This window comes from Manduca sexta, chromosome 19, assembly GCF_014839805.1.
Source record: "Manduca sexta isolate Smith_Timp_Sample1 chromosome 19, JHU_Msex_v1.0, whole genome shotgun sequence".
NCBI lineage: Eukaryota > Metazoa > Arthropoda > Insecta > Lepidoptera > Sphingidae > Manduca > Manduca sexta.
Genome location: NC_051133.1, coordinates 9,351,981 through 9,424,069, shown reverse-complemented (window position 1 = coordinate 9,424,069; position 72,089 = coordinate 9,351,981). Strand labels below are relative to the sequence as shown.

Here is a 72,089-nt window from a genome sequence, read left to right as displayed (position 1 = left end):
AAGCATTGTTTTCAATGACCTGTTTTAAATTGAACTTTCAAGTAAAGTTTGCAACAAGTTGGTTTAAAAAAGACGTAACTACAAAAAAATATATACTAGTTTACCTAAATGACTAGTAATGTACAGCTAGCATAAAAAATAATTAAAATCGTTTGTATAATTTTGTATTTGCCAAACCAATGTTTATTCATTGCACTTTTCCTACTTTAATGATACATATTTTGGTTATACTATATTTTTTAATTTATTCCAAGTTTTTTTTGTGATTTATATCACAGGTCCGAATCAAGGTAACAACGCGGCAGGAGGGGGGCAACAGGAGTTCCACCAGCAACAACAAATGATGTTCGGTGGGCAACAACAGGGCGGCAGCTCGCAACAACAAGGCAACTTCCAACAGAGGTTTTAAAATATTCTGTGTAGGAGATTTTATAATTATGAAACTAGGAAAGGATGTTGAAGGAAATATTTTGATTAAACCTAATGTACCTAATTTTATTTTTTATTGTATTCAATACATTATTGGGTTTCCTTAAAACTCTTTTAGCTGAAAATCATCAAAACCCACCAGTAAAGTTGAAATTTCTGTAGTATGATAATAGTATTAGAGTACATTTTTTTGAATAAGTCGGTTGTCTGATTCTATTGATTTTTTAGTTTTTTCTCTTTTAAGTTCATTTCTGCATAAAGAAAATACTTGGTTTATTTTTTTAGTTTGTCCAATACGTATTACTATTAAAAGCCCAAAATGAAAATATAGGCGGAATAAATATAGTATTGCATTTTATATGAATAAAAATACAAAAATTAAAAATGAATGTCATTTAGAGTTAATGTAAAATAAGTGCGTCATTTAAGATTGAATTTATATAATTTCTGTAAATATTGATTAATTAGAAATTAGAAAATATACAAATTAAAGTCTTTATACGAAATTATTTTTTATTTATACATTTTAACCATTCACACATACATCTTTTACACATATTAAAATCGTAGATCTTCCGTTGATCATAAGTTGGCAATTGGTAGAAATTAGAACCCGTTAAAAATATGCTACATTCTCTCAACATTAAAAATTTAACGCCTCAATGACTGTTTACCGGCCGTTATTAATAAACCATATTAATCCATATCTTTAGATCGATCGAAAAAAAACACATCAGATTATCTTCGATCTTTACGCTCACAAAGGGCATCTTTTGATTTGTTTGTTGTCTAACGCCCGAAATTAATAATTTATCAGATCTATATGCAGTTATTGTCGATGTCGTTTATTATGACTATTAGGCTGTCTCTACACCGAGCACATAGCGAGGTTGGCCCGCTAATTAGCTAGTATGGATACGGTTTATTATGATATTATGACCTTTATCAATTTTTGTTTTTAGAAATTATATAAAATATATTATAATTTTGGACGGAATTGTTTACCTTATAAATAACTTACTTAGCGATATATTTTTGATACAAAGTTTACTATCACTATCTGACACAAGGGAAAAGATGAATTCAGGCCCTATTGTTCTATTCTATTAAACACTCGTGAGAATTTCTCTAAATAAATGTACGTAACGAAAAGATTTCACGAAACATTGTTATGTAATTTTCTGTCTAATCTATTATTTTTTTATTTGTCTTATGTAATACATCTGTTGTATCAAATAATATGTAGATTATAGGAGACAAAAAAGAAATAGATGAGACTGAAAGTTTCGTAACAATATTTTGTAAACACTATTTCGTTACGCACATTTATACTAAGAATTTTTTTTTTATATACAGTATTTCGTCGTTAAAGTCGTGTATAATAAACCAGAAAGTCACAATATTAAAAGTACAAAGTATGAACGTTTTCATCATAAAAATAAATGTTGATCGAATTTGTGGTCTAAAACATATTTTTATACTATAACGTAATATGAAATAAATTTTAAACGCATTATCTTATATTACAAAATCTACATGTTTACAAAAACATTACGCATGTAAAATACAAGCCGTAAGATGACTGTCATCTGCTCAATAGCTTTAGGTGGAACATTTGCTCTATTTACGAATCTAAGTTTTACCTAAATTAATACTAATCATAGATATAAATGGAATATTGACTGCAGTAGCCAATCAATATTTTTCACATTATGGTGCATTCTATATGGGAGACTTTTTTGTGTGTGGGCATCCATTCAGTCAACACCGGGGGAATCCTGCGAATGGAATACTGGAATCCCGTGGCATAGCGACTGCAATGGCGTGGTAAAGAGTGGGAAAAATAGGGGAAGGATGGGAAATTTCTAGGGTGGCCCTTATAGGCCTCAATGTGAAGTTACAACCACGTGGCATACAGACTTAACTGCGTGCCTAGGGCAGCGACAAATATCCCCTGTGCATGGGCATCACTGTATAAACTTTTATTATATCTATGATCATAATCTTACACAATCGACGTCGATGTCACCTGGCACATTAAACATGATAAGGATTAGATTTAATAATCATAAGATCTATCCTTATTTAACTTCAATACACTCCTTGCATTGCAATGATAAAACATCAACATATTGGTCTATCCCTACCTACCTTGGCAACCTTAAAGTAACGCTGGAAATTTTAGAAAAATTGTTAATGGATTGTTTTTACATATACAGCACAGTCACCCCACTGCACCTGTTGGTAAGTGGAGTGGGGTCCAGTGGAATGTCGACTGACGACTGATGATTACCACTCGATACAATTATGCCGGTCTGTTGGAACCGGATATACACAGGCTGATCCCGAAACGCGTCACTCATACGTGGGCCACTATGGCGGGTTTTAACACCTTGTGTACGGTGGTCGCTATCCGGGCGGATATAAAATATTTGCATAAACTCGTACCCTATGCTCAGAAAGCATGTTAACGCCAGCTAAGGGCAAATAAGTACATTAAATTTTAAATGAATTTGAGTTAATTATTTACGTGACATTTTGCTTTTACTTCGATCCCTTTAGTTGGGTTTACCTCAGGTTTTGGTAAGCTTGAATCTTACAATATCTCTATCGTATAGTAGATAATTGGTTTTATTTAATCTCAGTCTAATTGATGGATCCTGAAAATTGAAAAATAGTCTTTGGTCCTGTGTTGTCCAATGTGTATTCCGATTTGATTAGTTCGTCTCTCTTGAGCTTGGTGTTAGAGTCGACAGTCCGTATGCGCGTGCGCAGCTTACCGCAGCGTCCGTCCACTAGCTTTTCATATGCTGGAATGTAATTGTAAAAAATTTGTTTATTGATCTTAGCCATGTTTTCATTAGTTGAGAATATTTATAGATTAATGTCTGATTAAAATGTTTATCGGAAATGTAGTGTATCTACATAATTATTACGTGTTTTATGCCTTCATTATTTTATGCAATATAATATTAATTACAAATATGTTTTTGATTTAGTAATTTTATCGTCCCGTACTAGACCATCGATATCGGCATAATCATAGGACATCTTGACTCTAAATTTATTATATTCAAAGTAGAACTAAATGGTAAAACAATCCAAATAGAATCAATAACAGTGAAAATTTAATATAATCCAAGTTTTTTGTATACCGACAGTATACAATAACTTATGACCACAATAGTCAAAGTACTTGATTTTGTAACTGAGTAGGTGTTGTAACTAATGATTTGCAAGGCGAAACCGGTTGGATCAATAGTTAAGTTATTACACTTGTAGTTTACACGCACTGTTTGTTTTCTGTTAATATTTATAGCGATTTTATTGTGGTAATACTAGTTATTTATGGTCTTGATCGGGTTGTTAGTGTTAATGATGTGTTTTAGTGATTTGTATGTAAAATAAAATTTTCAGAGATAAAAATTTGGTCTAATTATTTAGGTTTAATTTATCCATCGTTGGAGGTAAATGACAAAAAAAAAATTCTTATTGACATGATTGAAATGTAAAGTCTCCTCCCTTAATATAGTCTCCTACCTATATTATATTTTTTGTATGAGCAGAACTCTAAATTCCCCAGTCCTATCCCAAGTGAAATCTAGTTTATTAACTTATTTCTTGCAATTCCTTAGTTCTAGCAAGATATTTTTACACACTTTATAAACAACAAAGTCCCTCCGCCGCATCGGTCTGAACTCTGAGCATGATAAACTAAAAAACTACTTACCGAACGGATTTTCATACGGTTTTGACCATTGGACGGAGTGATTGAAGAGGAAGGTTTATGTGTATAAGTATGTGTATAATGTTTGGTAAAGTCATTGACGTACGTAGTACATATATATCGATGGGAACGACAGTAAAAAATGTGGCCATATATTATGCTTTGCTATCATTGCAAAGCCGGGACGTTTCGCTAGTTATAGATAAAGAAATATACTCACTGTCCTTTCTAAAGGAATTGTGACATGCCATATGACATATCGATGGGAATCCTTTTAAATCCTTCGGATCTATCAGACCAGGTGATAACGGTCCAGCGCATATAGGATCTCTTCGTCCCTTACATGAATCTATACAAACATCGTATGAATTTTTCCTCGCTTTCGGCTTCGGCTTTCGGGTCCGAGGTGTTTTCGGTTTTTTCGTTGTAGTTGTCGGGTTTATGTTTACATTAGTTATCGAACCGCTTGGAGCTATAACCCGAATTCTTAATGGTAGCAATGAAAGTGGTGGCTCAGTTCTAGGTATTGGAGTCGCCGTTGATAGCAAAGGTCTTGCTGTGTTTTGACAATTGGCAGTAGCAAGTGGGCTTGTAGTAGGCAGGGTTCTCGTTGCCGGCATAGTGTTAATAACTGTTGAGACTGTTTGAGGAGACGAAGGAACTGATGTCGTCGTTCGTGACGGCGATGAAGCTGTAGGCGGCACTGTTTGAGAAGGTGAATTAGGAATAGATGGCGGTGATACTGTCGGTATTGGTTGGGGTATACTAGGCTGTGTAGTGACGGCAGAAATCATTGGAACTTGTGAATTAACTCCAGACGGTTGGGGTAATGGATAATTTTGGATATTCTGTGGCGCCTGTTGGTAAATCAAAAAGTAATTTGATTGAGGAGAGGGTGTTGACGATTGTATTGGCAACTGGGTGACTATCTGCTGTGGTGATATCTCTGGTACATTGGATATGGGCAGTACAGGCAAGTTTTGCACTTGAGGGACCAGTTCCAACCGAATCTGTTGTGATTGGTTCTGCGACGACTGTGATCGTGAAGGTACCCCGCTGGTACTTTGATTAAATACTATCAATGGTTGAATAGGTGCCTGAACGGATAGGTCTAATTGACCCACCGGAGAAATTGGTTGTTCCATCTGAGAAAGCTGTGCATTTTGTGATTGTTGCACCGACGGGGGCTCTCTAGTCACAAATGGTATAACGAGCTGTATTTCAAGCGGCCCAGGAGGAACATTAGGCAAAAAAGGAGGGGCAGATGTCTCCTGAGGTTCAGTTTGAACTTGAACAGCAATCGTTGAAGATGAGGTTGGCGGCGTGGATGACGATGGCGTCTCAGATATTGCTACCGTTGAAGGCACTGTAGATGTTGGTAGACTGTTTATAAAATCTTCAAGTGTTGAAGATATACTACGTGTCGGCGGTTTTAGCGTTGATAGAAGGGAAATTTCATCAGGAATTTCACTTGATTTTGACAGCACTATTATAGGATTCGTTGACGAAAATGATGATTCAGTCGAGAAGAGTTCTGATATGGGCTTCGGTTGGAATCCATCATTAATCACATTCGCAGAGTACCACTCCGGTTGCTTATCCGATATTTCAGCTCGACATAGTTGTAACACTGGAAAAAATATTTAATTTTGTTATTAAATAACAAAATTTTAGAGTCTACTTAGAAATTATTACCTCTTTCTATTTGTATCCGGAAATATAAAATCTATACATGTTATAAAACAAAGTCCCCAAAAGCTGTCTGTCTGTATGTGATCGATTTTCTCAAAATCTACCGAACGGATTTTTGTACAGTTTTTAATTAAAGATAGTGTCATTCCTGAGGAAGGTTTAGGTTAATAGTACATTATGGTTTTATGTAAATTGACTGAATTATAACGATTACTGTTGAAGAGATCGCGTGGATGTAAAAAATCTGGTGGGTTTACGCGGGAAAGACTTTGTGAAACACTGTTTTCTACGCGGGCGAAACCGCGGATACAGCTAGTTATTATGATAATATGATCTTTAATAAAATACAATCTTCGAAATATTCAAACAATAGTTTGAGTAACTTTGAACAGGTTCTTCAGTTAAATGTAATTCGTTCATAATACTTTTATACTTAGCCTGTTTTACAACTCCTTACAAATTCTACTTGTTTCACAAATGTACCTATAAGCCGACCAAATACAAAAGTCACATTAATCTATGCCCACAAATAAATGCGTATAAATTGAGTACTATCTTCATCAGCTGTTTAATATGATAACTCTCAAGTAACATGTAAATAATATGACATTAATGGCGAATATCGTTTTGGCGAATATAAAAAAACGGATAATACACAATTTGTATTTTATGATATCAACACAATATATTCGCAATAACGTTGTTGTTGATTTAAGATGCATGTTCGAAACTGGTTTTCAAGGACCGCTTTTTGTGATCCCAATGCTCTCCGGCGAGGTCGTGCACCCCGCTCCGGGTTACCCTTTGCCGTTTCATTGACTAAATTGCATGCTCTATAAACACTGGACAATGTTGCATGCAGCGGGAAACGGACTTTCACCTAGTCACAACTGTAGGATTATGTCGTTCTGTGTTTATCTTGCAAACGTATGTTAGCGTTTACAAGAGGTTTGATTAAAATTTTCATAAAATAATCTAACTTAGATGTATAATTTAGAAACGATAACACGATTTAGATTGTTGAACAATATTTTGATACCAACATTACTGAAACTGATACTTTAGTGAGGAACGATTACGTTTGATTTCATGTTGTGACGTCAAACCATTATAAAGATGTAAACTGTAAGAACATTATAGAAGAAATATTTTTTTTTACTAACTTTTTCTCAACTAATGCCTCATTAAAATGTGATGATTGTCTATCAAATTGGTTTGCGTTACAAATATATAGAGTTTATTACATGCTATTCTACAGATAAAATTACCATGGCAATAGTGTTATGTGTATTTTATTACGAATTAGTTTCTACAAAGTTTTCCGCCCGCAAAAGTCCCGATTACGTTTCTTTAAGACTGAATTTTCCTACTAATCTCCCTTAGTAACCAACAACTTTTGACACTCTACTTAAAAACGGGCTACTAAAGATATATTTGTCCTAGATAAAATAATTTCCCTTGTGTACTTTGTAAGCAACAAAGCCATAAATGTTATTACAAATACATTATACCTCGTAAGAAGTCGAATATCGACTCATTTTACGCAATTAAACTTCACCTTATATGAATCAGAGATGTAGAATGTCAATTGCCAATTACATTTTCTGTGACCATTATTGAATTTCTAGCTGCGAATATTATTATACCATGAACTTTATTATCATTTAGCATTGTATTAGCTACGATGCGAACAATGTATGATATTGTATAAATACAGGATGGTGAAAACGGAAAGCCCTGAGCCTTTGGACAAGAATTTTTTTTACAATCGTTAACTCTAATAGAATAGAATTTCGAAGTAAGTATAGAAATATATTCTAACGCATTACATTTTATATAATAATAATTTCAATAGCAACCTGTCATGGATAATCTGTTACAAAAATAAATAAGAATTATACACCTAGTGTGTAATACTTATTGGCGATATTACAGCATTATGTAAGTATCCTATAATTAGTATTTTTAGTAGGTAAATAAGTTAATATTTGCCCTGTATAATAGAGATAAATGTGACCAAATAGTTTAAAACATTTATTAAAAGATTCCATATTCATTCATTCGACCGCGATTCTCTTGTGGATTTTTAACACGCGTTGAGGTTGTATCCCTAGTCTATTTATAGATGACAAAAAAGTAGACAAAGCTACAACGCAACCGGCAATTATGCAGATATGCAAAAAACAAGACGTTGGCAAATGGATTCTAGTTATTGTACATTATAACAGACGATAAAACGGTATCCGTTAAATTCTATGATGATAAAAAAAACGGCTGGATTAAATAAAACATTGCCAAAATTGTTGTGCAAATGAATAGACTATTTGAAAAGAGAGCAAGAAGAAGAAGATTCTTCGGTATTAGTGACTTTACGCAACAAAATGCAATTCACAAAACTGAGAGGCCTAGCTACTGTTACTAGTAGTGGGACCTAAGCGTGCAAAAATCTCAAAAATATGTAAAATGTTTTTGATACAAAAACCTGATTCCATGATATGCTACATAATCCGCACTTATGTAATAAACTCTCAGATTACTAAACCATTGTCTTTTGTAGTGTAAATAACGGTGAAAGACATTACTAATACTATAATACTATATACCAGTGGTTCTCAAACTTTTTAAATGACGGAACCCTTTTGGGAAGCAAAATACTTGATGGAACCCTACAATAAAACAATTGTTTTTATAAGTGTATTTTTATTAATCAGCATAATAAAAGTACAATGTAACAGTTACTAATTATTATTTACTTCACCACTTGGCAAGGAAATAATAGAAAACATTAAAAAAGAAAAAATCTAACTAGTGGGAGGTATGAAACTGTTTTTTATTTTTCATCAATTGGTTGATATCAGGTTTGATGGAAGAAAGTTGGAGTCTCATATCAGCTTCGGCGTCAACATAATAAAAAAATATTTTTTATTTAATTGTAACAATAAAAATTGTGTACGTACATATTTGGGTAAAACTATGACACATTATAAGTATGTTTGTCACGTGGGGGAGGGTACGCGCATTCCACAGACCGGCAAACTTAGAGCGAACGGGTTGTACAAGTATAAAATTGTTGATACCAAACTTATGAGATATTGTACCAGCTATTGTAACACATGTTTCTACAAATACAAATAAATAAATAAATAACGTTCATAGCGTTTTGTCTCCGCGCGGCCGCGGAGCGACCAGAGAGAGGTGTTTTGATTTTTTTTTCTAAATTCTTGCGGAACACCGACAGAGGTATCACGGAACCCTAGGGTTCCGCGGAACACGCTTAGAGTATAGCTGCTATATACAATACGAGAGTAACATTAGAACGTTTTAAATAAAAATAGGAAACTTATTACTTGCATGCAATGGAGATATTATGTGAAAGTACATTGTCAAGCGGAATGTGCGCTGCAATCTTAAGGTACGTTAAAATAATATCAAAGGCGTATATGTTTTAAAGGCGAAAATAGTGTTATCAATTAGGGAAATTAACGTAAAAAGCTTTCCTTTTTTTCTATCTATTTTTCTTTATACCGCAAAAGTTCTCCACATTTCATAGTACATGATCAAAAGACTGGGCATCTTCTACTTATAACCACGTTAAGAAAATCCAAAGGAATTATAATTACTTCTCAGTTCGCGGTAGCATTCCCATTTCAGAATTATCAAGAAAACGAGCGGCGGGGCTTACTTAGCGAGTTTTTACTTGAATGTTTGCGGCGCGGAAAAAATTGTTCTAAGAAAAACAAAGTGAACTCTGTATACACGCGCGCTGTTGTGGGAATACTTTCTCTTTAAACGTGTCTGTATTATTATATAAAGTTTTATAATACACAGTGATAGTATTGGATACAATGTCCTTTACACCGGAAGACAATTCTTAGATAATACGGCTTAGCGACCAAAATAGTCGTGAAAAAACAGAAAAGTGAATAACAACTCAGAAAAAATGTCGCGTTCGAGAGGTCAATGATTTATATATTATTTATTTATCTCTGTATATAAATTCTTACAAAATTAAAAGAAGAAGGTACCTAAGTAAAAAAATCTTTAAAGAAAACACTTTGTTAACGGGGAAAATGTATTCACCTAAACAATTTATAATTTGCGAAATATTAGGACAGTCGTTGTAGAAAGCTTTGCTAATAACTACTATCTGGTACGCGTGTTGAAGTTTCCCAACAAAAAAGGTTATATAACATGTATAATATATAATACTTATGGTTTATTCTACTACTTAAAAAAATCGCATCAATAGTAAAACTTAGAAATCGAACGTCTAGCTTGCATAATCCTATTACGACAGTGACAGACTTGGCTTAGCTTTGTTGATGATTAGGTAGAATGCAAACCAAAGACTAGCAAGGGATTTTGCGCCTTTCAGAAATCTTAAGAATTTTACCTGTCTTTTATATTATGTACACTTACTAACCCCGAAACTCGCCATAACGAGCCGCTTTATAAATGTTACATTGTATAACACATATTAAGACAGTTTTACCCAGTACGGTACAAATACATAATGAATAATAGTAATATTAGCCCTGTATTATATACTGCCCCATTGTTGGCCACGGGCCTCCTCTACTAATGAGAGGGATTAGGCCTTAGTCCACCACGCTGGCCTAGTGCGGACTGGTAGACTTCACACACCTTTGAAATCCCTATAGAGAACTTCTCAGGTATGCAGGTTTCCTCACTATGTTTTCCTTCACCGTTAAAGCAGACAATAATTCACAAAGAATACACACATAATATTTAGAAAAGTCAGAGGTGTGAGCCATTGGGTTTTGAATCTGCAGACATTCGTCTCGCCAGTCCGTTCCACAACCAACTAGGCTATCGCCGCTTCTACGATACAAATAAATACATTCAATTCAGTCCCTTAACCTTCAATACCATCAGAATAAATGCCGACATGACCGACGAAATGTTTATGCGAACGGCGTACTCTCTGAGAAACCATTAAACGTTACGCGTCATACATTCAACAGCTCTACCAGTGCCGGCGGCTTGGCATAATGTTAAACAGCTGTTGTGTCATTGATATCTGATGTTGGGTCATTTGCACTAGTGAACAAGGTTTAGAATTAATACGGGTATTTAAGAGATAAGAGTGGATGGAAGGATTATGGAGTAAGTAGATAGTGAAGTTTGAGATACTGAAGAAATTTGTCTTACTTACTACTACTCTTATATGTATTATATATAATGATTTTTTTAAATAAGTTTGAGGCTAAAATGATCCTTTATCAAGCGCACTCTCGCTTATATTAATTTTAGAAATATTAACTGCAGTTACTTAATTTATAAAAATATATGTATGCTGCGTTTCTTTTACGTAAATAAAAAACGAACAATTAATTATCTTCTAGTGCGTATTATTTAATTCAAAGGAGTTAAACATGACGTTTATCAGATCATAATTTACATTATAATTATCACCACAATTATACACAATGCTGGCTACGCTTATTCCAGCAATTTAAACTAATAATTCCCCGCGGCTGCGCCCGCGTTACCAGCTCTTCCCGGGATAAAATAACCATTGTATACTCGAAACCCGGATAAAGAGTGTTTATGTTCTTTCGTATTTAAACTAACTTCGTGAATTCTAAAAACAAAATCAACAAAATTTAATCGAATGTGGTTTAGCCGCGAAATGTAACAATTACTTTCGCATGTAGGTATATCAGAGATTTATATAATACTAGCTTCCGCCCGTAGCTTCGCCCGCGTGGATTTCGGACTTCAAAAATGGAGGAGGTGCTCAATTTGTCGGGATGTTTTTTTAATGTATGGTGGTATACAGGTGGTCCGATTGTCCGGTCAGGGTCTGATGATGGGATCCTAGCGAAATCGAAGGAAGCATATAGCATGATTCAGTATTCACGCGTGATGGCTTATTATTAGCGTATTTCATGTATAACTTTGGTGTTTCTATACCGATTTCTATGATTCTTTTTTATGGAATATTTAATAATGTTAACTTTTTTAATTAGGGATGACTGAGAGTGTTATAAACGTAAGAGTAGATAAATATAATGGGAAAGCTTCGAACTGCTAAGCTATCGGGAGTTACACGTGTTATTGTGAGTCTACCATAAAAGATAGACATATGCTGTCGTGGGATATTTTTTATATAATTTTAAGGAGAACATTTCCGTCATACATGATTTCTGTGTAGCTTTAACCATTAACGTTGCACACGCGACGGAAGCTTAAACAATGGAGTAACTTCTCCCGTTTTCCCAACATTTCCCTTCTCTGCTCTGCTCCTATTAATTGTAGCGTGATGAAAAGTATACTATAACCAGCTCAGGAGTATGAAAAATAATTGTACCAAGTTTCGTTAAAATCCGTCGAGTAGTTTTTGTTTCTATAACGGTTATACAGACAGACGGACAGACAGACAGACAAAAATTTTACTAATTGCATTTTTGGCATCAGTATCGATCCCTAATCACCCCCTGATAGTTATTTTGGAAATATATTTCATGTACAGAATTGACCTCTCTACAGATTTATTATAAGTAATAATAATAATATAGATATAGATAGATAGATTATGGATGCGACAATTTTGAATATTGTATTAGCGGCCACGTTCTCTTGCTAACAAAACCGTTATACACAAATATAGATTTAACATAATCAAATAATGAGTAACTGTTAACTTGCACGTTCGGTATGTGGTGTTGTGAATTTTAGGTCAGGTTTAGTTAAACAGTTAACTGTTGAGTGTATTGTATGACTTCTGAATGGTCTATAATTATATTTCGTAATGCATTATTGAATTTGTAGCTGAATGCTTTTTAAATGAGTTTCTATAATATTTAAATCAATATCATAAGAATAATTTATATCGGTTATCACATTGGTAACTCTTATCAAGTCTAAACATTACACAAATGGAATTTTTGGGTCACCCCTTATGGCTATAAGAATAATTACTTGTGAAATATTATCCCTATTCTCTCACCAGTTGATACAATTATGCCAACCTGTTTGGAACCGTATATATACAGGCTGATTCCAGAACGCGACATACTTTTTTTTATTCCGCCACGCCAAGGTGACTGTACTCACCTGACGGTAAGCGTAATGCTTGTGTATTGAATGGTAACAGATGGTTATATTATGCCATTCGACACAGCCAGACTACTTAGGTGCTTCTTCACGCTGCAAACGTAACACCCTGGATTATGTGAGACACTATGGTGGATTTCACGCTTATGTACAGGGATTACTATGCGGGTGGATACCAATTTCCTACCACCAGCAAGTTTGATACATCAGGCAATGTAGTTCGTTTTTTTGGAGATGCAATTCAATCGTGTGGGCCTGTAGGTTGCATTTAGATGGCGCAAGTAGCAATTCTAGATAGAAATTATAGGAGAATGCACCAGTGGCGAAGGGTGACATTTACTGAAAGGGCACCCGAGCCAACATAAAAGTAATATTCATATATGCGTTCTGCAAATCTATCTAATGATCATTAAATATTACAAAATTTACGTAAGGGAAGCCGACAGGAATCAGCTTATGGACCGTGCGCCACTGGCAAGTACCAAAGGAAAATTAAAAATTTACCCAAAAGGTAGAAGTTACTTTAGGAACCTTATTTTTTACTAGTAGAGCCACACTGTATGCTCAACCCGTCTAACAGCTTATGCTTCTTTGGACTATGCGAGAATCATTCGTGTAATTCCTTGACGCATAAATATGACTGAATTATATGTTACTAATAAACCCGAATTAAAGCTGTTTACACTCTCGTGTTTTTTATTATTTGTGACTTATTCGACAAGTATCTAAATCAGAGGTTAGGATTATGTGTTCACGGGATTTTTTTTGACACCTACATACATACTGTACCTTAGTACATACGTATACCTTACTAGATATACATTAATTCGTGGCCGTAAACTAGAATGGAATATTACAACTTGTGAGTACATTATGCAGCGGGTTCTCCCACGCAGACTGTTTATAAATTATCGAGAATACGCATAAGTAAAAGTGGTCGGTATAGCATTTACTAAAGATACTGTTTCGAATGTTTCTCATGACTAATCTAATAGCATTCACAACGCGTTATAGGTTCTAATATACCAACTCACTCTTAAGAATCTAAACAGTTTTGCCCAGCCAGGAATCTAGTTCGAAACATTTCAGTTCACTGCCTATATACGCTGCCTCTAACAGAACGTTGTTATAATATTTTGAATAACTGATTTCGTCATAGAACAACAAAGTTAAAGGCTGTTGACCTTGAGGTATCCACTGTGTATTACCCGTTGTAAAGACAGTAGTCGTTAATAAGCCTAGAACAAAATGTATGTTTGAAGGTATGTGAAGTCTGCTACCCAGTGCCCTGCATTAGGCCAGCGTGGTAGATTAAGGCCAAATCCGTCTCAGTAGTAGAGGAGGCCCAGGAGTGGTACAGTATTAGATCTATTGCTTATATAAAAAAAAAAAAACACTCTGTGAAAACAAATTTCCACAAATTTACAGATAACTTTAAAATTACAAACAAACATCGGGTTATTTGATCATAAATTAATTTTATACCAAATCAAAAACTGACCAAAACACGTTTACGACATACATTTATAGAAGATATCGTATATTTCTAAAAAATAAGCGTAAATTAGTATTTATACATTTAATATTAGACCTATACGTATAAGTCAAAATGACGCAGATAATAAATTGTGTTTTACATAGTAATGTTTATCTAATTAGTAATAATTATTGGCTTTTAGTACCTACAATAGATAGACATTTTATTTACTATAAACGTGTGAAAATTGTTATCTATATCTAATATACCTATATCTCTGGCTGGCTCAATATTACAAGGTTCTATGTTAATCAATATAAATGTTGGAAAAATGAGATATATATTTTCACGTTGATATAATTAGCAGACACCAGATTCATTGTTAACCCTTTATTTCTCTTTCGTAATTATTTACAGTATGCAACAGAGCGTAAAATATTTTTAAATTTTTTGTCTGTTTGCACAAATGTTTGTTAGTATATCACACCAAAAGAAATCATTGGATTCATAATCTGATAACTCAAAAACATTAAGCTTTATTTTTGTAACGTGTCAGACTGATCATCTGATCTGACTGACATCCAACTAATAGTTTCATGGGGAGTTGTATCGGGAAGGGTATAATAGTCTGAGATATATCTAACTCCACGGAGACCGCATTGTGGGCACAGGTAATGAAAACAAAATATACTTGTACGCAAAAGTTGTTCGAATTCACTTTTCCAATTTCCGTAAACCGGAACACTTAACGCAAACAGTATCACAGACAATTCTTACAAAAATTCCAATATTTCACTATAATTTACAACAAAATAGCTACGTTAACGGTTAAATAACTTAAATAATAACATAGATGGAAAATTACTTACGTGTTAAAACGATGAGCGTTGTTCGTAGGTACGCCATGCCGGGTCGAGCACAGTCTACTGACGACGTGTGCGAACGGACCCCGGCTTGTCCACCGCGCTCTGGTTTAATCAAAACGAGTTATCAATAACTATATAATAGTAATTTCATAAAAAATGCAGTAGATATTGAATACATTTAATATACAATCAACATTTTATTGTACGGTAATAATAGATGAATATTATTACTCTTATTGACTTGGGATCTTGGAATTGTTATGTACTGCTAATTTGAAGCAAACTTTCGCATTTTACATACTGGTGGTAAGTCTCTCATATGTGAGAGTGCGTTTGGGTAGGTACCACCGCAATGTCTGTTTCTGTCGCCAAGCAACAATGTACAGTCACTATTGTGTTTCGGTTTGAAGGACATTGTAGCCAGTGTAACTACTGGACATAATAGGACCTAACATCGCATGCCTCAGGATGGCGAGCGCAGTGGAATACCAAACAATACTTTATAATTCACAGTGTTGGTTGGTGTTTCTACTGTTTATGAGCAGTTATATCACTTACGATCAGGCGAACAGCAAGCTCGTCTCGGTATTAAAATAAAAAAAAGGAACATTTAAGTAGATACAATTATTACTACGAACCGATTTCGATTTTTTATCAAGGAACACAGTATTTTTAAATGCATATAACCTTAAAAATGATTGTGCTACCTGATATTATACGTAACATTTCATTCACGCGTCAATCTATTTAGAAGATATCGAAAACAGTTTTTTGTAGCATGTTTGAAAAATCATGTTTTTTGGACCTTTAAGTTTATTATAAGCAAGTACTTATGATTAAAATATAGGGCACCCTGCACGTCAGACTTTACATCGGGAAAGACTTCAAGCGCGCGGAACCGGGAGGAAAATCTAGTATTGATATAAAATTTATTTTCTTCAATCGTTTCACTTGCTTTAAGCTGCTTATCTATATATATAAAAATCAATTGCTGTTCGTTAGTCTCGCTAAAACTCGAGAACGGCTGAACCGATTTGGCTAATTTTGGTTTTGAATTATTTGTGGAAGTCCAGGGAGGGATTAAACGGTGACGAACATAAATAATAAATAACGGAAACAAATAAAAAATTGAAAATAGTAACTATAAATATTTACTTATGTAGTAACCATGAAATACAATAAATAACTATCAAAAAGTTAAAATAAGAAAAAATTATCAAGTATAAAAAAATACATTAAATGATTAACTCTAATCTACTCTGTTAAGCATGTGTGGGAGAGCTGGTAGTTACTTTCTAGTCATTATGAATTATGATATAAATGCTGCCTGCCGTTGAAGACTAAATTTAAAAAACGACTGGATATTCCCAGCACGCACTTTATCGTAAAAAATGCTATCTAATATCTCAATTGGCAGACAAAATGCAATCTTTGCAATTTTTTGCAGATAGAATTAAGTATAAAAAAGTGTCTACTTACCTCAAATTACGTGGATTAGATAGTTATCTAAATAGCTTCTACCAACAGGAACTTGTCATAGATTTCCGTATTTTAAGTCATTGTTGCTTCTCCAATTTCGCTAAAATAATACAAGTTCAAAATAAGGATATCCAACTCCTTATTTATTTTGAATTATAGTTATATTGAACATATTGCTTATGAATAAAATTATAGAAACGAGACCGTAGTTTACAAAGTTGAAACACTGTGTTTTCGTAGTAAAACAGTAACAGATAAACATGAAGGTAACTGTGGCATTATTGCTTTTGAACACACATAACCCTAGAGCAGGGATAGCCATAGATTTACTGATTAATGTGTTATTATTCAGTAATTTACTGATTAATGTGTTATTATTAACTCATTATTTATGTAAAAATAAATAATATTCTGTATCAAGGCACCCAGGGCAGGTTTTTACGGTTGTCTATTATCGGCGAGTTTTATTTTTATTTATTTATTGCACTTAATATACAAATGTATACAGGCGGACGTAATGCCATAGGCATTCTCTACCAGTCAGTCTTAGGGTGGTGCAGAGATAATAAAGGTAGGGGCATCACGGTAATATGACACTGAGAAAAAAAAATGAGTATATAAACATTTCATTTTTAGTTTATATTTTGTTTCACATACTTAAATTCTCAACTATTGGTTTGTCCGAACGAGAAATAGTCGATATTATGTCACACACCATGTCCTTTGTTCTTTTTCGTATGCTATATTTAATTATTTTTATCAAGTCGTTTCGAAACAAATGTATGTATGTATATACGAGTATGACAAACTTGGAGAGTAATTCTGAAAATAGTAGATATTTACTTTTTTTTTTAATTTCTTTAAATGACGAGACGAGCTTACCGTTCACCTAATTGAAAGCGATACGACCGCCCATAAATAATAGAAACACCATCCAACAGCTGAAATTACAAAGTATTGTTGGGTACCTATTCCAACGCGTTCGCCATCCTGAGACATGAGATGTTAAGTGTCATTATGTTCAGTAGTTACACATGCTACAATGTCCTTCAAACCGGAACACAACAGTGACTACACACTGCTGCTTGGCGGCAGTAATATACATGGCGGTGGTACTCACCCAGGCGGACTCTCACATATGAGAGACCTACCACCAGTATTATGTTTGCATACGATATAGAATTTTGTTGAAATAAAAAGGCGGATGTCATAAAATGTTTTTTGCTAAATACTCAGCAGCCGTATGTGACATCTGTGTCCAGTGTAACATACGTATGTTCTAATTATTGTATTCATGAATCCGAAATTAAGCTTCCGACATTTGTCTATCAGACATAAATGTCTACTATCTTAGTATTACCTCTTGCACTTTCAACAAGTACTTATTTTTTGTCATATAGGAACGATTACTACGCAATTTTATCGGATGTTATATATACTGTCGCAGTGGTATGTTTTGCAGTTGTTTGTACCATGGCGTGTGGTGGACAACGTTAGGAATAATCATATTGTATTTAACACGAATTTATTGTAGATATCTACACTCTTTTGGTGTACACTATAGAATAACTGGATAAAATAAGTAAGTAGAAGATAAATATTGTTTCTCATTATTATTAAATTACAAAAACAAATACTTCAAGACCTTGAGACAATTAATGGTACTGGGGGATCAATTTTTTTTTTTCAAGTAGGGATTATGATATTATAATATTACGCTCTATGGAATGCTGTATATATATGCTCCTGGATTTGTTTCTTCCCATTTTAAGGGTGATGTGCGTATATTAGCTTATATAACTATTGTGACTCTGTACAAGAAAGACTTGAAAAAAAAAATACAAAAGATATAATGAGCAATTGATGACAAAAAAGTAAGTCCGGAGTTTCTTTCTGCCTTTCTTCTTGGCTAGTCATCGCTTAGGTAGCTAGTGAAAGGCTGGTAGGTTAGCTAGGCTCGGGCTCATGTCCTCGCCGGTGAGGATCGCGACGGGTTAGCCTTATTTTTCCCCCTAACTGCCAACCCGAACTGGTTACTTTGTTTTACCTTATGCCTTGTATTCCTTAAGAATTTTAGCCCTAATTTAAAATTACCGAAGTCAAATAAATGATCTTAAGTGTTATTCAGAAATAATTATAATTATCCTTATAAATTGTTTTGACATATACTAAATGCTGCTTTATTCACCTACGTGATAAATAAAGCATTTTACTTTATTTATAATGATCTTTTATAGAGTATGGAATCTTTTATATTTTTGTTTTTAATTTGCTGTAATTCTTTTATCATGTTTATAGTTATTTAGTTACTTTTTTATACGGGTACGATAAAACGACCCCACTGCACCTGATGATAAGTGGAGGGGGGTCCAATAAAATGTCAAATGACGAGAGATGGTTCATACTCGAAAGACGACACAATTAAGCCGGCCTGTTGGAATCGGATATACACAGGCTGATCTCGGAATGCGATACACTTACGTGGCCTGCTATGGCCGGTTTTGGTCGCTATCCTGGCGGATATACCTAAAATATATCCTACCGCCAGCAAAACTAGCAGTTATCTCTATTATACCTTGGGTGAACTATTGTAATCTATTAGTTGTGGTGATAAAGTGATGTAGTCAGTTTTGTGTACGCAAAGAATGAGGCGGCTAGACCAAACTGGTATCCCCAAAATATTAAATTCGCAATCACATACTATGTGTAATAGGTTATTTATTTATGATAAGTGTGACATCAAAACATTTACAAAATTATCAATCTAAAAGAAGGTTAATGTTTATCTGCCGTTTTTAATATATGATCCCAATTACTATTTTCGATCCATCACAAAAATGAACCAATCGGAACAAAGTTTCTTTTACTTATTTTATTTTTTCTCGGGATCCAATCAAAGAGTACAGTTGAAATCTTTTATTGAAACCGGCTCATATATCAAAACAGAATTTTCAGGCTCGTTAAATATAGTTAAGAGAGCGATGGTTTTGCATTTCTATGATTCTAGGCATGTAACCAAACATCGTCATCGTCATAGAATCTACTAGTTTCTAATTCTCGACTACTGTTGTGGAAGTAACATTTTTTTTATTACAGAAATGGCACCGAATTTTGGTAATGAAGTGTCAGCACCTATCGTTGCAGAAGAGAGTTACGAAAAGCTGATACCACCACAAGCCGCGCCAAGGAAATACAAGTACTTGTACGCCAATATGATATATTTTACATATTGGCACATAGCCGGACTTTATGGTATTTACCTGGCCATCACTACAGCAAAATGGGCAACCATTATTTTAGGTATAAAACCACAAATTAACTTTGGCGTAGCGTAGGCGTACTATAGTCAGCCACATAAGTAGCTAAACAAATTGAAAATTTCAAATAGAAATGAAAATTTTCAAAAAAAATATTTTGTAAAAGTAAAATAAACGAGTTTTACTGCATATTACACGAAGAAAAAAATGTTTTAGTTAAACTAAACGCGCATCGGCGATTTCAAGTTTTTGGTGTTAATCGTTTTTGACGGAATTGTGGCATCAATTAGAAATGAACCTTGTTTTTGTTTCAGCCTATTTATTATTCCTAGCAGGAGACATGGGTGCTACAGCTGGAGCCCACAGACTGTGGGCTCACAAGACTTACAAAGCGAAACTACCTTTACAAATCCTCTTGATGCTGTTCAACACAATAGCTTTTCAAAATACGGTTATTACTTGGGTGAAGGACCACCGCATGCATCACAAATACAGTGACACAGACGCCGATCCTCATAACGCTACTAGGGGTTTTTTCTATTGCCATGTAGGTTGGTTGATGGTAAAGAGACACCCTGAGGCTATTAAGCGAGGAAAATCTCTGGACATGTCTGACATCTACAATAACTCAGTTTTGAAGTTCCAAAAAAAGTGAGTGCGATACAACTTTTAATATTTATATGTAAAGTAAACCTTTAGAATTATGGGATACATCTTTAAAAAATATTAAAAACGGAACATATTTTTAGACTGATAAACATACTTTTTATCTTTGTTCATGAAATCTCTAATTTGAGTGGAATATAAAATTATGTAGACATTATAACATGGTCGATGATACTTTGTGTTTTGCAATTATTATTGTCTTACAATTAACCTATAGTTGAACTGTTGCAAGTGATTTATGGATTTTTGTAAATAATGTGTTCATAAACATTACATATTACCAATTACAAGGGATTAATATAAATCAATATTTTTTTCAGATACGCCATTCCGTTGGTTACTACTGTCACCTTTGTGCTCCCAACAATAATTCCAATGTATATTTGGGACGAAAGCTTTAATGTTGCATGGCATATGACCATGCTGAGATATATCATCGGTCTGAACACTACATTTCTAGTCAACAGCGTTGCTCATATGTGGGGGTATAAACCTTATGACAAGAACATAGCGCCAACACAGAGTTATATAGCAACATTAGCCACATTAGGCGAAGGTTTCCACAACTACCATCACGTGTTCCCTTGGGATTATCGTGCCTCGGAACTTGGAAACAATTATCTAAATTTCACAACCAAGTTCATAGATTTCTTCGCTTGGATTGGCTGGGCTTATGATTTGAAATCGGTTCCTGAAGATCTGGTTCAGAAAAGGATTGAAAGAACTGGCGACGGTACTAATCTTTGGGGATGGAGCGATAAGAACATGAAAGAAGATCATGTGAAATCTACAGATGTACTTCATACCAAGGATGAATAACCCATAGTAATTAATGTTATACATATGAATACTAACGAAGATACAAAAATATAGAGACATAGTGTTTGGGTATGGCAAGACTTTATTCACATTGATCCAGTGCAATAATTTGAAAATATATGTATGCGATTTTTTATGATACCTTTCTCATTTGATGGTAAGGCGCAAACTAATTCGGCAGTGCGACCTCGAGAAACTCTTTACGGAAAATATATAAAATGTTGAAGTTTCGATTAAAAATAAAATAAACTGATTTAGAAATAAAGAAATGTTTTTCTGATGACATTATATTTTTTAAATATAAAAGAAACTTGATACCTTGTGTTGCAAAATCCTCCAGTCGAGTAAAAGGTACAACTTTTAATCAGGGATATAAAGGAATACCGTACAAATGACAAAATATAATATTTTTCTTAACGCCGGCACTTGTGCCTCCCCAGCCATCGTCATAACAACAATCCGACCATTCGTGTTGTGTTTCCATATTCCGAAAGTTTCCGCTTTTATGTAATAAACTTATAATACTAATTTAAAAAGCAATATTGTGTTTTTTTTTTTTCATCGCAACGCTAACAGACTCTTATTAACGGAATGTTCCTATTCCGATTTGGCCATCCGAGTTATTGTACCTATGTCTCTATATAAAACGAATATTCTTAATGATTCTTTTGAAAATGTGTACTTACTTGCATGTACAACTAATATAATACCATAACATCAGCCCTGTATAATATTTTATCCCACGGCTGGGCACGGGCCACCTTTACTACAGAAAGAGATAAGGGCTTAGTCTACCACGCTGGCCTACTGCGGATTGATAGACTTTACGCACGCTCAAAATTCTTTTAGCGAACTTAAGTATGCAGGTTCCCTCACGATGTTTTCCTTCACCATTAAAGCAAGCAATAATTTTAGAAAAGTCAGAGGTGTGTGTCCTTGAGATTCTGCGGACATTCGTCTTGGTAGTCCGTTACACACCGACCTAGCCTGTCGCCACCTCACTGTATTATTACGCAAGTATCTAAGGAGTCTACTGGGGGATTTAAAATTAATCAATAATTCCATGTATGATACAATCAACGGTATCCCTTTAATATTAGGACATACTCACAACAGACGTCCGCTAAACAAGAGGAGCTGCAATTGGAATGTCTGCGAGATTCACCGTACTTCTCGGACCTTGCTCCATCAGATACCACTTTTTAAATAAAATATGGCTGTAATTACAATTTTTAGGGTACTTCGCACTTAATTTGTGACAATTAGTAATTATTTTATATAATCAACAAAAACTGAAAGTGGTTTTTAAAAAGCGCAGTCGCTGACCTTCCGAGAATTGATGCAGCCTAGAAGTGTAAAAAATTAGTTCATTTAAAAGTAATAAATCATCAAAGCATAACCCTAAAATTCAAATCATTTTGAATAGTTTTTTTTTTATTTGTAAGTAATGTGAAAAGAACATTTAACTAACAGTATCAGCCCTTAGGAAAATAGTAAGTAGCAAGTATGTAGTTGATATGGAGGATAAGAAAAGTATTAATTGTAGGTAAAGTCGAGAGCACATGTTCTTCCTCCACTCCTCCTCTCCCGCTTTAACAATAACAAACAGTTTAATTTTAATGATTTTCACAATAATGTGCTATATAATGTATCTAGCCATCTCATAAAATAGATCTTAATATAGTCAATATTAGTTATTATTAGTTTGTAACTTAAGTCTTCTATTTATTGTTATTGAAATTGCTTAAACACGGTACACCCGCCCAAAATATTAATCCTACTTAATTCATTCTACGGGACAGGCAGTGCCTAGTGTAAAATGTTTTGCTAAATCTGACTGTGTAATTCTTTTGTTTTGGAAATAAATAATAATTATTATTGTCTTTCCCTAGCTTTACACCACTATTTTCTTATATTAACGTCTCGCGAAACATGAAAAATTACTTTATCAGGTGCGTTTCATCTGGTATTCTTGCACATAGGTAGAATACAGTGCTTAAAATAAGATGTCAGTATGATGTAAGTATACAAGTTTGTCTTAGATAATTCTATAAATTTATATAAATTATAAAAAGCGCCGTCAGTTGTGGAAAAGCTTTGCTATTTCAGAACAGCGATCTGGTGTAGAAAATTAATCAATTTGTGATAGATATTTTTTTCTTATGCAACAGTAATGACCTTCATACTCTACTGGTTTTCTTTATCATCTACTTACGAATTTAATTATCATACTTGTACGATTTAAATTGATAATGTGTAGGTACTTAAGTATGTGGCAAACATTATATGTTTCTGCTAAGAAGTACGTTCATTCATGAAAAATTAGTTCGCTTGGTATAAGCAAAGGCAAGAGAACAAGATTGGCTCCCATCTGTCACAGCAGTACTACCACAATACTCTAGTCCGGCCGATCTACTCATTCTGTAGACAATATTATCTGGAGCGTGTCTGTATCACTTAAGCTTTACAGAAACAAAGTGAATCTTACCGTCAAATTATTTACAACATACACATATCTCGCATTTATCCTCAAAGGGGAATGCAGAGGCACAACCAGGGCACCCACTTTTCGCCAAGTGTGTTCCGTTCCATGATGTGGTAGGGGGTGAAGTCTATCGCCATATCTGGCACAAATTGTAGATTCCGGGCTGATACTGAGCAGAAAAACCCAAATATCACTTAAACCGACCCCGGATTTGAACCCAGGACCTCAGAGCACATCCCTACCGCTCATGCAGTACAACTACGCGATGCAGTACAGCTTTTATGTTGTATTAATATTCACAAGTAGATAGTCTATAATATTTAAAAAAAAAAAATTTCTACAAGAACTCAATCGACTTATAAAATATGAGTTACTCGTTTGATTAGTTATTGTATGAGACACCCAACATAAACTTGTTATATTTATTTTTAGCTTTCGAGTGCTATAATTTGGCTTAATTTTTTATAGTTTTTTTTATGGAAATACCCACGTTAATGATTGTCTTTACTTTAAGAAAATCTTAGAAAAAATCACATTTATTTATTATACACAGGAACATCAACATTTTACACATACAATTAATATTACTTCAGTTTTCTCAGTATAGTATTAATACGTAATACATACATAAACGCGATCATTGTAAAATATCATTATAGCAAAGTATCTATATCTTTAAAAATGACAACCCTCAGAACAATAACAAGGGTAAACTCTTAATACAAACTAGTGCTATCATCTACTTTGCAAAAGATAAAGCATTTTCAAATTTATTTTATACTAGCTTCCGCCCGCAGCTTCGCCCGCGTGGATTTCAGACTTCAAAAATGGAGGAGGTGCTCAATTTGTCGGGATGTTTTTTTAATGTATGGTGGTATGCAGGTGGTCCTCTACAAATTTATTATAAGTATAGATAGATTAATAATGTTAACTTTTTTAATTAGGGATGACCGAGAGTGTTATTTAATATAAACGTAAGAGTAGACAAATATAATGAGCAAGCTTCGAACTGCTAAGCTATCGGGAGTTACACGTGTTATTGTGAGTCAACCATAAAAGATAGATTTCTGTGTAGCTTTAACCATTAAGGTTGCACACGCGACGGAAGCTTAAAAAATTGAGTAATTTCTCCCGTTTTCCCAACATTTCCCTTCACTGCTCTGCTCCTCTTAATTGTAGCGTGATGAAAAGTATACTATAACCAGCTCAGGAGTATGAAAAATAATTGTACCAAGTTTCGTTAAAATCTGTCGAGTAGTTTTTGTTTCTATAATGGTTATACAGACAGACAGACACACAAAAATTTTACTAATTGCATTTTTGACATCAGTATCGATCCCTAATCACCCCCTGATAGTTATTTTGGAAATATATTTCATGTACAGAATTGACCTCTCTACAGATTTATTATCAAATTTATTTTATATAAACATTTTCATATTTCACAGAAGATTGAATGACAATCGCATGTGCGCAAATTATTTGTAAGACAATCTTTCCAATGTCCACTCTATAATAATCTTAAAACTCTTTGATTAAAAATTATTCAACATTTATGAGTTGAGTTACTTTGTAAATTTATTTATTTATATTATGAAATAAAAAATTGTAAAGGTGATTCATTGCGAGTTTTACTGTAACTATGTGTTATTTTTTGTGATCTACGTAACTGGCGCTAATTATTCCAATATCATCAGTTTGATATAAGTTTATTATCTTACATTTTGTAAGTTGGAATAAGCAGATAAGCAGATAGGTTAACTGATGGTAATTATTTACTACTGCCTATAAACACAATGTCAGAAGAATTTTGATTGTGACCATTAAGGAGAAGGAAAGAGATTAGGGAATTCGGAGCTTCCCGTCTCCCTGTCTTGAAAGTAGAAGCATTTTGATAAAAATGCGAAAGAATAGTAGAAGATATATTCTAAATCAATGAGCATTAGTTTTCGCCTTTGATATTCCACCAAAGCAGTCCAGCGAAAAGGTTCCTTAACCACTGGCTGACCAACTGTCTGCTTACCAACTTCCGTTATAAAAGAAGGATATATAGACTATGTTACTCCTGTTAATTTAATAAATCCTGTTTTTGAACTGGAAATATAAGAAAAATAGTTATACTTCAGGTAAATACTTACAGAATTGCCTAGATACAAATAAGTTCGCGTAAACGACATCTGTCTTGGATCTATCTGGGTTGGTACATGATATGAAGAAAAGGTTGCATCCTAGTATAGTATAAGGCATATAGCATACTAACTATTTAGAGATACAGGTGAGGTCGCTATAGATGCCGAGGATTGACGCTTCTCTAAGCGTGTTGTAGCGTCTGTATCAAGGCGAATGCTCTGAGGAATTGTCCAATTTGAAGCTCTCCTCTCCTTTCCTTAGGAGAATCACGCGTGCTGCTATGCGAAACCATACCTTAAAACCATCACGGCCCGTACCCACAGGTTCGCCAACTCTTTTCTTTAACGCATCATCATGCTTTGGCATAGTTTGCTTTGGCGCGTGTTCCTCCTTCCTACAATTCTGAATCTTTTCGCCGTAGCGTGAAGAAGCATCTTTATTAGCTTGACTTGATAGTGTCGAATGGCATGACATGGCCATCTGTGGTCATTCGATACGTTATCTGAACGGCATCGCGCTTAACATCAGTTGCAGTGCAATCACTTTGCTGTACCAGGAATAAAATGCCTACTACAACACCTAACTTGGTTTGTGACTTCACTACGTGTTCTGTGAGAAATTGGTAACACTCAGGTCTAGACGTATTTGAATTGTAGACGAAACTGGCTTCAAAACACTATCACTTATAGATAGGTACAATCATTATGAAATATTTATTATAAAATTATATATTATCATACAGTTAGCTGAACAAATTCAAAACTTTCGCTCCTCCATATGAACTTTAATTGTGTCGAAGTCCACACTGTTCTGCCCACCTAATCTGCTTAAAAGGGGTATACCGTATAAACCATTTCCTCGCGTATTCTTTTGTCAATTTCATTATTTGAAAGAAAACAATAATTCTACTGCAAGATTCACCGGAAAATTAAAAGTAGCTAGTTTTCTACATTGACGACAGTCTGTAAGGCATTGATAGGACCAAGACCATTTTCAATTAGTCGATATTATGTCTAATAGATATAAGATTGGAATAAAATAGCAGGTGTCGTAAAAACTGTATTTTCATACACACCATGTCCTTTGTTTTTCGTATGGTATATTTATTTATATTCATCAATTCGTTTTGAAACAAATGTTAGTATATATAAGTATGATGCAGATACGGACTTGGGGAGCAATTCTGAAAGTAGTAGAAATGTTTAAATACGATAGAATATTATGTAGAAAGAAAAAGGCGTATGTTGTAAAATTATCCTTGTTATTTACTAAGTAGCCGTATGTGACATCTGTATCCAGCGCAACATTCATATGTTCTAATACAAATTCATGAATCCGACCTCAGAATCCGACATTTGTCTATCAGACATAAAGTTCTACTCTCTAAGTATGACCTCTTGCACTTTAACAGGTACTTATTTTTGCCATATAGAAACTATTACTACGCAGTTTTATCGGATATTATATAATATATATTGTCACTGTGGTATGTTTTGCAGTTGTTTGCACCACGGCCTGTAGTGGACGGCGTTAGGAAATAATCATATCACACTCTGTCATCATTTTAGTGTATACTATAGAATAATTGGACAAAGTAGGTTAGTAGAAGATTAATATTTTTACTCACTAATATTAAAATTACAAAAACATATCTTCAATACCTATTGACGATGGCACTGCAGAATCTATAAAAAAAAATCAAGAAGGGATTATAATATTGCGCTGTATGGAATGATCTTTTTTTTATAAATCTATTATAATATTTTTTTATTTGTTTTAATTGTGTTTTTCATGTTTAAAGTGTTTTTTTTATACGGACACAACAAAATGACCCCACTGCACCTAATAGTAAATGGAGGGGGGTCCAATAGAATGTCGACTGACGAGAGATGATTAGCCCTTTACGGTCGACACAATTATGCCGACCTGTTGAAACCGGGTATACACAGGCTGATCCCGGAATGCGACATTGGGCCGCTATGGCGGGTTTTGGTCGCTATCCAGGCGGATATACCTAAAATATGTCCTACCACCAACATAACTATCAGTTATCTCTATAGTTCCTCGGGTGACCTATTGCAATGTATTGGTTGTGATGATAAAGTGTTGTAGTCAGTTTTACAGAAAACTGACTACAATACTTTATTATCTTTCATTCATATCATCATATCATCTGTCTTTATCATCACATCAACGCAAATAATGAGGCGGGTCGACTGAACTAGTACCGCTGCGTCGTGAAAACAAAATGAAGTGGCAAAGAGGCCTGATAATTTTTTCCCATTCCTTAAATATTAAATACATAACCACATACCACATTCGGTAAGGATTGGTAAAAAATGAATTTTAGGGATCGTTAAATATAATTAAGACAGAGATGGTTGAGCATGCAGTATTTTTACATTAATTCTATCATTCTAGGCATATAACCAAATATCGTCATCGTCATGGCGTCTACTTGTTCCTAATTCTCGACTACTGGTGTAGAAGTAATAATATGTTTTTTATTACAGAAATGGCACCGTATTTTGGCAATGAAGTGTCATCACCTATCGTTGTAGAAGATAGTTACAGAAAGCTGATACCACCACAAGCCGCGCCAAGAAAATACAAGTATATGTACGCCAATATGATATATTTTACATATTGGCACATAGCCGGACTTTACGGTATTTACCTGGCCATCACTACAGCAAAATGGGTAACTATTATTTTAGGTAAAAAAACGTAAATTAATTTTGGCGCCGCGTAGACGTAGTCAGTCAACAACATAAGTAGCTAAACAAATTGAAAACTTCAAATCGCCTATACACTTTTGTGTTCTTACCAATACTCTTTTCTCTTCATAAAAGTAAAATAAATTAAAAAAAATTAAAATGCTTTATTCATCACGTAGGCGAACATAGTTGCACTTATGATAAGTCTAGGTACATGAGAATATTTAATTATTACTTAATTCAATTAGCTTATATAAACAAAGACAATTTATATTGAAAATAAAATAAATGAAAAATATACTTAGTAAACAAAGAAGCCAGCTCGGGCTGGCAGGGAAGAAGAAATAAAATGATGTATACATGTATTTTGAAATAAGCAAAAAGGGAGAAACGCGTTGCGATCCTCACCGGTGAGGACAATAAAAGCCCTAACCTAGCTAACCTACCAGCCTTTCATTAACTACCTAAGCGATGACTACCCGAAGAAGAAAGCCAGAAAGAAACTCCGGGCTTTATTTTTTGTCATCAATTGTCCATTGTTTTATAATATTGTTATTAAATATATTTTTTTGAATAAGACTTTTCTATACAAAGTCTGATTAATTATATAAGCTAATACACGCACATCACCGTAAAAGTGCGGAGAAAATACACATAAAAGTATTTAACAATAACTAAAAATTAACGAAAAAAAACAATAATGCTAAAAAAATTATAAAAACTATGAAACAGTGTACAGCGTGCATACGCCTACATTTACAAACATAATATTTTCATTTCAAATTTTGACATAGATCTCGGTCAATATAATTTAGATTATAATATGATTTAAAGGCTAGTGCAACAAAATGATGGGTCGGTCGTCTATTACAAATTGGTAATTCAATGAGTCAATGAGTCAAAGGGATTTCAAGTTGTCGGCGTTAGCGCGTTTTGACGACATTGTGGCTTCAATTAGAAATGACGCTTGTTTTTGTTTCAGCTTATTTATTATTCTTAGTGGGAGACATTGGCCTTACAGCTGGAGCTCACAGACTGTGGGCTCACAAGAGTTACAAAGCGAAACTACCTTTACAAATCCTCTTGATGCTGTTCCACCCAATAGCTTTTCAAAATACGGTTTTCACTTGGGTGAAGGACCACCGCATGCACCACAGATACAGTGACACAGACGCCGATCCTCATAACGCTACTAGGGGTTTTTTCTATTCCCATGTGGGTTGGTTGATGGTAAAGAAACACCCTGAGGCTATTAAGCGAGGAAAATCTCTGGACATGTCTGATATCTACAATAACCCAGTTTTAAAGTTCCAGACAAAGTGAGTGCGATACAACTCTTAACATTTATATATATAAAGTAAACCTTTGAAATTATGGGACACATCTTTAAAAGATATTTAATTCAAAATCGAAACTAATTTTTACACTGATAAATACATTTTTTATCTTTGTTCATGAAATCCTTAACTTAAATGGAATATAAAATTATATAGACACTAGCTTTTACTCGCGGCTTCGCCCGCGTGAACGAGTTTTCCGGGATAAAGGTCCCACTATATATATTTTCCTGGGATAGTAGCCTATAACCTTCCCAGGGTCTTATACTATCTCCATACCAAATTTTGCTTTCTTATACCACGTCTTATGTGTCGATCCCACGGGAACGGGATAAAAAGTATCCGTTGTCCGTCTCCTGGTTCTAAGCTACCTCCCCACCAATTTTCAAATCGGTTCATCCGTTCTTGAGTTATAAATAGTGTAACTAACACCACTTTTTTTTTATATAGTATATAGATATAGATATAGATATAGATTATAACATGGTCCGTGGTTCTTTGCGTTTTGAAATTCTTATAAATTGTCTTACAATTAATCGATAGTTTAATGTCTCTATGCAAGTGATTTACGGATTTTTTATGAATAATGTGTCCATAAATATTATATAATACCAATTATAAGACCTTAAAATATAAACCATTATTTTACAGATACGCCATTCCGTTGATTACTACAGTCGCCTTTGTGCTCCCAACAATAATTCCAATGTATTTTTGGGACGAAAGCTTTAATGTTGCATGGCATATGACCATGCTGAGATATATAATCGGTTTGAACAGTACATTTCTAGTCAACAGCGTTGCTCATATGTGGGGGTATAAACCTTATGACAAGAACATAGCTCCAACACAAAGTTATATAGCAACATTAGCCACATTAGGCGAAGGTTTCCACAACTAACATCACGCGTTCCCTTGGGGTTATCGTGCCTCGGAACTTGGAAACAATTATCTTAACTTAACGACCAAGTTCATAGATTTCTTCGCTTGGATCGGCTGGGCTTACGATTTGAAATCGGTTCCTGAAGATCTGGTTCAGAAAAGGATGGAGAGAACTGGTGACGGTACCAACCTCTGGGGGACAGGCGATAAAAACATGAAAGAAGATCATGTGAAACCTACAGATGTACTTCATACCAAGGATGAATAACCCATAGTAATTAATGTTACAGATATTATACTAACAAATGTAAATATAGTTTTGCCTTACTCAAATAGTGTTTGAATAGGGCAAGACTATATTTACATTGAGCAGGTATAATAATTTGAAAATGTACTTCTTACACTGAACGTACAATATATGTATGCGGTTTTTTATGATAGCTTTCCTATTTGGTGGTAAGGTGCAAACTAATCGGGCAGTGCGACCGCGAGAAAAGTTTATAAACGAAATATGTAAAATGTTGAAATTTCCATAAAAAATGAAATAAAAAGATTTGATAAAAAAAAAAATTTGTTAATATTTATTTCATGTTAAAAATATCGTATTGAAAGTTAATTAATTTAAAAATAATACACTCTTCCTTAAATATTTAAGACATTTGAAAGTTGTAACCTTGCTAAAATACTTCTGTCATAACTTTTAGTACCGATGTAATGTGAAAATATGTTAAAAATTATTCAGCATGTATGAGTTGAGTTACTTTGTTAATTTATTTATCTATACTTCTATACTATTATATAAAGCTGAAGAGTTTGTTTGTTTGAACGCGCTAATCTCAGGAACTACCGGCTCAAACTGAAAAATTCTTTTTGTGTTGGATAGCCCTTTGTTCGTGGAGTGCTATAGGCTATATATCATCACGCTATCACCAAAAGGAGCGGAGCAGTAATGGCTTATCTCAGGAACTACCGGTTCGAACTGAAAAATTATTTTTGTGTTGGATAGACCTCTGTTCGTGGAATACTATAGGCCATATATCATCACGCTATAACCAATAGGAGCGGAGCAGTAATGGCTTATCTCAGGAACTACCGGTTCGAACTTAAAAAATATTTTTGTGTTGGATAGCCCTCTGTTCGTGGAGTACTATAGGCTATATATCATCACGCTATAACCAATAGGAGCGGAGCAGTAATGGCTTATCTCAGGAACTACCGGTTCGAACTGAAAAATTCTTTTTGTGTTTAATAGCCCTTTATTTGTGGAGTGCTATAGGCTATATACCATCACGCTATGACCAATAGGAGCGGAACAGTAATGGCTAATCTCAGGAATTACCGGTTTGAGCTGAAAAAAATATTTTTGTATTGGATAGCCCTTTGTTTGTGGAGTGCTATAGGCTATATATCATCACGCTATACCCAATAGGAGCGGAGCAGTAATGGCTAATCTCAGGAACTACCGGTTCGAACAGAAAAAATCTTTTTCGTTGGATAGCCCTTTGTTCTTGAAGTGTTATAGGCTATATATCATCATGCTATGACCAATAGCAGCGGAGCAGTAATGAAAAATGTTGCAAAAACGGAGAAAATTTATTAGTTTTGAGAGCTTCCGTTGCGTGCGCTACGTAAACGGTTAAAGTTATGCAACAATGATGTATGACGGGATTGTTCGACTTAAAAAGTTCTAAAAAATATATTATAAAACAAAGTCCCCCGCTGCATCTGTCTGTCTGAAGGTGTTAAACTCAAAAACTACCCAACGTATTTAGATGAAATTTGGTATGGAGACAGTTTGAGACCCTGGGAAGAATATAGGCTCCCGGGAAAATATATAGCGTGATTTTTATAACGGAAAACTTTAACCCGAAAAACTTTATAACGCGGGCGGAGCCGCGGGCAAAAGCTAGTTTATATTATAATAATAATGTCGGCCCTGTATTATATACTTGCCCACTGCTGAGCACGGGCCTCCTCTACTACTGAGAGGGATTAGGCCTTAGTTCACCACGCTGGCTTAGTGCGGATTGGTAGACTTCGCACACCTTCGAAATTCCTATAGAGAACTTCTCAGATGTGCAGGTTTCCTCACGATGTTTTCCTTCACCGTTAAAGCGAACGATAAATTCACAAAGAATACACACATTTTAGAAAAGTCAGAGGTGTGTGCCCTTGGGACTTGAACCTGCGGACATTCGTCTTAGCAATCCGTTCAACACCCAACTAGGCTATCGCCGCTTGTATATAATATATATAAAAATAACATAAATGATGAATTTTCTTACACCACACACAGTCAGCCACCAAAGTAGCTGAACAAATTCAAAACTTTTATGGCCGACTTTACGTTTCTATTGTCATTTTACATTTACTAGTGGTCGTTCCAGTGGTTGGAATTCGATTGTCGAATTTAATATAATGTTAATTGTCACACATATTAATACACATTTTTATCTGCACTCCTCTCACTTTGTTTTCCTCGCGTATTACATAATCTGAAAAAAAGTGTAATTCTACTGCAAGATTCACCGGATAAGGAAAAACTAGCTAGTTTTCTAAATTTATGACAGTCTGTAAGCCGTTAATAAGTCCTAGACCTTCATTTCAATTAGTCGATATTATGTCTAATAGATATAAGGTTGGAATAAAATTGCGGCTGTCGTAAAACCGTATTTTCATCCCTCACCATGACACCAAGTCGATTTGATATATATCTGTAAGTGAGTATGAGGGACTTAGAAAGCAATTCTTATATATGTATTTTTGCAATAATTGTATTTTAATTATATTATGTATGTATAGTATTTGTATGTATGTATAGTATTTATTTTTCTCTTTAAGTAATTAATTATATCCTTCGGACACCTTATGCTGCCCCTTATTATTCCGTTTTCTCTTATATCCATCCCATGGTTGTCCAATAAAGTGCAATAAATAAATAAAAGGCGGATGTCGTAAAATCGTTGTTGCTAAATACTCAGCAGCCGTATGTGACATCTGTGTCTAGTGAAACATATGTACGTATGTTCTAATTATTGCATTCATGAATCAGACATTTAGCTTCCGACATTTGTCTATCAGACATAAATGTCTACTTTCTTAGTATTACCTCTTGCACTTCAATAGATACTTTTTTTGTCATATAGAAACTATTACTACGCAATTGTATCGGATGGTATATATACTGTGACTGTGGTATGTTTTGCAGTTGTTTGTACCACGGCCTGTGGTGGACAGCGTTAGGAATAAACATATTGTATTTAACACGAATTTATCTACACTCAATCACCATTTCAGTGTTATACTATAGAATAACTGGATACAATAAGTAAGTAGTAAGATAAATATTGTTGTTCATTATTATTAAAAATACATACTTCAAGACCTGCGGGATCCAACAAATCTTCAAGACCTATAGACAAATAATAGTACTGCGGGATCAATAATTTAGATTTTGAGGATCGTTAAATATAGTAAAGAGATAGATTGTTGAGCATGCAGTCTGTCAACATTATTTCTATCATTCTAGGCATTCAACTAAACATCGTCATCGTCATGGCGTCTACTAGTTCCTAATTCTCGACTACTGTTGTGGAAGTAATAATATGTTTTTTATTACAGAAATGTTACCGAATTTTGGCAATGAAGTGTCATCACCTATCGTTGCAGAAGAGAGTTACGAAAAGCTGATACCACCACAAGCCGCGCCAAGGAAATACAAGTATTTGTACGCCAATATGATATATTTTGCATATTGGCACATAGCCGGACTTTACGGTATTTACCTGGCCATAACTACAGCAAAATGGGCAACCATTATTTTAGGTAAAAAAACCTAAATTAACTTTGGCCTCGCGTATATATAGTCAAACACATCAGTAGCTAATCAAATTGAAAAATTCAAATCGCCTATACACTTTTGTGTTCTTACCAATTCTTTATTTTATTCACAAAAGTAATATAAAAGGGTTTTACTGCATATTACACGAAGAAAAAAATGTTTTAGTTAAACTTAACGCGCATCGGCGATTTCAAGTTTTTGGTGTTAACCCTTTTGGACGGAATTGTGGCTTTAATTAGAAGTGACGCTTGTTTTTGTTTCAGCTTATTTATTATTCGTAGCGGGAAACATTAGCCTTACAGCTGGAGCCCACAGACTGTGGGCTCACAAGAGTTACAAAGCAAAACTACCTTTACAAATCCTCTTGATGCTGTTCAGCTCTATAGGTTTTCAAAATACGGTTTTACATGGGTGAAGGACCACCGTATGCATCATAAATACAGTGACACAGACGCTGATCCTCATAACGCTACTAGGGGTTTTTTCTATTCCCATGTAGGTTGGTTGATGGTAAAGAGACATCCTGAGGCTATTAAGCGAGGAAAATCTCTGGACATGTCTGACATCTACAATAACCCAGTTTTGAAGTTCCAGAAAAGTGAGTGCGATACAACTCTTAACACTTACTATATGTAAAGTAAACCTTTGGAATTATCGGATACATCTTTAAAAGATATGAAATTCAAAACGTAACATATTTTTACCTAATGTATCTTGATTGCATTATAAAATTATGAAGCCATTATAACATGGTCCGTGGCTCTTTGCGTTTTGAAATTCTTATTAATTATCTTACAATTAACCGACAGTTTAATGTCTCGATGCAAGTGATTTACGGATTTTTTGTAAGTAACCTGTCCATTAATAATATATACTACCAATTACAAGGCCTTAAAATATAAATCAATATTTTTACAGATACGCCATTCCGTTGATTACTACAGTCGCCTTTGTGCTCCCAACAATAATTCCAATGTATTTTTGGGACGAAAGCCTTAATGTTGCATGGCATATGACCATGCTGAGATATATCATCGGTCTGAACACTATATTTCTAGTCAACAGCTTTGCTCATATGTGGGGGTATAAACCTTATGACAAGAACATAGCGCCAACACAGAATTATATAGCAACATTAGCCACATTAGGCGAAGGTTTCCACAACTACCATCACGCGTTCCCTTGGGATTATCGTGCCTCGGAACTTGGATACAATTATCTTAACTTAACGACCAAGTTCATAGATTTCTTCGCATGGATCGGCTGGGCTTATGATTTGAAATCGGTTCCTGAAGATCTGCTTCAGAAAAGGATGGAGAGAACTGGTGACGGTACCAATCTTTGGGGGAGGGGTGATAAGAACATGAAAGAAGATCATGTGAAACCTACAGATGTACTTCATACCAAGGATGAATAACCCATAGTAATTAATGTTACAGATATTATACTAATAAAGGTAAATATAGTTTTGCCTTACTCAAATAGTATTTGAATAGGGCAAGACTATATTTACATTGAGCAGGTATAATAATTTGAAAATGTACTTCTTACACTGAACGTACAATATATGTATGCGGTTTTTTATGATAGCTTTCCTATTTGGTGGTAAGGTGCAAACTAATCGGGCAGTGCGACCGCGAGAAAAGCTTTATAAACAAAATATGTAAAATATTGAAATTTCCATAAAAAATGAAATAAAAAGATTTGATAAAAAAAAAAAATTTGTTAATATTTATTTCATGTTAAAAATATCGTATTGAAAATTAATTAATTTAAAAATAATATACTCTTCCTTAAATATTTAAGACATTTGAAAGTTGTAACCTTGCTAAAATACTTCTGTCATAACATTTAGTATCGATGTAATGTGAAAATATGTTAAAAATTATTCAGCATTTATGAGTTGAGTTACTTTGTTAATTTATTTATTTATATTATACAATAAAAAATTGTAAAGGTGATTCGTTGTGAGTTTTATTGTCCCATTGTGTTATTTCTTGTTGATCTACGTAAATGGCGCTACATATTCCAATATGACTCATGAGTCATGAGTTAGGTATAAGTTTATTATCTTATATTTTGTAAGTCCGAATAAGTAGACAAGCAGATAGGTCAATGGTAATTATTTACCACCACCTTTAAACACAATGTCAAAAAAAAAATTGAGTGTGACTGTTAAGAAGGAAAGAGTTTTGAGAATTCGGAGCTTCTGGTGTCTTTGTTGGTAATCTGAGTATACAACATACAGCAGCAATTCCGCTATTTGAAATTGTTTTCTGTAAACCACTTGTCTACATTGGGCGGGCTGGGACCCGTTCCAGCAGCCGTAGTCATTTACATTAGAATATTCCCATATATTATTATATACAGGGTTATTTAAAAAACATCATCAACCTCGCAGAATTAGATAGCTAAGGAGCCATTTAAGTATTACGTAACGCAATTTTTGAAGGTTTTTGAGCACCCATGGAACGCGCTGTAACATTCTTCTGTACGCCTTCGCCCCTCTCAAAAAGTTATGTAACTCTAAAATTATGATTTTTCTCGTAAAGTATCGGAAAATCGCTAAAATACCTTTGTTATTGTTTTAAAATAAAAAATCCAAAGTTACATAACGCGTTGCATGAACCCCCCCTCCCGCACCTGTAACGCATCGTAACGTTTTATAAGACCCCCCCTACTCCTCCTCCAAACTGCGTTACGTAATACTTGAACGGCCCCTAACATCATAAACAACAATGTTTGTTCTACGACTTTTGATGATTTATTAAATTTTATACTCATGTAATAATAAATATCTAATTTCATTTCCGCTTTAATGTTATTAACTCTATGGGCATCGCGAAGATTAACGAAGGTAAACAAACCCGTGCGGAGCTTAGGGCTGTAAGCGGATTGGCGGGGGCGGTGGTTGACCTATTTATATAGCCGTCAGTCGTCGACTTTGATGCGCGCGCGCTATACGTCCTGTCATATATGCCACGATCTTTCGTCGCCTCATCGAATATCGATCGATGTACGGATATAACATTAAACAATAAAAGTGAATAATATCTTTCTACCAATATTTGGTATTGAAAAACATTAAAGAACAATTTCGTTAAACGTTTTGATGTTGTTTATAACCTAACCTAACCTAAATTACTTACTTACATACGATTTATTTCTTGTTAATTGTTTAATGTAGCTAGTCCTCTGCTCATTGTAATTGCAGGTAAAAGAGTTGCACCCACGTTTACAACCGCTCAAACCGCTAGAACGCATCATGAAACATTTATTGAACTTAACTTAAACATAAAAATATGCCAAATGCAGAGATGTGAAAAATAGTATAGTAAAAGTATTTAAATACAAAATGCAAAATACGTAATTTCAAAATAAGTTTTCCAAATAAAATACCTTGTACTTATGAAATGATTTTAATATTTACTAGAGTTTGTTTCTAGAGTTTATCTTTCATGTTAAGTCAATGGGGCCGAATTCCATTCCACCGAATGAAAATAGTCGTTCAACAGATTCAAAATCCCCCCCGAGGCAATTCTTGTGCCCTCGGTTCTCACACCGAATGCACGCCCATGCACGGGGAAACATTTGGCCGCGACTCTAGGCACATTGTGTAATGTGGATATATACTTCTTGGTTGCCAAATACACACTGAGGCCTATAAGGGTTCGCGGACATCACCCTTTCCTCTCCCTTTCAACCATCCTAACAAACTTCTACTCCTGCCTCTTCTCTTCCTTCCCTCTATCCCCTCCCTTCTTCCTCCCGGGCCCCGTGACCGAATAGCTGCCGGTTGCCAGCGTGCCATCCGCTGGCACCATAATTGAAAGCGGTAGGACCCACCAAATCTTCATTGGGACTGCCGTGGTTGCTAAGCCGGGGGATCGCTTGTACACCGTTAGCAGGGTATCCCTGGTGATAAACGCGGCAGTTCCCAAAAAAACTTGGTAAACAGGTATTATATTTAAGGAAGAGTTATTTTTTTACATTTAGAATTCTGTTCAAGGATTATAAAGCATTGTCTTCACTTTTTAAATATTGTAGTGTTTCCAGATCTAATGTTGTCATCGCCATTGACCTCAGATTCGTTTGACGCGCAATGTTGGCCTAATATTGTTCATGGTGACAATGGTGACAACATTAAGGATCACGATCAACGCGTTCATAAATAAACTTAGAATGAAAAATAACAAAAATGAATTAAAAATGTAACTTTACTATTTTGTATCTTACAAATACAAAATATTTGTATAAAGTATTTAAAATAAAATAAGTCCTAAATACATTTCTAAAAAAATAAAAATAGGTATTTTGCATTTTTTTAATTGTATTTAAAATACATACTTACATTTCAAATAAATCACATCTCTGGCTGAATGTTTAACTTATAACTTTCATGCAGCCATTTTCGGTTAGTTCACAAACTAATTAACCTTAGGAATCATGAGACGTCAAAAAAATAATTGTAATCTAATGACAAATTTTAAGAATTTTCTACCTCGCTGTCTTTTAAGGCTGATTATAGAGAAAGTAGCCCCCATGAAGGACTACGTTTTTTTTATTGAATTTGTAAGTGGAGAGTCTGGAGAATTTTTTGATCTTCCTTAGAACCACGAAGTCACCTGTTTAGATTTTTTTTGTTTAAAATAGAAAATTTAACACATAATTCAAAGAAATTATTTTCTTCACTTTACACTAACATTCTCATAATTTTCATTAAAGTTGCGAAGCTGATTATTTTTAGCAAAAAAAGTACAACTAATGAAAATTTAGTTGTAATAAAAAAAACATCGAAGAAGTCTTCTACTTTAAAAAATTAACATTTAATTGTTCAAATCGAAAATTCTCAAAATTTCAGACAAATATTCATAAATCGAAAAATATGAAAAATCGCGGAACATATATGGGGGTGATTCGGATACCCCAAGGGTGCTCCATATCTGGTTCTCCGCTGGACACTATGTTTTGGGACACCCTGTATAACACTGAGTTATGTCTAAACTCATACATCAAACATTGTTGTTTATGATGTTATCTATCTATTCCTGTGAGGTTGCTGGAGTTTTTCAAATAACTCTGTAAGAATATTTTGGTTTTCTATTAGCATTAATAACGATTGTTGAAAGAGAATTTGGCTTCGGCCTCTGCTGCAGTAACTTTCTAGAGATTGATTCTACTATTTATACTATGTTTAATGACTTCATGTACTTAATTATACGTGAAAGTAGAAGTGTATTGATAAAAATACGAAAGAATAAGATGGCAGCGGTAGATACATTCTAAATCACTGAGTAAGAACACTCTGGGCCAGACGTATTTAAATAGTAGACAAAACTTACTTCAAATCGCTTTACTATTTACTAGATAGGTAGAATAATTATAAAATATTTATTATAAATAACTATAATATATATTAATAATAATAATATAATAATATCAGCCCTGTATTATATACTTGCCCACTGCTGAGCACGGGCTACCTCTACTACTGAGAGGGATTAGGCGTTAGTCCACCACGCTGGCCTATTGCGGATTGGTAGACTTCGTACACCTTCGAAATTCCTTTAGAGAACTTCTCAGATGTGCAGGATTCCTCACGATGTTTTCCTTCACCGTTAAAGCGAACGATAAATTCACAAAGAATACACACATTTTAGAAAAGTCAGAGGTGTGTGCCCTTGGGACTTGAACCTGCGGACATTCGTCTTAGCAATCCGTTCAACACCCAACTAGGCTATCGCCGCTTGTATATAATATATATAAAAATAACATAAATGATGAATTTTCTTACACCACACACAGTCAGCCACCAAAGTAGCTGAACAAATTCAAAACTTTTATGGCCGACTTTACGTTTCTATTGTCATTTTACATTTACTAGTGGTCGTTCCAGTGGTTGGAATTCGATTGTCGAATTTAATATAATGTTAATTGTCACACATATTAATACACATTTTTATCTGCACTCCTCTCACTTTGTTTTCCTCGCGTATTACATAATCTGAAAAAGTGTAATTCTACTGCAAGATTCACCGGATAAGGAAAAACTAGCTAGTTTTCTAAATTTATGACAGTCTGTAAGCCGTTAATAAGTCCTAGACCTTCATTTCAATTAGTCGATATTATGTCTAATAGATATAAGGTTGGAATAAAATTACGGCTGTCGTAAAAACCGTATTTTCATCCTCACCATGACACCAAGTCGATTTGATATATATCTGTAAGTGAGTATGAGGGACTTAGAAAGCAATTCTTATATATGTATTTTTGCAATAATTGTATTTTAATTATATTATGTATGTATAGTATTTGTATGTATGTATAGTATTTATTTTTCTCTTTAAGTAATTAATTATATCCTTCGGACACCTTATGCTGCCCCTTATTATTCCGTTTTCTCTTATATCCATCCCATGGTTGTCCAATAAAGTGCAATAAATAAATAAAAGGCGGATGTCGTAAAATCGTTGTTGCTAAATACTCAGCAGCCGTATGTGACATCTGTGTCTAGTGAAACATATGTACGTATGTTCTAATTATTGCATTCATGAATCAGACATTTAGCTTCCGACATTTGTCTATCAGATATAAAGGTCTACTTTCTGAGTATTACCTCTTGCACTTCAATAGGTACTTTTTTTTGTCATATAGAAACTATTACTACGCAATTGTATCGGATGGTATATATACTGTGACTGTGGTATGTTTTGCAGTTGTTTGTACCACGGCCTGTGGTGGACAGCGTTAGGAATAAATATATTGTATTTAACACGAATTTATCTACACTCAATCACCATTTCAGTGTTATACTATAGAATAACTGGATACAATAAGTAAGTAGTAAGATAAATATTGTTGTTCATTATTGTTAAAAATACATACTTCAAGACCTGCGGGATCCAACAAATCTTCAAGACCTATAGACAAATAATAGTACTGCGGGATCAATAATTTAGATTTTGAGGATCGTTAAATATATTAAAGAGACAGATTGTTGAGCATGCAGTCTGTCAACATTATTTCTATCATTCTAGGCATTCAACTAAACATCGTCATCGTCATGGCGTCTACTAGTTCCTAATTCTCGACTACTGTTGTGGAAGTAATAATATGTTTTTTATTACAGAAATGTTACCGAATTTTGGCAATGAAGTGTCATCACCTATCGTTGCAGAAGAGAGTTACGAAAAGCTGATACCACCACAAGCCGCGCCAAGGAAATACAAGTATTTGTACGCCAATATGATATATTTTGCGTATTGGCACATAGCCGGACTTTACGGTATTTACCTGGCCATCACTACAGCAAAATGGGCAACCATTATTTTAGGTAAAAAAACCTAAATTAACTTTGGCCTCGCGTATATATAGTCAAACACATCAGTAGCTAATCAAATTGAAAATTTCAAATCGCCTATACACTTTTGTGTTCTTACCAATTCTTTATTTTATTCACAAAAGTAATGTAAAAGGGTTTTACTGCATATTACACGAAGAAAAAATGTTTTAGTTAAACTAAACGCGCATCGGCGATTTCAAGTTTTTGGTCTTAACCCTTTTTGACAGAATTGTGGCTTTAATTAGAAGTGACGCTTGTTTTTGTTTCAGCTTATTTATTATTCGTAGCGGGAAACATTAGCCTTACAGCTGGAGCCCACAGACTGTGGGCTCACAAGAGTTACAAAGCAAAACTACCTTTACAAATCCTCTTGATGCTGTTCAGCTCTATAGGTTTTCAAAATACGGTTTTTACATGGGTGAAGGACCACCGTATGCATCATAAATACAGTGACACAGACGCTGATCCTCATAACGCTACTAGGGGTTTTTTCTATTCCCATGTAGGTTGGTTGATGGTAAAGAGACATCCTGAGGCTATTAAGCGAGGAAAATCTCTGGACATGTCTGACATCTACAATAACCCAGTTTTGAAGTTCCAGAAAAAGTGAGTGCGATACAACTCTTAACACTTACTATATGTAAAGTAAACCTTTGGAATTATCGGATACATCTTTAAAAGATATGAAATTCAAAAACGTAACATATTTTTACCTAATGTATCTTGATTGCATTATAAAATTATGAAGCCATTATAACATGGTCCGTGGCTCTTTGCGTTTTGAAATTCTTATTAATTATCTTACAATTAACCGACAGTTTAATGTCTCGATGCAAGTGATTTACGGATTTTTGTAAGTAACCTGTCCATTAATAATATATACTACCAATTACAAGGCCTTAAAATATAAATCAATATTTTTACAGATACGCCATTCCGTTGATTACTACAGTCGCCTTTGTGCTCCCAACAATAATTCCAATGTATTTTTGGGACGAAAGCCTTAATGTTGCATGGCATATGACCATGCTGAGATATATCATCGGTCTGAACACTATATTTCTAGTCAACAGCTTTGCTCATATGTGGGGGTATAAACCTTATGACAAGAACATAGCGCCAACACAAAGTTATATAGCAACATTAGCCACATTAGGCGAAGGTTTCCACAACTACCATCACGCGTTCCCTTGGAATTATCGTGCCTCGGAACTTGGAAACAATTATCTTAACTTAACGACAAAGTTCATAGATTTCTTCGCATGGATCGGCTGGGCTTATGATTTGAAATCGGTTCCTGAAGATCTGCTTCAGAAAAGGATGGAGAGAACTGGTGACGGTACCAATCTTTGGGGGAGGGGTGATAAGAACATGAAAAAAGATCATGTGAAACCTACAGATGTCCATGAATGAATCATGTCTTGTCAAGAATGAATAACCCATAATAATTAATGTTCCAGATATTATACTAACCAAGGTACAAAAATGTAGAGAAATAGTGTTTGGGTAAGGCAAGACTATATTATTCACATTGTCAGAGTAATAATTAGAAAATGTACTTCTTACAGTAAACGTACAATATATGTATGCGGTTTTTTATGTCAGCTTTCCTATTTAGTGGTAAGGTACAAATTAATTGAGCAGTGCGACCTAAATGACCGACATAGAAGAAAAATGTTTTTGCTGATTATATGATGTTAATAATATCGAATTGAATCTTATTGATTTTATCGTATGCTCTTTTTTTAATATTCTTCTTCTTCTTTTATATTATTGCTGCCACCGTTCATGTGTCGATGATTGTGCCAATGTTGAGTAATAGTCTCAGGTAATAATAGCAGTTTTCATAATATACATATATTGTAATTCTCTTTGTTCAGCAGATACAAAACAAAAAGAAACTAAAACTTTTTAAATATTAAAGACTCTTGGGAGTTGAAACCTTGCTAAAATACTTCTGTCACAGTATGTCAGTTTTAATGTAATGTGAAAATAAAGTTATAGATTATTCCATATTTATGAGTTGAGTTACTTTGTAAATTTATTTATTTATATTATATAATAAAAAATTGTAAAGGTGATTCGTTGTAAGTTTTACTGTGCCTTTGTATTATTTCTTGTGATCTACGTAAATGGCGTTAATTATTCCAATATAACTCATGAGGTAGGTATAAGTTTATTATGTTACATTTTGTAAGTCGGAATAAGCAGACAAGCAGATAGGTCACTTGATGGTAATTATTTACTACTGCGTATAAACACAATGTCAGAGGAATTTTGAGTGTGATACCGGCCGTTAAGAAGAAGGGAAAAGGTTTGTAAATTCGGAGTTTTCCGTCTCTTTAATAATTATTTGACCGTACAAAATACAGCAGCGAAGCCGCCATTTCAAATAGTTTTCTATCAACCACTAATGATAATACACAGGGTGGGTTGAGACCCATTTCAGGAGCTCAAGATATCTTCTAATATCGTTAACTGTTAACGATTTGTATGAGAATGAAATATCCTAGCGATAGACTTATTATTAGTATATCTAATTCTCATATTATATATATTTTGTATGCTTACTTTTAGCGTTAACGATTGTAGAAATGGGTCTCGGCTACGGCCTCTGCTACTATAACTGACTAGAGAGTGACTCTGTTATTTATATTGTATTGCTGCCATGTATTTTATACGTGGAAGTAGAAGTGTATTGCTAAAGAAATAATAGGATAGTGGTACAAATAAATTCTAAACCAATAAGCATTAGTTTATGCCTTTGATATTCTACAAAAGCTGTTCAGCAAAAAGGTTCATTAACCAAAGGTCGACCAGCTGCTTACGTATCAACTTCAGTTATGAAAGAATATGTCTAAGCTGTATAAGATTTTACTGCGGTGATCACATATGAAAATCTATAGTAATTTATTTAATTAAATTTAATAAAATTAATTTATTTTAGACGATTTAATTTTATTTCAGTTCTCCAGCAATAATTATGACAGAGAAGTTAAACTTGGAGAACTAAAACATTATGTAAGGTTTTAAATATTATTACACATTGTTCCTTTTGGATAACTTATTATTTTTTTAATTACGAAATACTCCTGATGTAAATGAACATTTATAAATCCTGTTTTAGTGTAGAAAATATAAGGTAGATAATTGTCCTTAGGGTAAGTATTTATAGAATTGCCAATACAAATAAACTTGTGTAAACAGCATCAGTCTTAGATCTATATGGGTTTGAGAATGACATGAAGAAAAGGTTACTTCCTAGTACTATCAAAATACTTTCACCAATTACAGGTTCACTATTTGTAACCTAACTTCTTTGTCTCCTTTAGACGAAGATACAAGATGCACTTTCTATATTCATACATTCGTCTTTTTAATGTTGTATTTGGCACAGGTGTTAATATTCAAGCTATATGACAAATGGAAACTGCGGTACAAGGCTTTTTGCGCCGGTAGTATCATAACGGAAAGCAGAGTTTTAACATCCGCCAATTGTTTTTTAACTAATAGGAAAAGGTAATTTTAGTTTTTTTTCTTAAACAGTAAAATTAATGTTGTGCTAAATAATGTGCCATATAAAGGGGAAAGAAACTAACTTTCCTGTCAATCAAACCAATGACCTACAGAAAGGTCAATGCACTACAGCTTGAAAAATTTGCTTTTTAATTAACCTCTAAACTTAGTAGTTAACTCTAAAATGTATTTTATTTAAATCAAATATTTTTAATAAAAGATTTTTAAAGGAAGACAGGAATTTATATTTTTATATTTAATTATATCAGATTCACCACAGTATAAAACTTTCATTGAAAAATTTTATGATTTTTTATTTTAACAATTTAAGTAGACTTACCGTTGGGTAATACCGGATCCCAGGTTATTCAATTGTTACAAGATTATCTCAAACTCGAAAAACTTTCCAGTACAGACAACATAGCCTATAGTGCTATTTTTAGTGCAATTTTAAACACAATTGTTTGCCACTATTAGTTTTGGTTAGAATTTAGCAGTGATCCTGAAACAACGGAATTACCACATTGTTTCGGTATTACCCCAACGATCCTAACCATAAATATGTTATATTTTTCTAAATTTGCAGGCACAAGCATGACTTGCGCTACATCAGAGCCGTCGCAGGTATTATCCACACGTTTGCGCAAGAACCACTTAACCCTAACGTTCAACAATGGAGATCAATAGACCGTGTGTACTCGCAAAAGTTCTACAGGTTTCCCGCTTTCGATTTGGCCATTTTGGTATTTTTTTTTTAATTTTACATTTTGTGCATTATTTTTTCACATCAGGAGGACTTTCGTTTCCGAGGCCATGACACAATCAATCGTTGAACCAGGGGTGTTTATTATATTATTTTTTGTCCTATTAATGCCTAACAAAACTAAAAATTATGCATGTCAATACAATTTTGGTAATTGGAGGAATTATTGTAGCAACTATTTAAGTTTTGTGAAAAAAAAATCAAAATAACTACATAATAAAATATTTGTTAAATGTTTACCAGTGAACTGTTGCTTAACTCTGTTTTCATGTGTGCAAACCCGCGAGAAAGATATTAATTTGACTAATGCTATAAATGCGATAGTCAGTCCCGATGTTTGAATGTTTGTTAGAAATAGAATCAAAAGCTGCCTAACTGGTTTAAATGAAATTTGGGATATATGCAGACATTTGGTCACTTATTATCTAAGAAAAGTACACTGTACAAATTATTTAGGCAATGGATTCACACAGGTGAAAAAACGAGCAGCACGTAACCTTATCTTACCGATTGCGAATTTTGTGGAAATATTTTGATGTCCAGATTATGGTCAGAAGGAAACTTTGCAACTCTTCGACGGCTTTGAATGAAGTTTGGAATACGAATATACTATATCCAGGGTTTACATAAAGGCTACTTTTATTCCGATACTTACGGTGGGAAATATTTGTTTTTTTATACAAATGGTGCTGGTGTCCTACATGTGGCGAAGTAGATCGCTACATTGATTTGGGATTTTTTTTGTGAAATAGCTATTTCACACGTCTGAAGTTAGGAGCAGTACCTAGTAACATAAATCCATTAATAAATTTAATTCTAACTTTAGAATTTTTTCAGCAAACAAATCGACCATTTATATTCACCCAATTTGTGAATAAAATTAAATACGCTTCATTGAATCAAGATTTTGATGGGACGTGTTTATCTACCGCAGTCAGACCAATTAGGGTAAATACATTTTTCATATATTTACATGGGGATAGTAAACTACTGGTTTACATTCCTTTTTCAAATTTTGTGGTTTGTGCCCTGGATAGCATTAGTAAGCCTTTTCTTCTCTTAGTTTTTGTTTTTTATTGTCTCTGTTATATATTCTTTTAAATCGATATTTTTTCGTTACAAATATATAGCCATTACATCGGCAAGAACTCAAGTTGGTGAGATAAACCTATAATTGTTTGTTTATAGAGTTGGGCCATCAACAAATATGTATTTGTCGAAGAGGTGAAGTTGATAAGTCGTCGTCCGTGCGAGCTACGATTGCTAAGAAGCTGTCACCTTTATCTCTGCACCTCTAATGATCCTTATCACTGGCATCCTAACCCGGTTAGTCGTATGACGTCACATACCTAGATTTTTTGTTTTTATTTGTGTGAATAAGGAGACGAGCTTGCAGATCGCCTGATGGTAAGCGATACGACCGCCTATAAACAGTAGAAACACCATCCAACACCTTGAAATACAAAGTATTGTTTAGTATTCTACTGCGCTCGCCATCCTGAGATGTGAGATGTTAAGTGCCATTATGTCCAGTAGTTACACTGGCTACAATGTCCTTTAAACCGGAACACAACAGTGACTACACACTGCTTCTTGGCGACAGAAATAGACATTGCGGTGGTACCTACCCAAGAGGATTCTCACATATGAGAGGCCTACCGCCAGTAAATAATATCTTATTACTGGTCGTGTAATCCTGGATTTTTTTATAATAATCGAAGTTTTAATAGCCCATATGTTAACCCAAGTGTCGCTTGCCACAGTAATTAAACTTCCAACGAAATTATTAGACAATGTCCAGCTGTTTTACCTGATGAATCGATGAAGTAAAAGAATATAGATTAGTAAGAATATATTTAATTAAATAATTTCTGTGTATCTCCAGGAAATGTCAATTGTAAAACCTGTTAAATCTTTATTGCCTGCATGTCTTATCGAAAGCAAAAGTAATTATTTTGGAGTGCAACTGGGTTCATACTAACGTAATCACTACAAAAGGCATAACGAGGCATATTACTTAAAACAACTACCTTATGCATTTACTTTTCACTGTTGTATAATAACCGCACCCACCTTTTACGGCAGCGGTAAAATTATATTGTTTTTTTCAGGAGATACAAGGCAGTGGCCTGATTTGTTATGAAACTGGTGATCCGGCGGAAACTGAGCCTGGTCAGGGCATCCTGGTTGGAGTAACGGCGTTAGTCAATGTTGGACTTCCAAACCTCCACACGCGGGTTGGACTGTTTCATAAGTGGATTACAGATGCTGGTAACAGAGCGACTTTCACATGTAGATTTATGTGTGTTCTTCTGTTTATAATTTTTTTGAAATAAATTGATGGTTTCGTTTGAAGATTGTTTATAATATGGCTAAGTCTACTGATGCATAGTGGTTTCTGTTAGTATGTATTTGAGTATAGATATGACGAAAGACACTTGGCGTGCTGTCTTGCCACTAAATAAGTGTTGATTTATCAATCATGAAATATAATTTATCCATTAAATTACGAAATGATAGGTGGGTTAATTATAAAAGAATTTAGTCACGAATTTTGTTTTGTTTTAAAAATAACTTTGATGATTGAAAAATCAACCTCAAATAAAATAAAACAAAATCAAAATAGTAAACTACAGTATAATGTAACTATAAATAATAAATAACTTTTCTTTATGCGACTTGATTTGCTCTGTATATAGCTATAGTAAGAAGATACTCTCGTGAAGAATGTCCCAGCGCGTTCCCGATGACCGCTTACAATACCTACTAGTATACCTTTGTCTTTCTCGTTGGGGTCTCCTGTACCCTGGCATACCAGGGGACCGCCCGAATCACCCTGTAAATATAAGGTTATTGTAGATATAGCCTTTGCCCGCTGCTCTGCTCGTTGCAAAGAATTTTCTAGAATTAGAAACTTTGAAATTGTTATTGCGTGAAATAAGGTTATACCAACTAACATGCTTTCCTTTTTTTGGTATATGGAGATAAAAATATTTAAAATCTATTATTATCTATATCTAGACGAGGTATTGAAACCACACTTACCGAATAAACGATCTCAATCGCGTCTTTCAATCTATCGTAAAAATAAACCAATCAGAACAAAGGCTTTCTACATAGTTACAAGTGATTTTTGATATTTTGCTTATCTCGCCGATCGAGGATTAAGATTGAAATCGTTTTTTAAAAACGTCCGCTAGTAGACTTGTCCAAACTCGAAACAAATCTCCGATCATTTCCACTCATGTGTACTCGACAGGTTTCAACTTTTGGAAGGTACTAATCATTCGCCATGCCCCAGAGGTTGTCAAGGAAAATGTAATTGCCTAACAATTTATTTTGACCTGTACTTAACTTGAACGAAGCGTGCTGGAATTTTATGTTCTATTACTTTATTGCAGTTAATACTGACCTTCTGAACGTCGCTGATTCGACCCGAGGTGCACACGTAATGTTGCATGTTGCGATAATGTATCGCATTACATTGGCGTCGAGGAATCAGATCCAGATGTGCTAGTATAAGATATTCTGAAGTCTCCTATAATAAGTCATTTAACATAGCGCAAGTGCTGGAGTGATTTAAATGGATTTTATAAAAGACATGTTATGTAATCTATAATACAATTACCTAAAGAGCAATAAAAATACATCCGCTGTAGGTACTGCGTTAGATATTTTAAAGTGGAAGTGGATTCAATGTATACGCAATTCTCGCAACAAAAAGAAACATTACGCACTTTTTTGGAAATCCTTCCGTAGCCGGAGACCAAGCACTTGCCAACGTAATCTCTATATCGACTTGCTATTGGTATAGGACCTACGTACGCGTCGTAATGAAATGGATTTACCGTGAACTAAAAATAAATGATTTTTTTTTTCATTTCTCTATTTTTGAAAATGGAACGTGGGACGCGGTCTTTTTTGTCCCAGCACAATATAGTAACTCAGCTGTCATGCTTTGTAGAATATAGCATAACAAACATTACACGAAGGTGCGTGTCGTTTGATTACGAGTTTTGTGATTGGTCGAGAGTCCAACGCGGGAGTCACATGTTTGTCTCTGAACCAATCACAATGAAACGATATGAGTTCTTGTGATTTTTTTTTACTTTCTAAGGGGACTGTAGAATATTGACCAGGCAGAGGCGGTACGTCTTTCAACAGTGGCGCGAAAACCGTCTTATACATCTGTATATATATCGACCAATCTGTGAGCACAACTTGCCAAGTTCACAGTTAATTTCATACTCACAGCAACTGCAATGTCAAATTTAGGAAAATCATAAACGCGAGGGTATATGACTTCTCTAAGTCTCCTCCACTGCCCATCCTCGAAAGTATCCTTGCTTGATAATACAGCTAAGTTGTATAAGTTTCCAGCTACTGCGTACGTACGAGCTACTAATTTCTTGCTGGCTTTGATGCTGAAAAAAAAAACTGTGCTTAAATTATGCTCAACCTTCTTAATAGTGAAGGCCCGACCGACATTGGGTCCATATACAGAGCTGATATTATAATTCTTATGGATGTCCCATATTACAGCCACATTAAAGTCTAATGACATTAATTAAGACGTAGGATTAGCGCCGACTTATCGCGATAATTTGACGATGGCGAATCCTTATGACGTTTATTTGTCATTTAATCTTGATACAGCGCATTATTTCGATAATGTGATAATGGACGCTAAAATAACCCTAATGTGGCCGCTGCCATATATAAATTTAAAATTCTTCCTTATAGCATTTTCGTATCTGAACATTAGTTCGCAGTGTGATGCGGCAGTTTTTAAGGCAAGTATAGTGTTTATCGTAATCTCTTTACGTCACGTCGTTCGGTTGTAAAAAATAACAAACAAGTCATAAAAAGGTCAGAATAAAAAATATAATGACGCACATTATGCTAATAAAGAGTGTATTAAAAATATTTTGCAGACAATGTAGCGATGGAGAAGGGTGAGCATTTCATAATTGATGTCTTTGCTATGTATGTAGGAGCAAATTGAAGAAATTTTGGCTTAGTTTTTACGAACACAACCTGCCAAGTCAATCTCCTGGGACATCCAACAACCAGTTTATGAAACTAATTTTATCACAAAAATATATTTTAGTAAAGGTTCTATCCCATACAATAAAACAGAGACGTCGTATAATAAAATATTATGTACCTCTTGCCCCAAAATTTCCGACAGGGGCTCGTCTTTTCGTCAAAGCAGTGCGCAGCGGTAACCAATTTTTTTGGGGCTATAATAACACCACCACAGAATGTCATATAGATCCTTCTATAGCGGTAACGCAGCGATTTAAACGCTATCTAAAAAAAGTTGCAATATTATTTTTTTTTTTCATTTGTAGAAATCTCTTTTAAAAAACAATACTTTATTCTCACATAGGAAAAAACAAAGTCCTCCCGCCGTGTCTTTTTGTCTAAACGTCATAAGCTCAATGACTACTGCACAGATTTTCGTACGGTTTTCACCAATAGTCGGAATGATTTAAGAGGAAGGTTTTTGGGTATAATTAAATGTTTTGTACGACAGATCTAGGCATAAATTCTCTACTACCCGTGCAAATACGGGACGAGTCGTTAGTAGAACGCATATATATTTATACCTACCTACTTCAAGGCCTTGGTTATGCAGTAACCATTTATTGCGTTTTAAACCTTGCAATAAAGATGTTGATTTGTTTTATGACTGTTAATATGTATTCATTGATTTATTATACAGCCGCCTTCAGAAATATGAGAACAATATTATGATAATGGTTAATTATATATTTTGTTGCAGTGTAACTATGTGATAATAATATTATAATGCTTTTGATTAATAATTATTATTATACAACCTTTAAAAGGATCTGAATAGATTACATTTTAATTTAGTTGAAGTGGCAGTGGGCCGGGCACATAAAACGAAGAACCGATGGTTGTTGGGGTCGAAAGGTTCTAGAGTGGAGGCCACGTACAGGCAAAAGAAATGTCGGACGCCCGCCTACAAGGTGGACGGACGACCTGGCTAAGGTCGCAGGAAGTCGTTGGATGCATGCCGCTTCCAACAGGTCGACGTGGAGATCCTTGGGGGAGGCCTATGTTCAGCAGTGGACTTCCTGTGGCTGAGATGATGAAGATAAATTTATGCCAGTTGCGCAGATAACCAGGAAGAGAGAAGGAACAAGGAATTGAATTGTATGCCTGGATGAGCAAGGCAGGACCATCAAGTATTACAAGCTGAGAAAATACTGTCTTGTGGAAGGACGTGAACTGTTTGAATGAATTTTGTGGTTTTGTGTTAGTCTGTGGTAGAACTACACTTTAGACTGATCATCAATGATCACTTTAGCATCAATGATTGGATTCAAGGAATACCACTATTTCGACTAAAGCAAACAAATTTACATTAAAACTTTTAAAGAAATTTTATTTGTAACGAAGCCTGGCTCACGTGTTTCAGTCTGCTTAATATATAGTTTTATAATGCGTCTTTTTATTTTAGACACAATCTTAGTGCTGAATATACCTATGGTTGTAATGTATATTACTTCATCTTTTGTGTTTACGAATGCCACTTGGAGTGGATTCGATATTTACAATAATTTGTATAAAGTACTAGCAGAAATGCCAGCGCTGTGCTTCTTGGAGCAATGCATATTGCTGAGCTGATGACCGCTACAATATTTCAAGGGAACTGTATTCTGCGACACTACGCTGGATGTAAATTGTAGCCAAAATGACCTCATCTTATTATTTGCAGCTGGGTGAAATTTCCGAAGGGTCTAAATTTCCCGCTAGTCTTCTTAACTCCTATCAGCCCCGGATCTAAGGGGGGCTAGCCGGGGCCCATACCCCGGGCGGCAAATTCAGTCTTGGCTGACGAATACATAACTCATCATAAAGCAAATTTGACCACTGAGACATCGAGGACATTCAATACTAAAATTATTTCCCGCTGGGCGCGAAATAATGATGATGATGACAAAAATATAGGTGGGTGGGAGCGGCGTTTTTTAAATTTTGCCCCGCCTGGAATAAATTCAAAATCCGGGGCTGACTCCCATTCTTTTCCATGAATACTGTAGATTATTCTGATGATTATTAATGATTATTCTGCCACACTTCCTCTTTTGGTGGCTAACATAAAAAAGTAGACTAGGTACCTACCTGATAAGGCACATCTCCTTTCTTTGCAGGCCAGCCATTAACCACTCGTGGTACTATTTCAAAGTTTTTCGGTTCCTCTAACATTTGAGGAAGACAAATTTGTAGAAAATAGAAGAAAATTATATATAAGTAGCGACATGTGTCGGACATGTGAAAACTTCGTATTTCCGTTTATGTATTATTTTAATTCTCTTCGATTATTCCAATTCCAATATTTTGTTATTGCCTGTTCGATTATTCTTTTTCTCCAATCCAATCCATTATTTTCAGAACTTTCGACAACACAGTCAGTGACATAACATGCTAAAATAACAATAACTTTATTATTTATTAAATAGATGAAAAAGGTTTCGTGCATGAAGTTCATTTTTTTTGTTCACACCTTACAGGAAGTACCTATAGATATTGATGATGTAATCCTCAGATGTAATCACACACACGACATTGTTTTTTGGTGTTACCACATAATAGTTTTTTCCCAACTTATGACAAAAAAATTACATATGAAACATAAACTTTGCAAATAATAAACACAAACAAATAAACAAAATTATATTGGAACTTTCCTTGTGACCAATATAATATTATCAGGATGATATTGATACTTATTTTTCCATAGGTAAGTATACTTGATGCTTTATTGCGTTTGCACATATATACTCCCAGCTAGGAACAGCAACCAACTAGGCTAGCAGCGATAGCCTAGGTGGTTGTGAAACGGACTGCCAAAACGAATGTCTGCAGGTTCAAAACCCAAGGGCAACACACCTCTGACTTTTCTAAAAAATTATGTGTGTATTCTTTGTGAATTATCGCATGCTTTAACGGTGAAGGAAAACATCGCGAGGTAACCTGCATACCTAAGAAGTTCTCCATAGAAATTTCGAAGGTGTGTGAAGTCCACCAACCCGCACTAGGCCAGCGTGGTGGACTAAGGCCTAATCCCTCTCAGTAGTAGAGGAGGCCCGTGCCTAACAGTGGGGCAGTATATAATACACGGCTGACATTATTATTATTATATTATTATTTATATTCCCATAAGAAGCATCCAAATTTAAATCTAGTATTTAAATTCAAAAATGTATGTGGAAAGGTAGAATGTAGTAAATTTTCTAGATCCATGCCATATTATGAGCAAACTAATAAGAAATTATTTCGGAGAAAAAATAAGTATATAAATCTTTAGGTGTTTTTTGGCTCAACATAATGCTTCGCATTGTTCTTCATTTAGCCACCGAGGACGTTCTACCCAAAATGATTTTAAATGAAATGAAACAATTTGTTGGTAATTTTTTTTTCTTGATTTACATACACACATTTTGAACCAATCACCTTTTGAAAACCACTACATATTGCTTTTAAAAGCTATATCATATAAATATTTAGGAGTGAGGATACATCACTGGTGACTGAAATATATATTTTTTAATTATTACCTTCATTTTGAAATCGTTTACATCATATAAGACAAGTGATCTGTGTTAGGTACATGACTAATATAATATGAGAGACCGTATCAAATATTTTTCATATTCAAGTTTAAAAATTCTTTCTACAAGAATAACAGCTTTATGACTTATTTTTAATATTTTTGCTATAATTCTTTTCCAGAAGATTGTAGGTACCTGATACTTAATTATAAACATAATTTATGTATATACTCTTTTAAGTAATAAATCTTTATAATACATTGTAACAATATCCTACCTAGCTGGTACCTACCCCGTAGAATGTATGCTAATATTTAATTATCATCTGTATTTAACCTTTATGTTGCAATAAATAATTATCTTTTATTTTATCATCATAACAGTAGGAACTAACAAATATACAGTAGTACTGGAACGGTACTGCACTACAAGTGTTTATTTTTATGCACAACATTGATTGCAGTGCTATCAAAATCAAAGAATATTTTTTTATCAATACTTTGATGGCTGTCAATTATTCCGTAGCCCGGTAGCAACCAATCCAGTCATTTCTTGTTTTGTGGTCTTTGGGGAAACTGTAATTATTTGAAATATATAAGTTTCAATTCTTGTGTTATCTCAATGTTCTAAAAATGTTGTGTTTTAATGATTAATATTTCATTAATAATATATTTTAGACAAAGACATTAAACAGTATAGTTAGTTATAGACCGGACATCAGGCTAAATTTGTGCTCCAAAAGTTCCTACCAATTGGTAATAAGTCGTTGGCTTATTTGAAATGTTCGTGTGACTAGATGTCACAGCATCCTTAGATATGAATAAAAAAAAAAACAATATTTACATAAATTATGCTAATATGTGCATTAAAAGCGTGCAAATCACTATGTGGAATAAATGTGAAGTATTTTACATTTTGTATGACAATCTTCCCAATGTTCGCTCTATATAAATAATCTTAGAAATCTTTGATTTTAGATAAGCGGAGAAGGGTAAAAGTCTGCGAATATCTGGCAACACAACTCGCTGTTATAAGAAATTAAAATTTATGTTTTCGTGGGAAAATTATGTTAATATAGACATAGAGAAACAACTTTGTATAGTTTTTTGTGTGTCGGACCCTGCTGTCACCACCGCGGAAAACTTGCGAATGCCATACTGGAATATGCCGGCATAGCGACTGCACTGGCCTTTTTTTTATTAGATAATTTGAATCATGAGACGAGCTTGCCGTTCGCCTGATGGTAAGCGATATGACCGCCCAGAAACAGTAGAAACACCGTCCAACACCTTGAATTACAAAGTATTGTTTGGTATTCCAATGCGCTCGCCATCCTGAGACATGAGATGTTTAGTCTCATTATGTCCAGTAGTTACACTGGCTACAATGTCCTTCAATCCGGAACACAATAGTGACTACACCCTGATTCTTGGCGGCAGAAATAGACATTGCGGTGGTCGGTGGTACCTACCCAGGCGGCGTCTCACGTATGAGAAACCTACCACCAATACCTGTGGCCTTTTTTTTTTTGGTTTCGCGGAGAAAGTCCCTTATTACTACCGCCCAGCCTTCGTGGGGGGTGACTGAGCGGTTATGCTGGGGTAACCGTGCCTTACGGCCCGGCGTTGAGCCGCCCGGATTTGATGACGACCTTCGGGCGACCGCCGGGCCGAGTCTCTAACCCTATATACAACTTAACCTATGCACGGCCTACCAGCTAAAACTCCGCGGTGGCCCTCTTCGGCGCATTAGGGACGGCTGCGGGCTTCCTCTGACGTTAAAGTGTCTAGTCTGCGACCGCAGCCGCCCCTGCGCGGTGCCGCCTTGCGGCCCGTCTCCTATGGGTGGGGGGCTCAGAAGCCCCCGCGCACCGAAGGACGCCCTCGGCGTCTACGGCAGCATGAGGCCAACTACACACTGCCGTCCATCCCGGGGTCACCACAATGTGCTAAGCGTGCACAACCTACACCAGCGGCCGACAGCCCCCTGCTGCCCGCCGGCGACCCCCCGATGGCTCCTATTAGTCGCCTTTTACGACAGGCAGGGGATACCGTGGTGGAATTCTCCAAACGCCCCCAGTCCACAGGGCGGAACCAATACCTGTGGCCTAGTGGAAAGTTAGGAGAGAATATCTGGAGACGAGAAGTATGGGCGATTTTTTTTCGGCAAGCAACAATCAATCGCACGCCACATTAAACAAAACCCATTGTGCGTCTCCATTTGCATAAAGCATTCGTATTGGTGTATCTCGCTTCTGCATCGTACAATACAATTATGAATCTCTCTATAGGAACTTAATCTAAGGTTTACGCCTATGCATATTAATTTTGGATTATATGTGATGCTATGGGTGGACTTTGGTATTTTTCAAAAAAGTTAATTAATTAAAACATGCTATTAAATCAAAATTGTTAACTACTTTTAAAAAGTTACCTATTTAAAAGTAATTTCGACACATTTTAACATTAATAAATCATATTTATTAACAGTCAGTGCATGTTCGCACGTCTATGTTGTTAGAGATATCCGCTAAAGTACTTTATGCGTATTTAGTGCGTGATTATTACAGCAATAAGAATTGTGCTGTATATTGAAAGAATATTTATAGGCTTGTATCTGCCCCATCAAATTTATAAAATAGGTATTATCGTCAAAAATTTATTATGACCACCATAAGTTATTTTTCTTAGAATGTATCAAATGCAATTAGGTCGAAATTTCCCTAAACACACACCTCTAAAGGGCTCTACTAGTTTTATATTATGGTAACCCATAATGTAATTTAGGATACATTTTATTTTCATGCTATGAAGTGACTAACGTATCGTTAATGGAGCGTAAATAAAAGAATTTTGCTATCGATAATAAAGTCATTTATCAACATTCAACATCTCATTCCTTTAAATCAGTTCTACTCAACCTGCATCTTCCCAAGATTTTACAAGTAAGTAACACATCTGATTTCGAAAACTACATTAAAATTAAACACACCTTTTCTAAAATCACTTCAGCTGTATAAGTATTAAATATATAAAAATTATATTTTAGAGTTAATAATGAATATTTTTTTATTTAAGTAAATAAAATATTAAATTTTATTTTTAAAAACCTAAGTAACCCGAGGCCTTATAATTATGAGGTTTTTGTGACCCATAAAAAAGGGTTGATTACGGCTCCTTTATAGGCTCAAGGTAGAATTTTGTTCAAGCTATATTCAATTACTGCCATCTAGTTTGTTCGTATGAAATCAACTTGTACAAGCCATGAGAATATTAAATTTTATTATGTAGTAGCGAACAAAATAGTCTCTACAAAATCCAGAAGATGTCTCTGTTCACCATAAAGTAACACGTATGCTTATAATATTTCCTAATTATTTTTAAGCTTCATAATATATTATAAAGAGTTAAATAATTTTCATATAAGTACAATAGCATTTATGAGTTCGTAAAAAACAATAAGGAAATTTAAATTTGATCGTAGAAATTATTAACTTAAGACTTGAATAAACTTTAGTATAAGTAATTTGTATTAAATATAGAATGTAAGATTTGGAAGCGTATTTAACAAAAAGACTGCCTCGATAGCATAATTTTATTGAGTACGCCATACAACACCGCTCTGAGGTCTCGCGTTCGAATCACGGGTCGGGCTAAATGGTACTGGGTTTTTCTGATCAATATCAGCCTGAAGTTTAAAATTTGTGCCCAATATAATAATAAGCTTGTACTTATCACATCATGGAGCGAAACATATAAGGCGAAAGGTGGCCCTGGTTGCATCTTTCCTTTCCCATAAAGGCGTGATTTATATTAGTTTGTTTATAAGAAAATAAATATGATTCTCGAGATAAGTAAATAACTACCAAAACCAAAACTAATTTCCTTAAGTTATAGTTTTAAGGTGATCTCAGACGCGGGTGCATTATAGATGAGGTGTTTCATTACCAGCCGGCCCCCGAGCGGCGAGGTCGTGAAGGCGGAGGCCGGAACTCGGTTCATAAATTATAACTTCCGTTAGTTTAGACTTGAGATGGATTTGTGTGTGAACATACGGAATGGTTTCACGCTGTATGTTTATTATAATTACATTATTAATTTTTAACATACATGTACAAATATGCCTCGGTGGCGTAGTTGTATTGCATGTCCGGTACAATAGCGCTCTGAGGTCCTGGGTTCGAATCCCGGGTCGGGCAAAGTGATATTTGGGTTTTTCTGCTCAGTATCAGCCCGGAGTCTGGAATTTGTGCCCGATATGGCGATAGGCTCGCCCCCTATCACATCATGGGACGGAACATACTTGGCGAAAAGTGGGTGCCCTAGTTGCGCCTCTGCATACCCCTTCGGGGATAAAATGCGTGATGTTATGTATGTATGTATGTTATGTATGTACAAATATTACTGTTTTTAATTCTATAAATAGTTTGTAAGGCGCTGTAGACTACATAATTCGTCATGGAATTTGAAAGTCGTTTAGGATTATGTTAAGTAATAAATGTTTATCAGACTTAAAAGTTGCCAGAAAATGAGCGCTCGAATAGCTTATGCCAGACCTGCATGGCACGTTATAGAAACATTATACTTTTTCGTTAATTCCACATTAATCAATAAAAAAATTTGCTAGTTTTTTTTTAATCACTCATCCGTTGCTAAACATTAAATTCTAATTACTAGTAATTCCATAGAACTAATTTGTTCAACCTACAAAATTGCGTTTCGTATGTACATAAGACTCATGGTTGAAATCTGTGCACGGTATATTGTCTTGAGATTTGTATTTAATTATCTCGACCTCAAGTTGATGTGTGCGGTTAACGTCGGCCGGATATTTAGCAAAGCGTTAAACTGGCAAGTAAAATGTATCAGGGTGTTTACTTTGTTATTTTTAACCGACTTCAAAAAAAGCAGGAAATTCTCATTTCTCCAGGGTTTTTTAACCGACTTGAAAAAAGGAGGGGGTTCTCAATACGATTGTATGTTTTTTTGTGTGTTTGTTACCTCATAACTTTTGATTGGGTGAAACGATTTCGATAATTCTTTTTTTATTTAAAGCTGGTGCTTCCCGTGTATTTCCATATAAATTTCATTGTTGTTTGGCTCTTGACTTCGGAGATATATCAGAAAACTCTTAAAATGATTTCAACTATGATGTCCTAAACGTATACTGTTTTTACTAACAAAAAAGCAAAAGATAAAACATTTTAACAAAAAATTATACCGTCTTAAAAGAACACAAAAGAACAAAAGATAATTTATAATTAATATTAGTAACGCAATGTCAAAATGACCCTGTATTCTTCATGGTTGCTAAATACACATTGAGGCCTATAACGGTTCGCGAACATTTCCCCTTCCTCTCCCTTCCAACTATCCTGAGATGGTTCCTTCTCCTTCCTCTTCTCTTTTTTCACCCTATCCCCTCCCTTCTTCCTTCCAGGTCCTGAGACCGGATAGCCGTGGGTCGCCAGCGTGCCGTCCGCTGGCACCATCGGTGATAACGGTAGGGCCTACCAACTCCTCACAGGGGGATCGCTTGTACACCGTTTGCAGGGTGCCCCCGGTGACAACCACGGCAAATCTCCAAAAAAAAAAAAATCGCGGTCTTCACTTCGGCGCCTGTTTGCTCCATCGACCGTCCGTCCGATATTGATATATTCCGATTTGGGTATTTGTATAAGAGAAATGTATGTTATAATTTATTATTATCCCTGTACTTCATTATATAAAAATGAACCTGTCAGTCAAAGTTACCAATAAACATACGAAGAAACATACTTAGCAGATACAAATGAAATTTTGATTTCATCACTCTAAGTATCCCATTAACTATTAATGAATACCATATATTTCCTATTTCGAAAATCTAATTCTTGTGATTTACATGACATATACATGGGGATAGTTAACCTAAAAGGTTTTATTTAGAGTTACTGGCTGGTTATAAAATATATTGAATGACAAAAAAATGTCAGGTGGAATTCGGACGTATGAAGGTAATAAAATGTATAACGAATAAAACGAAATTGTACAGCAGATGTTCGGTATTTTGCGATTTCAACATCCCTTATATATAGACGTATAAACCATTCCTAAGTTCCGTACGTGTACATATGTATAAGTACAATACGCCACTACAAGATCCTTCTAATTAGCTTCTGCCAAGTTAGCCAACTTAGTACAGTCACTACCGAAACGCTAATTAAGTGATACAAGGCTATTCCCGAGTTGCGTTAGTTCGCAAATGCTCTGTGCAAGTTTATTTCAACTTTATGGACAACTACTTAATGCTTTGTTTGTTTGTAAAGGATTAGGTGGAGAACAAAAACAGTTATTTAAAAAATAGAGATATTAATGTGTTTTTTGATGTATGAATTCTCTATAACTTTTCAAAGTACTTGATTACTGTAATTTTAATTACTCTATTTGTTAATGATTTTTTTAATTTATCGAATTCTAAAATCAAAAATAAGAGTAAAAACTATCGCATGCAGTATATTTATATTTTTTTTCAAATGGTAATGAAGCTGGCCATCAACGTCACAGACACAAAAAACCACTAGAGCGTACAAGTGAACAGATGCCACACAATACTTCGTTACAACGCCTTGCTCTCCTCGCGCTTTATAAAAACATAATGTATCATTGTTGCGCATATGCGATTTTAAACAAGCGTTTGTATCTCTTTCTTCTCTTTCTATTTATACAAAGAAATTGATGATAGTAATAAACTGCCGGTAACCATAAAAATTAACAATAACCTAGTTAGGTGTAGAACGAAGTGCCTAGACAAATGTCCGCAGGTTCAAAATCCAAGGGCATACCTCTGACTTCTCGAAAGTTATATGTGTATTTTCTTGGAATTATCGCTTGCTTTATCGGTGTAGGAAAACATCCTAAGGAAATCTGCATACTTGAGCCGTTTCTATAGGAATTTTGAGGGTATGTGAAGTCTGCCAATTTGTACTAGGCCAGCGTGATGGACTAAGGCCTAATCCCTCTTAGTGGTAGATAAGACCAGCAGTGCGTTATTATTGTTATGTAACCATAAAAATGTCCCTTATTACCTGTTTTTAGGTTAGATATTTCTATATGAATCTCCAGTTACAAAAAAACAAAGACGTCTCATAATCTTTAAATTAAAATTAACAAAAATAAATCATCTCAACGGCCATTAGCCACCGTAACGAAAGATGCCGACATTTTTTTTTCACTAATACAAATCAACATCATTTCTGAACTTGATTTCTTTGCAGCTTGCGAAACAGTTTCCACTATGACGTAGCTTCATAACTAGGCTTTAAATCACTACATAATTGGTTCGTCAATTCTAAGCCTCGTGCGCGCAGCATTGTAATAACAGTGTTTCTAAATTTAGGTGATTTGTACCTTATGACGATACCTAACAAAGGTGATAAATCATGCAACCTAATAATCTAAACTCATACCTTTCCACACTTACGAATGAAATGCCATAGAGTAAAAATTCTAGCAGTATAGATAAAATAATTGTAATGTAATCGATTAACGAGTAAACAATACTTTTTTTCACACTGGCCACTCAACTGGCTAATGGCCAGTAAAAAGCCATTGTACAGTGGGCTCGCACATGATTATAGATGGGTACAAGCAGCGCTGCTTATTAAAAATGTGGCCTGAATATCAAATTGCTATCTTTCTATTGTGTTGCACCCTAAATCGCTAGTGGAGACCCCCGTTTTTAGGCGAAATACAGAGTAGTGAATGGACGGAGAGCGTTTGTTTTTTTTTCGCGTATTGCACAGAGTAGCAAGGGTAGTGTTTTCGTCGTTGTTTAGATTAGAAGTTAAATTTAGGCACAGAAAAGATTTTAAAATTAAAATATAAAATGTTTCAATATTCTATTTTATATATTCGAACTAATGTACTTGTATAAAATATATTTATGAATATATTTCTTTTTTGCTCGATAAAAAGCATCGTTCAAATTGGCATATTGTTATCAAAAATTCTTAAAAATATACCTCGTAAGTAGTATATACGTGACAAAATGAGAAAGACCTCTTAGAAATCTCTAACCATCGATACTCTATACAAAAAACTGAAGGCCGCGTTAAAATGTTATGATGGGGCACTACTGGTGCCCTAACGGGCTATTGTTTGTTATTTTTTTTTATAAATAAATGCAGTTGTCACAGCTCTCATGATAAATGGCCGCCCTGACACGATGCTCATATGGCGAATTTGGATTCACTTGTTTATGCGTATGGTGGATTAGACCCATCCCTTATGAAATGGATGTAAAACGAGTTTTATATTTTGTGTTTGGAACAAATGCATAATATTTGGGATTTATTGGGGAATAATATACGAAAACAATTTATTATATTATTAAGAACAAAAAAGGCATGTAGGTACTTAATTGTCACAATTTGTGTTCGTGACTAAGCCCCTGAGTTTTTAAATGACGTAATTGTTTTAGTATACGCGACGAAGGAAGTTACAGCATACAGCCCTAACCGCCATTGCTAAGTAAAGAACGGATAAAAACGAAACACCCGGTTATGAAGATATTTTGAGACGTTTAATATGTAATGAGCTTGCAAATCCATTTGCTACCGCTTTCGCATTTTTTCTCATCCATTAGGACATTGCGCCGCCAATTTGAAAATATTGAATAAGTAAAACAGCCCCAAATATTATTATGGAGAATGATTAAGTCAGTAGAAGCGACAAGACTGATTTTTTTTTTATAATTGCTTTATTATTGACTAGATGGTTATTGCTAGGTTTTTCTTTTTTTATGTCATTAATATACCTATAAAACATTTTTGGTGCTTCTTTTCGGGCCAGTAGAAATATCATAGGAATTAATATAATAATTATTGATTTTAAACAACCGGATTTGCAATAGCGCCTACATAAGTAATATAGTGCACGCAAGACATTAAATCTTTGAATATTTATACAACATTTTCACATATATGACATACGTTAACAAATAAAGAATAATTGAAACTAAATTAATATAATGAATCACTAAGTAGACGTGCGCGATGTGCTGAAAAAAAATAAAAAGTAAAGTACAGTCGAATTGAGAACCTTCTCCTTTTTTGAAGTCGGTTAAAATGGGTTGCGCTGACATCATATTTTAATGATTTTGGGGTAGGTACTACATACAAGAAAAGTAATTGATTGAGGACCACGATTTTACGCAAAACTTTAAATCAAATAACACAGGCGCAAACTAATTTATTTATTTTTTATTTATTTATTATCATTTTTTTCTCTTTTCTACGGCAGTCATAGTGTTTACAATAACATATGTACCTTAAACTAGATTCCGCCTTTGTGAGAGTGTAGTGCCTGATATAGGTTTAAAAGAAAACCTGTATTACAGGTCATCAGTATTAATTAAATAATAAGTATTTCCACCAGTATTAAATAATAACGACAATATTAATTTTATTCTTTGCTTCAAACTGTACGTATGATATCTCGTTTAAAAACACCGTCATACGAATGTGAAACACCACGAAATTCGTGCAGGTTAAATGACAGCGGCGATTCTTTCGCGCAATTTTTTATGGGGGCTGTTTTTTTTTCAAGCTTCCCAGTTTCACTTTACACGGACGTGTTTCATAGTTTGCGGTTTTTTTTAACCGACGCGTAGAACTGTTAGCATTTTTTAAAACACACTTGTCTGTTCGGGTACATATTAAATTCTTTTCGTTTTGTTCTGTTTGAGGCGAAATATTTTTCGTGTTTCGTGTGGAGCTTATCTGTATATTTTGAGGTTGCCGGATAAAATAGAACTAGAGATGTGCAAAAAGCATGTATTTTATAGTATCTAATTTAATATGTCATCACCTGTTATGGTGATACGCGAATCTGAAATAAAACTTATATTTTAGCGAACAAGTTACCGGTAACACATTAAAAGCATTTATTTTTATTGCTTGGAATTACGAGACAAGCTTGTCGATCGCCTGATGGTAAGCGATACAACCGCCCATAAACAGTAGAAACACCATTGAATTACAAAGTATTGCTTGGTATTTCACTGCGCTCACCATCCTGAGACATGAAATGTCAAGTCTTATTATGTCTGGTAGGTACACTGGCTACAATGTCCTTCAAACCGGAACACAACAGTGACAACACACTGAAGCTTGGCGGCAGAAATAGACATTGCGGTGGCATCTATCCAGGCGGACTCTCACATATGAGAACTACCACCAGTTGTCAAAACAAAGTTATATAATAATATTAAACAAATACTATAAATAGTAGCGGCGATAGCCTAGTTGGGTGTGGAACGGACTGCCAAGACGAATGTCCGCAGGTTCAAATCCCAAGGGCACACACTTCTGACTTTTCTAAAAAAATCATGTGTGTATTCTTTGTGAATTTATCGTTCGCTTTAACGGTGAAGGAAAACATCGTGAGACAAACCTGCACATCTGAGAAGTTCTCTAAAGGAATTTCGAAGGTGTGTGAAGTCTACCAACCCGCACTAGGCCAGCGTGGTGGACTAAGGCCTAATCCCTCTCAGTAGTAGAGGAGGCCCGTGCTCAGCAGTGGGCAAGTATATAATACGGGGCTGATATTATTATACTATAAATGATAAACATAATTATAGCACAATAAATTTTTCAATAATAACAATTTATTAACACCACAACTTCATAATTCTAAAACTCCACATGACGCGTGCCAATAACAAGAAAACGGCGGCAATTCCATGCATTTTAAACAACAGTAGTGCCGCTAGATCCTTGTTAACCCTTTACATTAATGCTCTTTTATTGCTTATTTGTTTTGTGAATGATGTCGCTGAACACTTGTTTATGGGTCTTTTGTACCCATGTTTGAGGAATTTGTCTTCCCAGCGTGCGACTGCGGCTTTGATCACAAAGGACGGAAGCTGAGTTAAAATTAAAAATAATATTTCTATTATGGTTGTGTGACTTTCAAGTGTCAGTTTTGGGGACGTTTTATTTGTGACTTTTTCTTGCCAAAAAGTGCATATATTTGTTTAGAGTTTCTTTTTATTGTTTTGAAAGATTTTAGATTTTAGAAATAATATTAAACTGGGACTATTTTATATAATTATCTCTTAAAATTAAAGAAATATAAATATTCATTGCAATCTTATAAACTTAAAGGTGTCTAAAAGCTACATAATTAAAAGATAACGCAAAACGTCTAGACCGTTTGTCTCCGTCGTATATGAAAACGTGATAAAATATCCTGTTCTCATTAGTCCCTGCTATTACAAAAAAAAATCAAAGATGTTAGTAAAAACACACTTGATAGGTATCCGTGTACCCGCTCAAGAGGTGTGAAATACAAAAAAAGCGCACTCGACTCGCCGCAAAACACCAAAATTTGCAATTTAATGTCCACATTTACAAACATCCGCCGAGCACAGCTGTCGGTTTTTGTCACGGACATTTCCTACTGTCCCTTCATAGAAAAGCAATCGGGTAGTCGTAAACGTTAAGGGTCTAAAAGTACTCCCCGGGGTGCTTCTAAAGGCAGTACGATGTTTCTTGACACTGGTAGAAGAGGTACCCGTTGGTAGCCCCTTAATCCGGTCCAGGCGTCGGGGGGGTTATAACGTCGCGAAAAGTATAATTTAAAGCTGACTTAAGGTATCGAATTAAAAAGGAAGTTCGGGAGTGAACTGCGATTTACTGCGTGTTCATGATCTTCGCACTACTCAACGCTATGCATGCTCAACACGCAGATCTAGACCTTTTTCATGACGTACCTCGTCATGTATATAATGTAATTAAGCTGTTCCTAGATAGTTTATAATAAGTGCGAATAATATATGTATAGGTATTAAGTTTTTAATTATTTCATATTTAGTTAGGAATAATTATATCCTTTGTTTTACAGAGTTTAAATTTGTCAAAATTTTATGTTTCAATTTCTGTTAATGAGAACGTAAGTATTTTGGTGCTAGTATTATAAACTTAAGTTGAATTTGTGATAAATAAATAAATAAATTGGTGTGATAGCATTTTTAATTCTAACTCGGCCAGTGACTTTGTCGTAATCACGGCTTACGTCATCGAATATTTTTCTAGAATATTTCTCAACTATATATATGCTCGTACGAACTTGACATTATTAAATTGTGTGAAAACGGCACCTCGAGAACCGTTAAGACGATCTTATGCCATGCGAGAAGACATATAGATACAGGCTTTACTATTATATTGTATGATAAAATTTTATATATGTTAATACCCAAACTCTTGTCTTCTTTTGGATAACATGATTATAAATCATTGTAAAATTTAAAGATTAAAATATCTTAATTATAATAATAAATTTTTTTGTCACAACATTAAACGGCAACTTATTTTCGCATGAGATTTGAGATGCATTAAATTCTTTATCCTTACTCAGAAATTCTATGACTAATTTACCAGGGGCCCAAACTAGTACCCTTATTCTGGTAAAATGACTTCACGGAGCCTATCTAAGTGAAACCCAAGAAACACGTTGACCAATAGGGATGTTGTATTATGTAAATACGTATTGATAGATGAAATTTGAAATAATGCACAATACAAAGGATCGTTTGTAATCAGATCTGCGTCGGTCCGTCACGTGGTGTTCGATAATATCAATTTATTATTCAGCGGATCAACTGTCCAATGCAAATGCAGATTTCCCAACTGACCGCGCTCTAGTTATATGTTGCAGTCCCTGAACAAGATTATAGATTTTACAGTAAGGCGATGATTATTGAAAGAAAAGGAATCTTATATTTTGTACTTCACTGAATATAAATCAATTAACACGTGGAAAATTTACTACAATGTTTTATTTTGAGAAATCGCGCTCCATGGTAAGCCGGTGTACATGAATAAAAATAGGTATACTATATTTCAAAAGGTATCCAAGAAAATGAAGGACTAACGAACATAATTGTGGAAGAAATTTACTAGTGTTTCGTTTTGAAAAGTGCATTCTAGAGTCAATCGGTGTATCAAATGATAGAACTCGGTTCATTTTGACGATCTTCATTTTGTAACATCGGCTTTACATTTTGTGTAAAATTGTCTTTACTATCAGGATCAATTATGTTATTTTGGACTTTAGTTCAAATTGTCTTGATAAGCATTATGAATTCATCTATGTATAGAGTATCCTAACCCATGCACAATCTAAGTAACCAATTTGGAGACAAAAAATCATTGCACCAAAATAAGTAATTTCGACAAAATCAGTTAAATTTCTAAACGACTACTCCATCAGCAATGTTTTGACTCTCATTACTTATTCTGGTTCTTCTGGTCTCAAAGAACCAGAATAAGTAATTTTGATAAAATCAGCTAAAATTCTAAACGACCATTCCTCAACATCAATTACTGCGACAAGCAAGCCCGCGCACAATAGTACCCTGATTGTGATGCCTGGATCTAAATCCCATTGTTCTCCTTAAGGTCAAACAGGAAATGGAATTTGTATGCAAAATGTAACGTGAATGCATTAGAAATTGTGTTATTGATGAAGAATAAATAAGTTTTTCATGAATGAAGCTTGAGTTAGTGTTTTTGCACTGACGGCTGATTATAATTTATATAATTTAAGAGGTAGGAAGGCCTATTTAATTCAGCGCTATTTTCATTTATTTTTATGGATTAATATATTGTAATAATCATATTGTATATTCCTGTTTTATAAATTAGAGTTCTTTCAAATTCTAGATTTATAATTATCTTATGAAAGACCTTTATTTATTGCATTGACTTATGCGGGGATTTGCTTAGTATTTATTTGTGTTGTGATGGAATATAGCTAAATAGCATGTTCATAACAACTTTACGTTCTTGATATTTCTTGCATCAAAATTTGTACGGGTTATGTTACTTTGTTATTAACACACTTTGTTAGTATCAACTACGACATAGTAAAAACAGGATAAAGATTGACCATATGTGATATTCATTAACGATATATAGTAAGTTTTACGAAATAAGGACATTATTATTTACTACTAGTTGACCCGACAGACGTTGTCCCGTCTTAACTATGAATTTGCAGCGCGCATTCTGTCAATCGCTGAAATTAACTTTTCTTAAATTTTCTAAAGTTCCGCTCAACTTCCTTGATTTTTTCTTTCATAAGATTTTTCTCCTGACAATAACAAACACAACCAAAAAAAAACTAGTGAAATCGCGTGATGGCGTGACCGAGGGAAATAGGGATTCATTTTTATATATATAGATAATTCTTAGCATCGTTATATGCGGTGAATTATAGGAGTGTTGAGCAAGAATCGTGCCTCTTTTGAAAATATGATATTTTTTGGCTTACGGTTTGTTTTACGAGTTCTAATTAAATGCTACTCGTCGCATAAATGTATAAGCCGACCAAATACAAGTCACATTGCTCCTAAATATATAGTACTCAAATGAGTACTATCTACATTAGCTGTTATACGATAATTGTCAAATATTTACTTGTAAATTGTGAAATAGGTCAACAACGTGGTTGTAATTAACTATTGAAATAAGGGCTATTTGGATATACAACAGGAAAACATGTCATTACATTTTACATGAAAAGTTACAATAGCATTATGAATTAAACTTTTTATTCTTATTTATAATCTATTGATCCTCTTTTAAAGAGATACGGTATTATTAAAAGTAATTTATCAAGATCCATACATTTTATGACACGTGTGATAAATACGGCGCGGTGTGCGCACGTCCTAAAATTTATAATACATCGTAAGTTAAAGTACTAGTATTTGGTTAATTCTCTAGGCACATAGTGGGCGGGGCGTGCGGTGGGCGTGGCGAGAGGTGGGCGGCCCTCTGTGCCGTCCCCGAGCACTCCGGCACCCGAGAGGCTTCAACAACTTGTTTGTTGTTGAAGTTATTCTGATATTAGTCATTTTATGTTGCTACATGTTAAGAGAAATATATTTATGTAGGTATATGTTTGTGTGTTAGTATTTTTAACAAGTACGTAGACACGAAGCAACAGTCTTACTTGTGTGGACAAACTTAGACCTTAGTAATTTCGGAGAAAACATAGAATAAATTCGTCGAATCCCTGTATTATATTCCACGTTCATCTATAACTGAGTTGCTTGAATATAAATAGATCACAGTAAACATTCGTAGTAGCGGAATATAAAATATTGTTATAAAGAATAATTTTTTGTACTTTTTGCTGTCCTTGGGGCTCCAGGAAACATAAGGTGCCATAGTCATCAACCGCGTCATTGCAAAACGTAACCAGTAGAGTTATATGAGTATATTCCAATTCTTACATCAAATGAATCATCTTAACGTAGATATTTCGCATCACAAGATTATAGTAATTTAAATAATCACTGGTCAATAATGTTGGTGTCACAGTTACTTGGACTACCTATTTATTCTTATATTTAAAATACTTGTGAGACTGCACATTGATTCCTAGAACTAATAGGTAATCACAGCACATTACTACAAATCGCTGGCTGTCTATTACAGGGATCTGTGTTATATTTGATGTGCGAATTGAATAATATATCACTCTATTTGATTTTCCTTGAAACATTCTGATAATCCCGATAGGTAAATAAAGAAGGAACATAAATTGTCTTTTCTAATTTTTCCAACACGAAAATTAAAAGTAATTTTTGAAACATAAGTAGAAATTAACATAGCGCCTTATAGTAGTGCGCCAGTAAATCAATGTTTGCAAATAAAAATAACCGTATAAATAAAAAAGAATAGAAGAATATAACTCATGTCTTCATATTCTAATTATGTTGCAGTGAGTTTTCTTTTTTGACACAATAAAAATGCTGAATAGTATATTCAACTTCAAACCTTTTTGGTAAAGTTCAAGTAATTATTTTCCACTCGTTAACGTAGATAGTCAATGCATACAGCTCTCTTGTTTTTTTTTAAGCTAAGGCTCGGCAATTTTGTTTCACTGTTTACCATTTATTTGGGAGCTTGACTTTTGGATTTATTTCCCATATGTTAAATTTGCCGATTAGCATTTAGTCATATAAAGTAAAACAAGCTATTCGGTATCGAAATAACACAAAATTTCTACTTTATTGAGGTTTTATATATTTAAATTTTCTCTCGACGTTTCATGAAATAAAAATATATATAATAAATTTTATCACGACGCTAATTATCACACATCTGTAAAAACATCTTTACACATATTATGGCATCTAGTAGAATGAAAGAAACATCCTGTATAGATATAATAAAATACTTTGTGTGATAAATTACCAATCATATAATTAAAATCAAGAAAACTTGTCCAGCTATCCATATTTTTATTGTTATGTGAGATTTTGATTCATATCGTTACGAGCTTGGTATAAAATATTTACTAGCAAAAGAGTGATATTTTAGCATTATTATGAAGTACTTACGAACCAATATTATGTTATAAATACAGCATGAATTTGAATCGTTTCAAAGAGATATTGTGATGCGAAATATAAATATATTTGTAATATTGTTTATAATTTCCCAATATAAACCGACTGATACATTTTTTTGTTTTCAAAAAGTTATATTAAAAAGTACACTTTCATGAATAAAAAATAAACTTTATTAATATTTAACACAGTGATTCTACTAACCCTGATAGTATGTAGAGTGAGTCCAGATAGAGTAACGATTGAGGAGAGATGATTGTCTCTCGACATTCTGATCAAAACCTTATATGTACAAGTTGATCTCGAAACGCGACAACTATGTAGGTCACCATTGTGAATTTTACAATATATTATGTAATGTTCGTGGTGTAGTAGTAACGCGCGCGCAACATGATTGCCGCTCTAAGGTCACTGTTCAAATCCCGGGTAGGTCAAAGTGATAAGTTTTCTATTCAGTTTCAATCCGAAGTCTAGAATTTGTGTCCGATATGGCGATAGGCTTGTCCCCTATCACATCACGGGACTCACATGGCGAGAAGTGGGTACCCTGGTCACACTTCTGCCTACCCCTTTGGGCATACACGCGTAA

At 34.5% G+C, this 72,089-nt stretch overlaps 5 protein-coding genes, 1 long non-coding RNA gene and 2 pseudogenes across 6 annotated transcripts in view; 6 read left to right on the top strand and 2 right to left on the bottom strand.

Annotated features, from left to right (window-relative positions):
- LOC119189822 (cyclin-dependent kinase 8-like) overlaps positions 1–637 on the top strand; it is a 5,945-nt gene extending 5,308 nt beyond the window's left edge. The window contains exon 8 of the mRNA XM_037440473.1: positions 279–637. Coding sequence (XP_037296370.1) covers positions 279–409 — 131 coding nt within the window. The 3' untranslated portion in view covers positions 410–637. The remainder of the gene's footprint in view (positions 1–278) is intronic.
- A 2,395-nt stretch (positions 638–3,032) lies between these two features.
- LOC119189847 (mucin-2-like) lies at positions 3,033–5,793 on the bottom strand (the record flags this gene model as incomplete). The annotated part of the gene is made up of 2 exons (XM_037440520.1): positions 3,033–3,239; positions 4,377–5,793. Coding segments are annotated over 2 exons (1,581 nt in total), but the record flags the coding sequence as incomplete, so codon positions are not given.
- Positions 5,794–19,848: 14,055 nt separating this feature from the next.
- Positions 19,849–21,492, top strand: LOC119189823 (acyl-CoA Delta(11) desaturase-like). Its single transcript, XM_037440476.1, has 3 exons — positions 19,849–20,050; positions 20,322–20,658; positions 20,994–21,492. The coding sequence occupies exons 1-3, from the start codon at positions 19,849–19,851 to the stop codon at positions 21,490–21,492; spliced, it is 1,038 nt and encodes a 345-aa protein (XP_037296373.1).
- A 7,130-nt stretch (positions 21,493–28,622) lies between these two features.
- Positions 28,623–31,311, top strand: LOC119189824 (annotated as a pseudogene).
- A 3,355-nt stretch (positions 31,312–34,666) lies between these two features.
- On the top strand, positions 34,667–36,301 carry LOC119189788 (annotated as a pseudogene).
- A 5,714-nt stretch (positions 36,302–42,015) lies between these two features.
- LOC119189790 (acyl-CoA Delta(11) desaturase-like) lies at positions 42,016–43,639 on the top strand. The gene is made up of 3 exons (XM_037440397.1): positions 42,016–42,217; positions 42,496–42,832; positions 43,153–43,639. The coding sequence occupies exons 1-3, from the start codon at positions 42,016–42,018 to the stop codon at positions 43,637–43,639; spliced, it is 1,026 nt and encodes a 341-aa protein (XP_037296294.1).
- A 2,726-nt stretch (positions 43,640–46,365) lies between these two features.
- LOC115441976 lies at positions 46,366–47,781 on the top strand. Its single transcript, XR_005112626.1, has 3 exons — positions 46,366–46,485; positions 47,343–47,453; positions 47,694–47,781. It is a non-coding gene; the product is annotated as an uncharacterized LOC115441976 (long non-coding RNA).
- A 1,341-nt stretch (positions 47,782–49,122) lies between these two features.
- On the bottom strand, positions 49,123–53,747 carry LOC119189846 (transmembrane protease serine 9-like). The gene is made up of 6 exons (XM_037440519.1): positions 53,660–53,747; positions 51,673–51,814; positions 50,758–50,929; positions 50,234–50,359; positions 49,918–50,043; positions 49,123–49,341 (listed from the first exon to the last, which is right to left on the bottom strand). The coding sequence occupies exons 1-6, from the start codon at positions 53,745–53,747 to the stop codon at positions 49,123–49,125; spliced, it is 873 nt and encodes a 290-aa protein (XP_037296416.1).
- Between the last annotated feature and the right edge of the window lie 18,342 nt (positions 53,748–72,089).

Excerpts from the sequence above, each read along its gene's own strand:
- LOC119189823 (XM_037440476.1), top strand. The coding sequence starts at position 19,849 with ATGGCACCGAATTTTGGTAATGAAGTGTCAGCACCTATCGTTGCAGAA. Across the intron at positions 20,051-20,321 it reads ATGGGCAACCATTATTTTAG|CCTATTTATTATTCCTAGCA; the intron begins GTATAAAACCAC and ends TTTTTGTTTCAG. Across the intron at positions 20,659-20,993 it reads GTTTTGAAGTTCCAAAAAAA|ATACGCCATTCCGTTGGTTA; the intron begins GTGAGTGCGATA and ends TATTTTTTTCAG.
- LOC119189790 (XM_037440397.1), top strand. The coding sequence starts at position 42,016 with ATGTTACCGAATTTTGGCAATGAAGTGTCATCACCTATCGTTGCAGAA. Across the intron at positions 42,218-42,495 it reads ATGGGCAACCATTATTTTAG|CTTATTTATTATTCGTAGCG; the intron begins GTAAAAAAACCT and ends TTTTTGTTTCAG. Across the intron at positions 42,833-43,152 it reads GTTTTGAAGTTCCAGAAAAA|ATACGCCATTCCGTTGATTA; the intron begins GTGAGTGCGATA and ends ATATTTTTACAG.
- LOC119189846 (XM_037440519.1), bottom strand. The coding sequence starts at position 53,747 with ATGTTAGAGGAACCGAAAAACTTTGAAATAGTACCACGAGTGGTTAAT. Across the intron at positions 51,815-53,659 it reads AGATGTGCCTTATCAGGTAG|CGTTTAAATCGCTGCGTTAC; the intron begins GTACCTAGTCTA and ends TTTTTTAGATAG. Across the intron at positions 50,044-50,233 it reads TTTCCAAAAAAGTGCGTAAT|GAGACTTCAGAATATCTTAT; the intron begins GTTTCTTTTTGT and ends GACTTATTATAG.